General features: G+C 41.5%; 2 protein-coding genes across 4 annotated transcripts in view; one reads left to right on the top strand and one right to left on the bottom strand.

Annotated features, from left to right (window-relative positions):
* Positions 1–302, top strand: part of LOC131579109 (splicing factor, proline- and glutamine-rich-like) — a 2,295-nt gene extending 1,993 nt beyond the window's left edge. Inside the window, exon 3 of one of the 3 annotated variants that reach the window (XR_009277631.1) lies at positions 1–300. This exon is cut by the window's left edge and continues 517 nt beyond it. The gene's annotated coding sequence lies outside the window, so the exon portion shown is untranslated. The other 2 variants (XR_009277630.1, XM_058838624.1) reach the window with 2 other exon arrangements.
* A 29,530-nt stretch (positions 303–29,832) lies between these two features.
* On the bottom strand, positions 29,833–63,972 carry ENPEP (glutamyl aminopeptidase). The gene is made up of 20 exons (XM_058838004.1): positions 63,067–63,972; positions 58,175–58,316; positions 55,217–55,348; positions 51,009–51,129; positions 48,698–48,852; positions 47,953–48,066; positions 46,203–46,337; positions 42,051–42,116; positions 40,540–40,605; positions 39,163–39,314; positions 37,875–37,954; positions 36,110–36,237; positions 35,946–36,001; positions 35,011–35,161; positions 34,200–34,273; positions 34,001–34,102; positions 33,721–33,891; positions 31,839–31,979; positions 30,949–31,027; positions 29,833–30,699 (listed from the first exon to the last, which is right to left on the bottom strand). Exons 1-20 carry the CDS (start codon positions 63,729–63,731, stop codon positions 30,559–30,561), a joined length of 2,871 nt encoding a protein of 956 aa, XP_058693987.1. The 5' UTR covers positions 63,732–63,972; the 3' UTR covers positions 29,833–30,558.
* Positions 63,973–72,089: the final 8,117 nt, after the last annotated feature.

Below are 72,089 nucleotides of genomic sequence, written 5' to 3'. Positions count from 1 at the left end.
ATTGTCTGTTCTTCCCGTTGTACTCTCCTTGCTTAGTTTTTAGTACGTGCGCGCTCATCCGCGTGTACTTTCCCAAACCAGCGAGATACCGATCTTTACATACCTGTACAGTTGTTTCTACCTATAAAATAAAAGAACTTTTTTTTTTTTCCTTAGACATTCATTAGCATTTTTGGAGGCAAGTAACTACCTTGGGAAAATAGTTGACATCTGAGCCCAGGAAAGAAGAGTTTGTTGAGTTTATTGTTGGGTTGGTTTTTTTTGGTTGGTTTTTTTTTTTTTTTTTCTTCAATAAAGCCGCGTTTCGGGGACATTTTTTTCTTTCAAGAATACTCCGTTGTGGAGCGGAGACGACGGCGTTTGCAGGTTTGCAGTTCGCCTTCCCCCGCCGCCGAGGACGGGGTTGCGGGGGGTGTGCGAGTGGCGTGGGGGAGGCTCAGATGCCGGCTTAAGACAAGGAGGGAGGACAGGGAACCGGCCCAGGTCGCTGGCGCTAACACGCTTTTTCGGGACATATAATTTACCTTGCTAAATGTCTGCTTTGGTACGCGTATTACACATGTAGGTCTGGATATTAGGCACCCGATAGAGCGTAACAGTCAATAATCCAGCAACTTGGAAGGATTTACACCTTCGGAGCTCCATACAATGCCGGACTAATTGATTGCTAAGTCTGAAGTTTTTTTAATGCTAACCCCTTTTGGAATTATTTTCTTCGGCCTCCTGCATCTACTTCTAAGAGTGGAAGAGAGGAGAAATAAAATAAACTCTAACGTGCAAATTTTAAGCGGCAAGGGAATATTTTTTGTTGTTTGGGGTGTTAGGGTCTTTTTTGTTGTTGTTATTGTTTTCGTGTGTGTGTTTTATTTTGTTGGGGGTTTTTAATGAAAAAAAAAAAAATTAAAAGGCCGCTTTTCCGGACCTCGGCCCTACTTGTGCCAGGTAGACCCGCGGGATTGGAGCGGGCAGAACGGAGCCGGTGCTCCGCGCCCCTGCGCAGGGAGCCAGCCCTCTGGCGGTGCTCGACGAACGTCCCTCTGGTCGATCCGTGATTTCGGGGACGAGGGTGACTTGTTTGGTGGCTTTCTCCCTTGCGGCTGTGACCACCCCCTGTCCGCCCCGAAGTGCAGGGGGCAGCGCGGGTCGCTCCCGCCGCTGTGGAGCCAGGCGGGGCAGGGCAAACGCTGCCGCAGCCACAGAGGGATCCGAGCCGAGCCTGCCTTCTCGGAGGGCGGGCTGTGACTGCGCGGGGGGGCCACCGGCCCGAGCCCGGCCCCGCGACCTCGCACGGCCGCCACCAGCCCGTGCCCGGCAGCTCCGGCGGTGGCAGAGTGAGAGCGGGGCCCCACGGTCTGCAGCCCCACGGGGGGAGGCAGCGTGACCGAGGCGGAGACAGGTACCCTCCCGCAGCAAGAGCCTTGGCCGGACCCCACGCGGGAAAGGGGCGGCTCGGCAGGCCCCGAGCAGCCGCCACTCTACAATGGCATATCCCTGGGAGTTTTGGGCGAGGGGCGCAATTTGCGGGGTTGGAACGTCCCGTCGGGAGTGGGGTATGGCCGCGGCTGATGACCAACCCAAAATCAGGAGAAAGGAAAAAAAAAAAAAAAAAAAAAAGAGTTTAACAAGCCACAGACTGCCCAGTAGCCCACCCGGCAGCAGGAGGCCGCGAGTGCCTCGCTTCGGCAGAGACGAAAACCTGAGCGCCCTTTGGAGTCAGCGCGGCACGGCGCTGAGGAAGGAGCCGTGTGAGCCCTGTGTGTGTCTGTGTGTGTGCGCAAGTGTGCAAAGAGTGCGCCAGAGTGTGGGAGAGACCCGGCCCCGGCCCAATGTGGCTCCTCACCAAGCCAGGATGCAGCGAGGAAGCGTCTCAGGTTCCCTCCAGCGCACACGTACACACATACACGTGTAATACACACACGCGTGTCTACGGCTCACGCGTGCGTATTTTACACGGACACACACAGGGTGCTGTGCGGGCTGTGCTCTGTAGCCGCCGCCCGCAGATGAGAGGGATGCTCCAGAGGCTTTGCCAGCGACTGGCCATGCACAGACCGCGGCGGTGAAACCCACGCCTGACCGGAATGGCGGAGCGTGATCGCCTTTCAGTCTCTCCTGCCGTTTGACCTTTTTTTGAGGTTTCCCCCCGCAAATCCAGGGGCTGAAGGGCCGTGGCGGGGCCGGGCACGGAGTGAGGCCGATGGCCGCAGCCCCTTCCCCGGCCGCGGGTTTGCACTCACCGCTAAGCCCGGCCCGCGTTGAACATTAACCGGCTGGAGCGGCCCCGCAGTGTAACAGGCTATGTATAAAAATGAATCATCTCCCAGGTTGTAGTAAAACGTCCCGTAAAGTCCACCTATAAATCCTGGTATGCACTTAGTGCTCTCGGCTTCACATCTTACTGTTGCTACGCAGTATTTGCCATTCCCTCCTCTCCCCACTTTTCTCTCCCCCTAAATCCCGCTGGCTGGCTGCGGTCCTAGCCCTGGGTCCGCATGTCCTGGGATGCAGTCTCGCCTCCCCGTGAGGAGAGCGAAGCCCCACAGGGAACCACCGAGGGTCGCAGCCGTCGGGGCGCTGGGGCCACCTCGCTCCCTCCAGACTACGGCGAGGAGAAAAAGAAGCGGGACAGGCCCGGCCCTTAACCCTGCAGGGCGGCAGGAGCCCCCACCCCCCGGGGCCAGCCTAGGTGGGGCGGCTCGCAGCTGTCCCTGCTGCTCCCGCCCTTCGAGGGGTCTGTATCTCTGTGCCTGTGATAAGAGCTACTCATACCTTGCAGCAAGGCTCTATAAAACTCAACAAGGCTCCCCCCTGCAAATTCGTTATGTATTTTTCTCGGGATTAAAGGGAAAAGAGGAAGAATATCTAATCTGATTGGAGCGCAGAACTGCATAGCCTCGGTGGGCAGACGCCGGCAAGGATCAATGGACGTGAAGCCATCAAGGCAGCCCAGAGTTCAAATCTGCAACTGAAATTTATGCGATTGGAAAGGAACCCGAGGAACAAGCCCCCTGGCCTGCTGGGTGTGTATGTGGAGAAGTGGCAGCACTCGGGAAAACACAAGGGTGGAGCCGGGCTCATCACTTGATGTGTATATTTAGTGTGGTGGTAGTCCCGCTGCCTCACCGGGGACTACTTCCATGCCGAAAGTTATTCACATGCCTGAGTGATTTGCTGGATTGTGGCCATATGTAAAGCAATAAATATAAGTGTCTACTTCTGTGCAAGTAAGAGATCCAGAGGTCTCACAAGTAATTTTCCAGCAGATCCAGACCTCATAGTTTTAAGATAAAAGTGAAGAGAACTCTTTTATTTCATTCAATTAAAAAAAAACCAAAACAACCCCACCAACAATTAACGTCACTGGGACAATAAAGGAGTATAAAGCCTTTCCTTCATGTAAAACCTTGATGGGCACTTTCATGGTTGCATTATCTGGAGAGGAGCAGGAATCTACAAGCCTGTGCCGATGAAGTTTTCAACCTTCCGAGCCACAAACTCTTGCATCTGCTTTGGTGGATGCAGAACTGAGGAATGAAAGAATTTCTTGCCAGGCTGGGGGAAGATGTGTCGGTGTGAGTGGGTCCCAGCCCGTTTGGTGCTCCTTTGAAGTCAGCAGAGTCTGAGCTGGCAGTGCTCAGTGCAAGAGCAGTTCCCAAGCAAGTAGAAATTCTCCCTATGAGGTTTGGGGTGGTTGAATTCCCATGATTTCTCCAGGGAAGGTCATGCATGCTTCCTAGTCCTCAGCTGGGATGGGAAGAGCAGTGGAGGCAGTGATGGCTTTTCTGCCTTCTTTCTTCTGTATGAAGAGCCAAAGTTTCTGGAATTTCTCAATTTTTTATTTTCTATTTTTTTTTTTCCATGCAAAGCAAAACAGAGTTTCAGTAAAATAATAGTATCCAGCTTTTGGCAATGCTTCCTATAAATTCATGGCTTTAGCCTGGACTCTCTCATGGCCAGATTGTAAATTTTCACGTTCTAACTCCCTGTGACAAATCTCTAGCCTCAGTCATTGTTATTCCCTTCAGCTTTCACATCCTTCTGGCAAAAACCTCCAACTCTGTCATTCTTTTCCCGAAACAGAAATTCCTACCACAAGGCCCATCACACTGAGAACATTTTTTAATAAACATGTTTGGAAAATGAAAATAAGATACATAAAATATATGAATGCAAGAAACATCAAATGAAAACTTGGAAGGGGTTTCAAGTAGTATTACAAATAGGAAATAGCTTTCCATAGATAAAAATACTCCATGTGTTTTGTTAACACCAACAGGCAGTTGGGCTTTATTCTCATGGTTTATTTGGATGTTAAGGGACACCTTTGTCCTACTTGATGTACTTGTAGCTGCTGGCTGAGCCAGGAGGTCAGAGACTTTAGCTGGTAATCAGTGGGTGACCGGCAACATCCTTGACAAATAATGTTGGCGTGACACGATCAGGGCGACAGCCATTCTCACATGTCAACAGCTATAGCTCAGTAAGTAAAGGACTGGGGAGGGATGTTCATAGCACAGGTCATTTTTTCAGTCCTGGACCATGCACCTGAAATGCTATTTAAAACTTCACCCCCTGATGCAGAGCAGAAGCATTGGCTCCTACTGACAGCGGTGGTTTTGCTTTATTTTGGTTTGGGTTTTTTTTTCACAACAAAAAGTGATATTAATTACCTCTAAGAGTGGTCTCATTGCTCATTAAGTGACAGTTGTAGGTTCTCAGGAACTTAGGGGGTGCTTCCTTTGAATTATCTAGGGCACAAGACATATTGCATTTTTCTGTCTTCTGAACAGAAAGGCTTCTGAAACTGGAGCACAGCTCTAACAATTCTTTCCAGGACAATGGAGTACTTAATTCTTGTGATGGCCAGGCACTGCTATTTGAGACCACTCAAATTCCCTCTGGTAGAGCTGGCAATTCTGGGGACATAAATAAAAGATCTTGGGGACCCAAGCAAGCATTGTTTACATGGAAATATTATGGGCTTACACCGGGCAGTGTAGCATTTTCCTCCTTGTGCTGGAAGGAGCAGAAGCTGTGACACGCTTGTCGATTCAATGGGTCATGTATGCATATACATAAATCCCATCGGCTTCCGATGGCATTTGAACAGGACGAGAACGACTCGATTTATACTGGAGGACTGCAGGAACAGAGCATGTGCCCACAGAATATGCTGAATCAGGACCAGGTTCCAAGGCTGGAGAGGAAGGACTGGGAACAGGTTCCCTTTTTATGGCCTTATACAGGCTCATTTAATCTTGCATGGCTGGGCAAGGAGAATAACTGGAGGTTCTACAGCACCTAGAATAAAAAAATTTCCAACCTTAAATACTTAATCTCTTGCCAAAGAAATCAATCAGCTGTTTGGAACCAGGGTATGTCTCATGTTCAGGGAAATAGATGAATTAAAAATGGAGAAAACCCTCTAAAGGAACTCTGCAAAGGCTTTTCATGGGGGGAGGAAGACACATGCTGCCCAGGCCATGAAGACCATGCTGACTCTGTGTGGAGGTTGCAGGCATGTGCAGACACCATGCAGATGCACGTTAGAAACACGTTGCATTAGAACTCCCAGAGTGGGTCCCTTATGTCTCTCTTCTGTCTGGAGAAATTAAGCCAAAAAATGAACAAGAAGATGAAACAACTTGAGAAGAAGAAAAGAGAACTTATTTCTGGTTCCTGTGAGATGTCCTATGCAGTGACTGTCACAAGAAGAAACCTCTATTGAATACAATGCCACTGAAACCAATGTGCTGTCATTAAGAAAAGTCTCTATGCTCTCTAGATCAGCTCAGGGGTGGTATGTTACAAGAGTGATAATTCTGAATTTAATTCTCTGGTGATGTAACCCAAGAATTTTTTTTTAACTGATTTATTTTAGTGGCACATTTTCACTTTCTTAAAAGAAATCTAATTGAAATAAGCCCACAGAGGGAAAATGGACAGCTAAATTGGTAGTCTTAATATAGATTCTGTAAAGATAATGAAGGTACTCATAATTTATTCTTTGTTATTCTTCATGGCCTCTGATAAACTTCACTGCAAAATTCAGTTTACATGTATATACCAGCAGAGCGTGTGGAGTGTTGTGGGCAGAATGCCCATCCTGATTACCCCAGAGGATTAGGAATGTCAGGCTGTTATGAAGGAAAAAGCAGAGCCTAGAACAGGCCTCAAGAAATAATGCTCCAATCCTGTCCTGCCATTTTTGACAACTTCAGGGTGCTTTAGAAGGTACCTGCTCGAGGATTTTTTCTCAGTGCACTGAGGGCTCCCAGAGGTACAAAGAAAAGCCTCCCACTGTCCATGAGGACATGTGTAATCTAAAAATATGGACTTCAGCCAAATGAGTGAAAAGTATAAAATCACAAAAAGCAGTTCTTGATATCTTGGCAAGAAACCCAAGACAGTATCCGACACTTGTCTACTACACATAATGCTATAGCCCCACACTTCTGAACTCCTAAAGGCGCGACATCAGATACACAGTCCTGGCTCCATGATCAAACCGCTGCCGTGCAATCTGGCATAGTAACTGGTGTTGGACACACAGTACCCCAAGGGGCTCTTGACATTTTAGACTGTAGCCAAGAGTCCAGGACAGTTGCTGTTGACTGCAAGCACAGTAGTACCCCCTTTCAGCTGCTTTGCAATCTCCCATATTCCCCTGTGAAGTGTTTGTGGATGGGACGTCTCCTTCTTCTGAAAGTGAACTCTTCTCACCAACTCCCTCTGTGAGCAAACAGTAAAATCCCCAAGGGAGCTGCTGGCTGAGTTAGGTTTGAGCCCCAAGCACCAAGAGGGTGAGAAAATTTCGGGATACTATGGGAGTGGAGAATGACCCTATCTTTTGCCTTTAGCAAAGAGGGTCAGACAGACACACCGTATTTCCTGGACCCTTTTACCCAGAGGGCTCTTGGCTGTGGTGTTACTGATCCATCCCAAACTTTGGCAGGTTCTGAAGCTGAGCCTAGCTAACTAGATTGCAAATAGGCTGTACATACGCTGAACTCATTGAAATGCAGGACATCAGCACTAGTTCGTGTTTCAGGCACACAGACAAGGTCAAGCCACTAAGATGGTGTTTAAAATGAAGGATCTGGGGTGCTTCAAGACTTTCAGATCCAAGTGCATATCCTGGTCATCTAGACTGGTGTAATGCTTTAAGCAGTCAAAAACACGTTGAATAAGCCTATGGATTCAACCACAGGAAGGAAACCAGGCATGCAAGCAAGCTTAGAGGGAATTACAGTGTGTTCTCCTCAGGTCCTTGGTGTGTGCCAAAGGAGATGGGCACCTGGAAGGTCTCGTGTAGCTCATATGCAATGCAGACTTCTTTTCCAGCTGCCCTTTGAGCAACAGTTGCCTAACTGGAGTGACAATTGTCTCCCATATAGTGTAAAGATAAAAATGCATTGGTGTTTGTGAAATGCTCAGCTAACTTTGTAAGGAAGAGAATTTCAGCCAATGGACAACAAATTAAATCCCTAATTTCTATCTAGAAATGGATACTTCCTATGCATAATGCACACTTTATTTTTTGTGGGGTTTTTTTAATATTTTTACTTTAAGTTTTTGTTGTTATTGTTTTTTAATGTATAAGATTAGTGTTCCAACTCCATAAATTTTATTCTGATGAAAAACATAATCTTCATAAAATTGTCTGGAGACAATTCGGAGACACAATGGCTTGTTTGCCTATAAACTGGAAATTGGCTACCTTCACTAAGGAACCACAAAAGGTTTCAATCAAAAAGACAGGCATAGCTACAGGAAAAACCGACTCAGAATGAAGCAGCCACCTCAGTGCAATATCATTAAGGAAAGACTTTAATAGACTGGGACAGATTTATAATAATTAGTACAACTAGCTTATTATCTGAGACAAGGCATCTACAGCATACAGCATGTCTCTGTGAAATTGTAGACAAGTGTGAGCTGATTACATTACATGTAAGTAGTGGGGTGAAGCAGGACATTTGGTCCAAATACATGTAAGTAGAGTACCTAATAGTTTAGGTACTATGCCACGAGTGATTTATACCTCTCTGCTTTGTCAAGTCAAGTTGACCAAGTCAGACCTTTTCATTTGGTCTTTCCAAGGAAAAGCGCGAAAGAGCTGTTTTAGGGGCTGTTTCTTCTTCTCTCCCTAAATATCAATTAATGTCAAACTACCACAGGGGCTCATCTCCAGAAAAAGTGCCACAATAGTAGTGATGCCAACTTTTAATTTTCCCAGTGGGTGGTCTGCTGCAAAATTCCCAAAAGACAAAGGATCTAGGGCTAGACAGGGCCTCTCTTAAGCTAAAGTGTTTAAGAGATTTTTTTGTGTAATTTAAGATGTTTGCTGAGAAACAGAGACTCTGATTTAACTATTTGCAGCCTATGATTTTTCCATTAGAAAATCTTACGGAACCATCAGCACATTCCATATTTGACTGACCACAAAATCACAATTTTTTCCCTCAAATCTGTTGCCCCACAGCAGCGGTCTTTGTTCTTCTTCTTTCTCATTAGGCTTGTGCTTATTTGGAAATTGTCAGAGAAGACATTTAACCACTGTCATTCACACTAAGCAATATGAGCCTCTAAAAATATTGCTGCTAGCTTCTTTTGGGGCAATCTGCAAAGCAAGGATGTCATCTGGAAGTCTGGGCAGACTGACATCCCTGCTTAATATTTAACACAATTCGTCCAACACCCAGAAATTTCACTCATTCCTTTCTGAGCAGAGCCCTTTCTTTAACAGCCTGGAATATCAAACTGAAGAGAAGGAGAGCAGCAGTCAGCATTCTTCCACATATAAACTTCCGAGTCATCCCAAAGATGTTGGAACTGCATTGCAATAGGCAACTACATCTAATTGTCTCCCTTATTTAAGTATTATATTTTTTGTAGGAGATATATAACTTTTGTTTGACAGTGCAACAGGGTGGTCCTCTTTAAGTAGCCAAAAGGACCTGGAGCCAGTTTTCCCTCCTGCTCACCCCAGTAAGCTCTTTTTAAGGAAGTAGATGTGTGAAGGAACAGCAGACAAGATAGAGACTGGAGCCAGATGTTCCTCTGAGAGCTGCCTCCTGACTGGGATACAAATCCAGCTGTTTACTGACTCAGGAGGATTCCAGGCAGAGAGCTCTGGGATTTGCTGTGTACGTGTGAGAGAAAGGCACAGGCTTCACTCCCCTTTGCTTACTCTCCCAAGCCTGCAAATGGAGGGGGAAAAGTGTCTGCTTGGCTGGCAAAAGGATGCTGTGAGGATGATGAGCGTGTGCCATACAAGCCCTTTGGGAGAAAGCCTCAGCTTCTCAAATTGTGCAGATGAGTTAGGCAGGCACATTCCTCTTCAGACCTCTGTTAAGAAATCCTGTTCTCTGAAATGAACTGCTGCCTTGGATAGTCTGGGCATTTGTCTAATTTATGGGAAGAATGGCAAGAATACTGCTCTACTGTGGACGTGCTGCAAGCTGACAACTTGCACCTAGCTCGTAAAATATATTAGCTAATTCTGGACAAATTTACAAACAACTCCTAGTTAGGATAATAAACTGCTTTGCCAAAGTCAACATAGACTGTAGCATATATTATATCACCAACAAAAAATATCTTCCCTCCAAAAATTATGGTTCGGCCTCAGAAAACCTCTCTACTCCAAATAGGGTTTAATGCCATTGATTCTGGGGGAAGACAGAGCTTCCCCACACTACTGGTCCATAGGTCAAAGACCCTAACCAGAAGTCTGGTGGGAGGGGACTCCACACACTGTACAAATTGCTTGCTTGGAGATGTCAGGGATAATAAGCCACAAAAAATGAAGAGAAGTCCATTTAGGGTGTTTTTATTTTATACTTTTTGCACTATTCAGGAACAGGTGTCACATATGTAAATTAAGATTTATGAGGCTCTTGCTTAGAAATTCTGGAGAGGTGCACCATGGCCCAGGACTCTGAAGCAGGACTCTGCACCCTGTACCTGTTCTTATTCATGGTGTGTTTCATTATGAGACAGTGCCAGTGACAATTATCCACACTGGAAAAACTAGGGCAGGCTGTGGCTTTTTGCTGCTGAGCAGCCATGTCATTCAGCTGCCTCTAAATTACCTTCTCAGGCGCAGAGGTCTTGGTGGGCTGTGAACCACCTGGGTTATTTGTCCTCTGCCGCTCCACACTGTGTGTGCAGGTTAAAGGGAGAGAGCTTTGCAGGCTTTGGTCTGTGTGGCTCAGCATGGCTGTGATGCCTGTGAGCCCTGGAGCTGGCCATCACCGGAGGTACCCAGCCCCTGGAACAACACACACTGCCAACCCAGGGCTGTCAGCACGGGTGGCTGAGGTCCAGCACTGCAGCCAGGGCCTTGGCAGCTCTGCAAGCTCACTTTCACTCACAGCCAGGATTAGGAGCACCTCTCATCCTCTTTGATAAAACCCAGCATGGGAGTGGATTTGACCTGCCCCTAAGCCAAGTGCAGCTCAGCAGCCACAGCTTGGCCAGCTCTGCTTCAGGCTGCTACACCCCACATCTTCATGGTTTTGAGGCTTTCATCCGAAAACTTTGACTGTAAAGTGGCAGTGTTGGTTGCTTCAGCTTCTAGATATGAAGAGCAGCAGAAATGAAGCAGTGGAGAGGGAGGGATCACTGTTTCTCCAACTGTACAAACATCCCCCCTGGAAAAAAAACTTATTAGTATTTTATACTAGTGCTTTTAATCGGTAGTTACTTGCTGGCTTTACAATACAATAATCTCAAGGAAGACGGGTTCACATTCAGCTAAGCGCTGCTAGCTAGCACAAGGTGAGAAATTCCCTGCTCAGAAAGGCTGCCATTTAAATAGATAAGGCAAATTGTAGGAGGAGAAACAGAGCTCGAGGAAAGTGAAAAGACTTGCTCAAGGTCACATGGCAGATCAGTGGCAGATCAACAAAGCAGTCTAGTTGCCTGAAGTGCCAGTCTACTGCCTTGGGAAATCTTTAGAAAAGGGTCCCTAATAGCTGTAGCTGTTCTCATGCCTATAGTGTCCCTCTGCAGGTGATATATCATAACTCAAATTCTGACATCCCAGAAGTAAGAATTCCGTACTTCATGCACTTAGAGCATGATCCCCTAATGTGGCTAATTTGAAAGAGAAATGGTTTGTCACATAAGTCAATTTTCTGTGAAAATTAAATTTTGTAAAGTGTAGGTGAACTGAAGTCTATTTTTTTTCTGTACTGAGAGGAACATGCTGGTGACCATAATCTTGGCTAAAATATAGGATAAGGAACTCTTTGTCCTTCTCCCCCCTACCATGTGCTATTTTGAGTTGGCATGTGTTTACAGAGATAACATTTGATGTCATAGTTGCCACATTTGACAGAGAAAAGCCTGAGAGAACCATTAACTATAGGACGAGTCACCAATCTAAGGTATCTTTGTCCTTTGCTAAATGATTAGCTCAAAGCAATGCTCCATCTGAAGTTTCCAGCCCAAGAAAATCCCACAAACAAACATTCTAATAGCTATTATAAAATAAAGAGTCCTTTATATGTAACAGAATTTTACAACAGTGCAAAATCAACTCATCTTTATTGCCCACTAGAAAAAAAAATACTTATTTGTATTCATTTCTAAATGCATTACAGCAATGTTAACTACATATTTGAAAGCATCAGTGAAAGAGAGAATAGAAACTAGAGACAAATAGGAGTCAGGATGCCAGATGTCTGTTTCTGCTCTACCACTTGGTAGCTTTGTAACCCTGGGTATGTTGCTTAAGCTCTCCACCTCAGTGCATCTATATGCAAAAGGCAACAATGATTTCTCATTCACAGAAAGATTCTGCTTCTTTTGGCATAGATCCAGACCCTTGACCCTTCCAGGGATCTGCTTGTGAAGATTCTGGGAGAAGTTTTTTTCTCTCCAATGAGCTGTGAATCCTACAGGATCATGTTCTGTAGACTAGATGCTGCACCAAAAAGAAGTGCTGCATGGAATCTGCATTCCTAGGATACTGCTGGTTGTAACTGCTTTGAAGACACTTGAGGGGGAGGATGCTGCTGGTGATGAAGACCCACATCGGGCTTTATTCTCTTAGACACCTTCAAGCCATCAGAGAAGCCACTGATATTTTTGCCTGCAACTGGTTTTCTTGCAGCCATAGCTGCAAGGGAAACATAGGAATAGAATAGGGACAACCTAATTTGCCTGTGTAGGGGAGAGGAAGACAGCACACAGGAGGTTCTTTGGATAATGGGATCTCAGCAGCTGGGGGAAAATCCCATTATGAATAATATTTAAATTCACTGCTAATACATTAAGAAAAGTGAGCTAATTTTTAACACACTACTTGTGAAATACGTTCCTTGAAGAACTGCTTTAGCAAAAGGTGTGACACAGATGCCTGTATTACTAACTGCTGTTACTGGGAAATACAGCACTACACTGTTTCCATTAGAATGCAAAGTTGCCTCATGTAAATGACTGTTTTAGGCCCTTTCAATTTTTCCATACTTTCCTTCATACAAAAAAAACCCCATGATGGTTGTCTATCTTTGGTTGCTGATTAATATATCTTTTGGTTAAAGATTCAACAAAAATGGTTCATCCAGTGTTTCCAGGGATAATTAAATTAATCTATCATTTGGCTCATTTTCCAAAGAGAGAAAAACACTCTAATCCTGCTGCAAGACAATGGCTTGTATATGCTTAGGAGCAGGGTTGTTAATTTGCTGGAAAGGTTATGCTGGTGTGAGGAATATACCTTTTCCTTTCCTAAATATTATCAGCCAAATTTCTGAAATTCTAATTTGGATGTACTCTAGAAACACTTCCTAGAGCTGGGCAGCTAAATTATCTGAAGCTTACTCATGTGGCTCCTCCTCATCTTGCATCAAACGGTGTCTGCTGCAGGAAACATGCACCGATGTGTTACAAAGCTGCTGCAGTATGCCCCAGCCAGTTCCCTGCGCTGATGGCAAGACAGGGCTGCTGCTTGCTTCACTTGAAACCACCCAGGCATCTGTCAAACAGACCCGCAGGCTGTCCTTCTGAACCCCAGCTATCCAGCCCAGGCTCCACTGGGCTGGGCAGGCTTTTCCTTGGCCAGCTTGGAAGATCTCAAAGAGAGTTTGTGGTCAAGTGATGGCTGGAATCATGAGGTTTTTTTAAAGCAGAATTTGACAAAAGAATTCAGTTATCCAGGCCAGGCTGACATTTAGGGAGGGTTGAGTACTTTCTCTGTAGAGATGATGGGGAACTAAACCTTGTTTGAATCAGAACACTCATAGCCCAAGACCATGACAGCCCGAGACAGCACAGACAAGGGCACTGTGCCATTAGGAAGAACTGTGATGGGTCAAATACACTCTGGAGTGTGTAAGTGTGAGTAGTGGGAAATCAGGGCAGATAACGAATGCAACAGTAGTGATTTTGGTTAGAGGAGATTTTCCACCATCATGGTGAAGAGCATTCTGGGGGAAGAGCTCAGCTTGAGTGGGCCCCGCTGCCTGTATCACCTCTTCCACAGCCATGCAAAGCCAGGCTGCTGTTTCCACCCAGGAAAGGCTCAGGGCTGAGGTGGCAGCGGCTGTGGCTGAAGAGGAAGTAAGACTGTCACTATCAGTTGTTCTGAGAATGACATTATTCCATCCTCACGATTTTGCACACAGGAACCCAGTTCCAGCCCATCCCCATTCTCTCTTCCCTCTGTGTGGCAAACTGGGTCACCTCTGTCTTTCTCTACTTACCCTAAGAGAAGAAAACAGGGTTTTGCTACACAGGTGGGAAGCCTTAAGCTGAACATTTACTCATGGGTGGGAACAGGGGGCCAAAGAGCAATTCTGGTGTGGAGCCTTCACCTCAAGGACAGTGCCTACATGTTTTAGGACTGACAGTTCTTTAGCCTCACACCGTGTGATGTCCCCAAGCCAGGGCTTCATATCAGGACCTTGCTGTGCAATACTTCCCATGCCTGGCATGGAGCTGCAATAGGCCCTGGGATGGAGTCCTGAGGGCACACACTGGGTCTGCCCGGAGTCAGCACTGGCTGTTAGTAGCTTACATCTCCATATATGAGCAGTGTTATACCTGTGCATGGAGATTTACAACTCACTGTTATGATAGCTAGAGAAGGGAGCGGCAGGGAGCTGCAGTTTGAGGATGTTTGTAATCAGTGCCTATCAGATACTCATACAGAAGAGAAGGCTATCAAAGTGTTGGCCCTAAGGTAACACCAAACTACACAAATTTCTTCAAAATCCTTCTTCAAACCCTATTTTGCCCAGTGAAAATAATTGCTAGACATGTTAGTGGTGAATAATGCCAGTGGAATTTGTGCCATGTAATGGTAAATACCTGAAGAATTTTGTGGAAAATTCTTGACTTTACCCTCTCTGTGCTCACTTCACCATGATAAAACCAAAGACAATACTCTTCTCCTCTTTTGTCTTGCCTGGGAAAATTTTATTTGCTCTCTAAGCCCAGGAAAATAGAGAAAAGAAGAAAAGAAAAAGAAGGAAAATCAAAATAAGCAAACGGAATTAGATTGGTTTTTTCCTTAAAAACTTTGAACATTTTTTTAAAAAAGCTCACATCTGTTATTTATAAAATTCCATTTTAATGTGTCTTTTTTTTTTTTTACTGGCTCCCAGTCAGATGACAAAAACGTAAATTAGACACAAGAATTACATGTTGTACCAGTAAGTGCTAGAGTCCCTGAAAGAATATGGCAGCGATTACCTTTTTTCTGAAGATTTGGCAAGGGAGGTTTGATTGGAAGACGGATAGAAGGAACAGAGGTAGCTTGAGAACAAAGAGAAGAGTGATTAATAGAATACAACTCTTTATCTTTCCTGTTTCAAGATATCAAAAATATTCAGGTGAGTAATGAAAATGGCAAGTACGCATTACATCCCTGATGAGAGCCTCAGTCAAATGAAACAAATTTCCAGATAAATTCATTTTCTTCTTCAGATTAATATATTCAAAAAGGCACAAGCTTGTCAGCCTGGGCACTAGACTTATTTTTAAACATTTATCTAGTCAGCATGCTGAGCTCCTTGATATGCTCACAAGCAAAATTCTTAAGCCCGGTGCTTTATAGCTGCAGAACGGCACTGTTGCCTTCCTTGGGAAGTGCATTATTTCGGCTGTGTCTGCACACAGAAGCTGTGTCTCTTCCACCACTCGGGTATAAGAGCACAAACACAGCCATTCCCCTCTGCCCCATATCGTGACTGCCATTATACCAACATAAAGACCCCATACCGATGTTGTTATTCTTCACCAGGAAAAGGAATGAATTGCAAGCACCTTCCTGCCACTGTAAGTGCATTGATACCAGGAGCTGTAGTTGGAGTTAAAAGACCCCCCTTGTGCTTCCCCCTCACCAGGTCTCACACAGCCGACACAGTTACACTTGTACAAAATCTAGCTATAGAGAAGGCTTTCATGGACCAGGAGTCTTTACCCTTTTTTAATCCACTTAGACTAACAGCAGTGTACTGCTAATTCACATGGCAAAGGGCAAAGGGCTTTTTGCAAAGAACAACTTTTCCTTGTAGCAAAAATGGATCAACCCACTTTCCTCCAAAGAATTGATTACTGGATGCCTTTGTGGATTTTGTCCAGCAATCTGCTCATGTGGACTAGATGTAGTTTGGTGGATGCAGAGGCTTAACCCCCCTTCCTCCAACCAAATGTGGGAAAGAAAGAAATTTATGCTTAAACTGAGGATCACAAAAAAAAAAAAAAAAAAAAAAAGCAACACCTCTATTTATTTTTTTTTTACACATAAAATGTTTGACTTTATATGTAATACCAAACATTTAAAAATAATAGCAATACAGAACTCTCTGAAGTTTTCCTAAAATGCCTGTAATGTTAAGAATCTCAATCTCCATTAATCTGGCAACGCATTTTAATGGAAAACAAATAAAATCATAATATTTTTAAGAGATAATTTGGTCTTTTTAATCCTGCTCCTAATCCAAAGGAGCCTTGGTCCAAAAAGAAGTTTCTTATAAAATGGACAACTGAATATTATGGATTTATTAAATATTAAAGTATTATGTATTCTTTAGTGCCCCTTACATACATACTTGTTTAGATTGAGTTTTAAGCCACTCAGGTTTTTCAATAGAAATCAAGCATTCCAGAATCCAGGCTATTGCTGCTACCTCAGCTGAGCTAAGCTTCTAAAGGAATTTTTACATATTACATGGTCTCCTATGTGCTACTTACCATTCAATTACATCAGTACTATCTGGTCCACTGCAATAACAACAGGTGCTGTGATAATTCTAAGTAAACAGAAATATATATATATGTACATATATATATATATACACACACACCAGCAGGCACCACCAGAAATGATTGTAAACTGGAAGCCAGGCATGTGAAGGCAATTCTTACCCATGTTTGTTTAATATTTTAAAATCTCCTTTACGTATTCAGAATTTTCTTTCTAGAAATTTTCTTGAAGGAGATTCTCTCAGCAATTAAATGAATATGCAAATATTTTGAAATTTCTAACACCAGTTATACCTATAAAAGCTCAGTGATATTCACATTGTTAAGGTTAGATTTGTGCTTCAGTGCTTTGCTGAAAGAACCAAGCAGATTTTTGCCTGCTGTCTTAGCAAAGGAGTTACATCAATGTTAACAAAAAGACTTTCTGTATGAACTGGTTATTAGTCACGTTCAGTCAGTCTGTCAGATTTTTGCTTCCTCCTTGCCTGACAGCACATCTACTAAATCTCTATTCACCTATAGACTAAAGCAAGCAGAATAAACCAGGACTGGATGTTTTCATATAAAGCATTACCAGAAAATTTCAGTCTGCAACAAGTAAACCCCAACCTTGTGGATTAGTAGAGATTAAAACTATAGAAAGTTTCTTCCACTATTCAATCACATTTGAAGGTAGCCTTACATCTGCCCTCACTTACACTTACCACTCTTTTTTAATTTTCCACTGAAAATTGAGATTTGATTTTCTCAACAGTAAAATGTCAGCAGCAGTAAAAGCGAGGCTTTTCTTGCAGGTCGTGATAGAGATGAAAACTGCACAGCCCTCCTTTTCGTCTTCCCTTCCTTGAGGTCTGTTTCTTACCCTGTGATAAATGGCACCTAGATCCAGACAGATCCTGCTGTATCGCCAGCACGGCTTCCTTAAGCATACCATTGTGCTCTCTGTACCAGCACGTGGCCGGAGCCTAGGGGAGCGTGGTGCACATACCTCCATCCAGCCTCCCGAAACGCAGCGAGGGTATGGGCGTAAGCCATCCTTCCTGTGTGTGTCAGATCTGGAAAATAACAACAGATTTTTGTTTCAATAAGGTACAGAGCCAATACCACCTCCAACTAACTGTGATGCTTGCAATTTCTGCTCATAACAATAATTTCGGTCAAATACATCTGAGAGGTGGCAGTGATGTTATTTCACTTACTGAAACACTAGAACATTTCAGCTCTCATCCTGCAAATTGTATCACAGTTGGTGCTCTGTAGAAAGAAGGCTCCTCTTTAGTAAGCCAGATGGCAAGTTTAGGGCTTTTAAAGGCTATATCCAAAACCCACCAGAGCAAACAGACCCAGTGATCTTGCATACAGAGTCTGCTGAGCTCATGAAACAAAGACCCAGCTTCTGCTCACACAGATGCACAAGCTGATCATTTGGGCTTTGTGAGGAGGGATTAAATCCCGGTGGCTGTGCCTTGCCTGTGGGACAGCGGTGCTCCACGTTTCTGCACCTCAGGGAGCTTGCTCTGGCTCCCTGCTAGTCTGCAGATCCCCTTTCCTGCCTCCAGACTGAGCAGGGGCAAAGTAGAGGCATCACATTCCCACATTTCACCCCAACACAGAGTCAAGACGTAGCTGAGCCAGACAGCAGGACCCAGGAGCTAAGCAGTACCCAGGGTCAGACTGCATAAACACAGTCAGTATTAAATCCGTATTATTTGCTTTCGCTGCAGTGCCTTGGGTCTCTGAGAACCTTACTGTGCCAGGCACTGTATGAGTCCAGAACAAACTTACCCCAATATAGAATTTGAATAAGGACAGTATTGAACCATGACAAATTTAGAACACAGCCTTTTAAGATATCATTAAAAATGTTTTAGACCCCTGGATTTTTGGAACAACACCATCCCCCACCCCTTTAGAGGGGAGATCTTGTCAGGCACTAAAATGTTTACAGAAAGGTGTTTATGACTCTACATTAAATAATAGTTTTAGATGGAAATGTTGACAGAGTTTGAGTGCTAGCAATGCTTCTCAGAATCTCGGTGCATCTGGGAATTTATTTCCTTTTACAGCCTATGATAAAAAAAGGGAATAGTTTATCCATGTTTTAAAATCTCACATCAAGGGCCAACCAAAATTATCTGTAATTCCTGAAAACAGGAATTTCTACTAGAAACAGGAACAGAACCTCCACTGTAGATTTTTCAGCAGGAAAAACATTATAAAAATCATCTCCATATGTCACACAAAATCCTTTTTCTGTTTACAACTCATTGTTTCAGAAGCTGGGACTTTAAACTATCACTGTCTTTTCATTTCTCTATTCCCCTTGTTTGTCTTTGTATCTTAAAATGTGTATTTGCTTGAGAAAAGTCTTCTTAATTTTGACCCACCGGTGGCCTAGCTAAGCGCTGAGCTAATATTGACTAATATTTCAAAATAAATTGCTCCCTCTAGTGAGATCACGGCAGTACTGATGTCTAGCAGATGTGCCTGAAAACTGCTTGAATGTGTTGTGCTGCACCACTCGATTAAGCAGCTGGGTCATTATGGTCGTGATTCTGTGCTTCTTACACAAAACTCCAATCTAAAGAGGAGACTTGCCTAAGCAAGGAGTGCATTATAAGGCCTTCTGCATTAATGACAATGTTATTTATAAAGGCTTATGCCTCCTACACCATTAAAATCTTCCCTTAACGCACCAATTAACTAGCAGCCCTTTTAAGGAGCTCACTAGCTTGCTGAACGCTTTGAATAAGTTTCATACAAACAAAACTGTTATCGCCATCTCCTTCATTTCTTTCTGCTCCAAGTTGCTTGGAAAAAACCAAAAAACAACCAAACACGCTCCAATTTAGGATAGACCTCACTCCGAGCACGATCTGGATGCTTCAAATCGTTCCCCTGCATCCAGCAGTTTTTAATGTAAAAAGGCATTAATATGGCATATTTTGTGGGATAGAGGAGACCTCAAAAGTCTCCTGAGGGGAAAAAAAAGGCATTTAAAGAAAACAGTATTAGTATTCTTTTTACCCCCTTCTAGCCTGTTCGAATGATAGTATCAGAAGCGTTTCATAAGGAAAAGGTTACCCTTTCTTGCTTTGGTAAACACTCAGGAAACACTAGGAATAAATCCCAGAGAGTCCAGGGCCCGTGTGCTGGGACGCTTCTCTGCTAATTAGCGGGAGACATTCATTAGCAGCATTATCCCGAAGTGCAGGGCCCACGGGTGCTGCAGACACCAGCTCCCTCCCTGAGCACCTGTGCCACAGGGGCTGGGCAGGCCTGTGGCACCTCAGCTCCCAGGACACACGGACAGCAGCTCCCAGGACACACGGACAGCAGCTCCCCAAGCAAACCTATGCTCGCAGGGGAAGTAAAACCAGAAACTGCCTTGTTCGGAGCCATCCTGTTCTCTGCTTCCTTCAGCCGGCTGCCAGCACGGGGCCCGCCGTGGCAGGGGGCTGGAGCCCGAGCTGCCGGAGCAGCTCTGGGCAGAGGGTACCCACAGCACGGCCGACGCTGAGAGCAGCAGCAGCAGCGCTGTGAAGCCCTGCTGGCTGCTGCAGGGTGATTTCATTAGCGGCACAGCCTGATTTCATTAGCCGGGTGATTGGATTAGCGGCCGATGAGTGGCTGTAAGGAGAGCAGCCGGCCACCCACCCCTGCCCTCCCGGGTGTACCAGCGGTGTGGGGGGCTCGACCTGCCCAAGGTTTGGGTGCAGGGGAATGTGAGCTGCAGGATCAGCACATAGCCCTGCCTGCTACGTGGAGGCACAAAAGCTTGGCAGGCTCCTGGACCCCTAAGGAAGATTCATCTTCCTCACGATGGTGACCTTAGGAGAGCCGGGAGATGAGGCCAGAGCCACTCCAGGTGCTGGAGGGGTGCAGCTGCCGGGGATGCCAGGCCACAGAGCCCCACTCAGCCGTGGTGCAGGGCCTGGTTGATAGGACTTCTGCACTCTCAGGAGAGGCTTTATACTTCAGGACAAGTGAACCAGCAGCGTGACTGGTGTGAGATGAGAGTCTGGAAGAGGCTTTAGACTCCTCAGATTTCATAAGAGCAAAGCCCATTATGGGGAGGTAGGTGTGAGGAGAGGCAGCAGACATGCCTGAATACCGAGATCTGATGTTCAAACCCTCCTGCCTGCCAGGGTGAGCACTGCCCCACCACAGGGTGCAAGGTTTTGTTCTCCGTAGCCCATGGGAAGCCAGCCATGAGAGGGAGCCCATCTCTCTGGCAGCTTCTCCTTCCAGCCTGCCTGGCTGGCTGAGGGACAGGGGCTGCACTGCTTGTGCCAGGCGCTGCCCTGTGGTACGGAGAGGACAGGTACCTGATGCCTTACTGCTGTCCTGCCTGGGACAACATTCCTGAACTCTCCCCGACTCTCCAGCCTCCCTTTGTAATGCTGCAAAATATTGCTGAAATGCTGAGGCTGCAGACGCTATCATGACTGTGAACCTGGATTCATTTTCTATAAGCAAAGCCTGACTGGCTGGAGCAGATCTCCAGAGTTCTGGGCAGAGCCATGTCTGCAGGAGAACAGCCACCACAGGAGGAGGTAGATGAGTCCTCCTTCTGTAAATGAAGAAATTACTTAAAGGCAGGTGCTCAGCCTTCTTAAACAAATATTTCCTAACTTCTTTTCAGTGAGGAATAAAGGAACATATGACTCCCCAAAGCAATGGATTAAAAAACAAACATAAGCTTGTTTTGGAAAAGCTAAGGGCATTGTTGTGGGCTACTGGCAGAACGGTGAGGGGACACTGCCTGGCTTTGCCATTCCCAGCCACACCTCAGACAGACAGAGCTTGTTTGGGTCCTGCCATGATGCCTCAGCATTTTGCTGAGCATGGGCACCCCACATGATCACAGGTGTTTGTTTCCACAGTCCCTCAAAGCACAAGTGTGTGTGTGTGTACATCCAAAACGAAAGACAAGTTTGCAAGAAGATGAAATATCAATGTCTCTGTTGCTATTAGTGAAAAAAGCTAAAAAATACCTAGCTCAGAATGATGTTAAGGAGTTTATGGGCATTTGTGCTTGTTGCAAATTACACATGCCTGGTTTTTCCAGGAAGCTTTTTTTTCAGTTGCAAACAACTTCTTGAGGTAAATTAGCCATCATGCCAGAATCCAGCACACCTTCTGTATACAGATGTGTATGCAATCTCGTTGTGACTGTCTCATGTTCTGAGTGTTTGGCTTTTTGATTCATCGTGCTTTTTTTGATTCAAAAAGCCCACTGCTTTTTGAAACATAAATTGCAATTTCATCACTTTCTAATGGCAAATGGCATTCCTCAGAGGTTGGTATTGGGACCAGCACTGTTTAACATCTTTATTGGCAACATGGACAGTGGGATTGAGTGCACTCTCGGGCCATTTGCCAATAACACTAAGCTCTGTGGTGTGGTCAACGCACTGGAGGGAAGGGATGCCATGCAGTGGGACCTTGACAGGCTTGAGAGGTGATCTTGGGTGAATATCACAAAGTTCAGCAAGGACAAGTGCCAAGGTCCTGCACCTGGGTCAGGGCAATCCCAAGCACAAATCCAGGCTGAACAGAGAATGGATTGAGAGTAGTCCTGAGGACAAGGGCTTGGGGATATTGGTGGATGAGAAGATAACATGGCCAAGGAATGTACGTTTGCAGCCCAGAAAGCCAAACTGTGTCCTGGGCTGCATCCAAAGCAGTGTGGCCGCAGGGTGAGGGAGGGGATTCTCCCCTTCTATTCTGCTCTCATGAGACCCCACCAGCAACACTGTTCAGCTCTGGGAACCCCTGTATAGGAAGGGCATAAACTTGTTGGACCAAAACTGGTGTAGGGTCACAAAGATGTCAGAGGATGGGAGCACCTCTCCTGTAAAGACAGATTAAAAGAGCTGGGGTTGTTCACCCTGGAGAAGGCTCTGGGGAGACCTTACAGCAGCCTTCCAGTAGGGAGACTCTAGGGGGCAGCCTAAAAGAGAGATGGAGAGGAACATTATACAAGGGCATGTAGGGGTAGGACAAGGGGAATGACTTTAAGCAAAAAGAGGGTAGGTTTACACTGGCTGTTAGGAAGAAATTCTTTATTGCAAGGATGGAGAGACACTGCCCAGAGAAGCTGTGAGTGTCCCATCACTGCAAGTGTTAGAGGGTCTTTGAGCAACCTGGTCTAGTGGAAGGTGTCTCTGACTGCAGCAAGGGTGTTGAACTAGATAGTCTTTAAGGCCCCTGACAACCTAGGCCATTTTATGATTAAAATGGTTAAATGTTACCTTAAAAAGTGACACAGAAGCTTATTATCTGGGTTGGTTGTTATTTTTTTAAACACAGATACATTTTAGCCTTTGTGATTTCCATTTATTCTAAGTTAAGTAGTTTTGTACAATGTTACTTAGAAGCCCCTGTGTGCCTAGTGACTGGTCTCTAAGACCACATTAGGGCTATTTTGTTTATTTTTTTTAAAGATGTATTACAAATAGTTAAGTAGGTGTTTCTGCTCGATGTGTTAAAGCGAGTATAATTAAATGTAATGGCTACCAACTGTCACTAGAGGCTGCTCTTAATACACTGTGAAGAAATAAAAACGGGGAAAAAAATCACTACACGTCTTCTATCTCACATAAACCATGGGGTTTTTTTTATTTCTTTAACATGAGGAAATGAAGTTCATCACCATGTTGCATCTTTATGATTATCCTATTTATTTCCATTGCTAAAGATTAGTTTAACCACTCTGAAATCACTCTAGCTATTACAATCCAATGCAAGAACAAACCATATTTCCTAGACCACCAATACTCATTGTTTATCTAGTGAACACAGCAAATAGATCATCATTTTTGTATTGCATGTTAAGAAATATTTGAGCAATAACTCCTAAAATTATAGTTGGAAATTTATGTTTTAACATATGCTTTTGGGATAATATATTTCCCATAGTAAAAACGTAATGATACTTCACTAATATATTTTCTAATGCTTGCTTTTTTTCCTGTCCCTAATCTTCCCCATCTGATTTGTCTTTGGCAGATTTCATTAATCTCCTATGCAAGGAGTCCTGACTAAAGAGTAAAAATACCTTCAATCTTTTGCAAAGAACTCTTAAATATTTTCTGCAGAACTGTTAGCCCCTAAGCCAAGAGTGTTTAAATAAACAAAACACAAGCTGTGTGTGTCTCACTTGGACATGGGTGTCAACTTGCTTTGGTAACTGCCTCTTTGTTTCCCTGTCCTGCACACTGTTTCCATGTTCACCTCGCCAGCCTGGAAGGCACCCCAAAAATGTCTTTTTCCTGAGTAAACCCACCCATCCATTAGAGCAGAATGAGCAGTTCTGGCCAAATGACTTGTTTTCCATTCATTCAAAATGCAAAGATGTCCAAACCTTTCTTGCTCTGCTCAGTTTTCTCCTAGCTGTGCACCTGCAGCCATGAACAGGGGATGTGAGGAGGGGCCTGTCCAGGGTGCAGCACAGAAGGCGCTGTATTGGTGTGTTAGTGTAGCACCTTGCTGACATGAATATCATCCTTTGGCCTAGCCCTGACTTTCTGACCGGGCCACGCTGGTGCCAGTTGTGTCCTTTGGTGTTGTACCTGATTTCCCCCTCTTACAATCTGATTTTAGCCATGGTTGACATTGCCCTTGGTTGTGGCTTTTCAATGTTAATTATGTGTTGTTGGCTCTGCTGCTGGCTGTTCTTTTTTGTAATACTTAGTGACTGACTCGATGTTCATTAAAACCAGCCCCAGCTTGCATCAGCCCTTCTCAAATTTCTCAATTGTGTGCTTCTGCTTGTGGCTAAGGTGATACCTGAGGGGCTAGTTTGCTCTGGTTCACCTCCTAGTTTGCACTGGTTGTCTTTCATGCCTGGAGCTTGTGTTTCCTCTGTTGCAGTTGGGCCAGTGAGCTGAATAACTTGTCTGTGAAGCAACAGTCATGTTATTTTGGGACATTTAGTGGAGGAGCACATTTTTGTTCGTTTTCCTTCTGAGCAAGGGAGGAGGGGCGCGTGTCTATACAGCTTGAAGGAAGCTTTGTTTTCTGCTGAAGAAATGGAAAGCTGAAGTCTTGTCACACCTAACACAGAAATATTGCCTTGTACAGGACTGAGCATTTTGGTTTGGAGTCCTTGAGGTGGTAGGGTAAAATAAGAGCTGCATTAACAAGAGCACTGGAGGAGAGGAATGCCTCTTACATGCATTGGTTGGAGATCTTGTGCAGGAAGTGAAGGACTTCATTAATTGTTTCTGCTGGAGAGAATTTTAAACCACAGGTCTTCCCTTTCAGGCTATTACTCAAACCACTGTACTACAGGATGGTGCTCCTCTACATTTCTAATTACTTAGGGCCTGCTGATACAGATCTGAACTTATTAGCAGCCTCTGTTGAAGGTATCTATCTTTACTTAACGTAATGATAAAAATACTCTGTAATAAAATACTAATAAAAATGTCTGGCAGTTCTGTGTTCTCAGGTGCTCATGTGAAACAACAAATGAGGAAGTTACTAATTACTTTTGATTCTGGCTATTATTTAAGTACTATGGGAAAATTTGAAAGACCAGGCCCAGTAGAGTCGTGTGGAAGAGTTCATGTGCATTTCTTTGGAGGAGGTAGAACTGAGCCTTAATCTGTTTGCTTTCTTTGCAAGCGCTCCAGCCCAAAAAAAAGCAAGGATGATGACTTTTCATCAGGGTTTATGTAACTTCAGGTCCATAGTGTTTTCTCCAGCTGAATTTGCTTAAGGAACCTGGGTGGGCCATAATTTCAGTTTGCTGAAAGTGACTGTTTGCTGAAATAAATGAATCCAATCAGTTTTTGGCTACCCACCAGACACCTGGAAAATCTTCCTCTTAGGCTGCCACAGTAATACCTTTGGCTTATGAGAACTTGACCTACAGCTTAACGCCTTTCTTGGCATGAGATTCCTCAACTTTTGCTCTGGCTAATAGCTATGTTAGCAACCCTCCAGAGTGCATCCTGCAGGTTTTTGCTTTCAGTATCCCTCTTTGAAAAAAACAAAAAAACAAAAAAACAGCCCTAAGTTTCAGAGCTGCTACAGATATGAGCTCTGTAGCTCAGGGGTTTGCAGTTCCCGGTTGGAGAGGCTTCCTTGCTGACCTGTGGTGTACAAATGCATTTGGCAGTAGGCAAAACAGAAAGGGAGCTCTGGAATAGCAGAACCTCATCACCCATGTCTGGCCTTGCACTCCTTGGAAGAAACCGTATCAGTGACCAGTCCCTCATACACTGCAAACAGTTAAAGAAAATATTGGGAAGGATATTTAGAAGTCACCTGGCCATCTCATCCATCTCCAAAGGAAAATGAACCTTGATGGTTTAAACTGGGTGAAGGTTGTGTGATGGATATAACATTTATAACTGCAACATCTACTTCAAATTAACTTTTGCTTTTTACTAAAATAATGACCATGTACCTCCAGCCTTCCTTTTGTAGAGTTAGGCTCCAGTCCTCTCTCATGCTTGGATATCTTCCTTTCCCTGGCTACCTGGTTCTTGAGACCATCCACGCATATTGTTTCAGCATCATGAAACCATCAGAAAGTAGGTGTCAGCTTGGTAGCAGTCCCTGGATATTAATTTGGGAAGAAGAGAACATTGATACGGAAAGGATTTCTGCAAGTGATGGATTACTGAAACAGCTAGTGAGTGCTACTTACTAATGGTATTTTTTAGATTTTAGGTGTTGTTACAAGCACAACAGACATTTCTGCAGCTACAGAAGTTGTGTCATTTTCTTTCACACTGTATTGTGGTCATATTTTTCAAGATTTGCTCTTCCCTCATGACTCTTTAGAATGTACACTGGGAAGTCAGAAACTCTCAGAGTTACCTGAACCATATAGGTTTCAGATGCTTTATAAATATATTTGTAGTTGATTTTTTTTCTGAAGCACGTCTTGGAAAAGGTTGGTAGCAACTGGACAAGTTCCTAGCCTTCAGACCCAGTTTATCTAGGCGTTCCTGTGCCCAGCACGGGCTAGCTTTTTCCCTCTCACCTTGAGTCCCAAAAGCTGCTCGAAGATGCCATCACACAAAATGCCAAGAAATGGTACTGGTTATTGTGGGAAGACTGGAGGGATACTTCCCAGTCATGTTCTATTTCAACAGGCATACCATATGTTTAAGGTGGGGGTCTTTTTTTTTATGTCTACATACTCACAGTGATCTTAACTGCTGGTTTAGAAACTGTCTCAGTCAGAGAGTTGTAGACGCCTTGGTGTTCCCATTGGTGCTATTAATTTTTTTGCTCTGTGCAGTAATACAATGTCCTCAGTTGTTTCTTTACCTAAATTATCAAGATGAAGCATTTTCATGCTCCTATCAGGCTTAAAGCCTCCCGGGGCCCATGGGTTCAGGCTCTATAGGACGCACAGCTGTAGCTGATATGAGATGGATTTGCAGAGCTGGTGTAAGGCAACACTGCAAAAGTTGTAAGTGGCCCCTTTTTAACTCTGCCACATTGCACTTTGATTACACAAGACGTTTCTCTGCTTCACTGCCTGCAATAGCTTTTGCTGTGGTACAATAGGAACAGCAGTCTCAAAAAACTGTGTGGATCTAAGGGGCCAGCTGGTTCTGCACTCCCTCACTCAGCTTTATCAGTAGAAATTCCTTCCTTGCTGATCGAATGACCGAGGGAAAATTATCTCTTTTTAAAACAGTTCACATTTCTTTGGATTCAGTTTCAAATTGGCATTCTTAAGCTTATCACAAACCATTTATAAATGCACCAGTTCCTGACTGAAAGATTTAGCATGTACTAGATTTGTTATCCATCTCGGACAAACAGTCTGAAAGAGGCACATGCCATGCACTACATTCTCCATGAGCCATTTAAAGGTAGCAAGAGCATGGCATAATCTAGAGAACATTATTTAAAATTGACAGAACCTTTACCCTATCATAAAAGTAGCTGCCTTCTGGGGCTTTTGGACTTTCTTCCATGTTCCTCTACCCACTTAAGATCAGTGTAGAAATCCAGCTAACCTTTCTGTAACATTGAAAGTATCCAAGCACTAGTCAAAACTCTCTCCAATCCAGTGTGGTTCAGGCACAAAAGCTGCAGTTGGTCAACTTCCTGAAGAGAATGAGAATCAAATGACAGGTGGAAATTGCTTGGTTCACTCTTTAAATCTCCTTCTCTCCCCCATTCACCCAGGACCATGAGCTCAGTAGTTGTTCAGGCTTGTCCCTGGCTTCTCTTTCTCTCTGTGTTTCAGTGATACGTTTCTGTTCTCTCTCTGACCTTTTTTATTCTTTCTACTACAGTGATACACAATGCTACCAATATACATCTTGTCTGAAGCAGTGGTATTGTCTGTGTGATTTGGATGAAGGCTGCTAATGTTGTAGCTTTCCTGCATCATAAAAATCTTCATTACTTCCTATGTTTTCCTTGATGAAAGCCTGCTACTGTAGCTGACAAAGTTGGCCAGCCTGGTCCCACTTGGTGGTAGTAGGGGCTACATGTAACAAGGGATAAAAATATCTTAAAATAACTTCTTAATGTTGTACAATTCCCGTAACAGTCATACTTCTCTTTCTGCAGCAACTTGTGGCAGAAATGTGTGAATAATAAAATCAGTTATTTTTGCCAAAATTTCATTAAATCATGAGCTGTGTGCTTGGATATCTTCATATTGGTTTTGCAATGTTGGACATCATGGCCAGCTGAAATTAAAAACCTTCAATCAAAACATAGTGTACACAGAAAATTTTTCAGAGATGATTTTACTGTTGATAGTCACAGTGATACAATGTGCTGATGGCATTACTGTGTGATGCTACCTAACCTGTTTGTGACCTTGAAACCAAAAGAGTTTTTGTTTGGCTTCCACTCCTTCAGTTCATGAAAAGTGTAAAATAGGTGAGCTGTCATATGCTGTACTGAGCTGGCAGCTGCCCAAGGACAATCTGCTCCCTGTCTGCTGCTGTTAGTTTTGGGTGTGGGAAGCTGCTTCACTTTCACTGTTCTCTGCATGTGAATCTGAACCAGAAAAACTGGAAGGAACTGCCTGGCCCTTTGCCACCTCCTCACCTTGAAGAGCAGCTGGTCACTAGCTGTCACTAGCAAGTTGTAACCACTGTTAGTCAAAATCCTGCCATGTTTTGTTTGCAGAAGGAAAATGATATTTTCCTTTGACAGGGCTTGTGTTTTAACCCCAGCTGGCATCTCAGCCTCACACAGCCACTTGCTCACTCCGTTTGGGTGGGATGGGGAAGAGAATTGAGCATGTGAAAACAAAAAACCTCATGGGTTGAGACAAACATAGTTTCATAATTAAAGCAAAAGCTGTGGATACAAGTAAAGCTAAACAAGGAATTCCTTCACCACTTCCCATGAGCTGGCAGGTGTTCAGCCATCTCTATGAAAGCAGAACTCCATTACACATAATGGTTACTTGGGAGCACAAATGCCATCATTCTGAATGTCTCTACCTTTCTTCTCCCCTCCATCTTTGTATGCTGAGCATGATGCACTATGGTATGGAATATCCCCTGGGTGAGTTGGGATCAGCTGTCTCAGCTGTGTCCCCTCACAGTTTATGCACATTCAGTCTCCTCGCTGGTGGGGTGGTGTGAGAGGCAGAAAAGGCCCTGACACTGTAAGCACTGCTCAGCAGTAATGAAAACATCCCTGTTTTATAAACACTGTTTCCAGGACAAATGAAAAACATAGCCCACACCAGCTACTGCGAAGAAAATTAACTCTATCCCAGCCAAAACCAGCACAACAGGACAACTGACTTTGTCACTGGATTTATCTGGGCTTGTCACAGCTATTTGGGTGTCTGGAGAGAGGCCCAAAGCAGTACCAGCCTTGAATGAAGTGTGGAAATGGGGTAAAGTGTTTCCATCTGAGACTATATAAGTTGTTCTGGAGTCCTCTGGGCTGTACCAAGGCCCAGAGGCAAGCATGTAGCCTGTACCAAAATGTCTGTACCTTACAGTCATCTCCCCTTTGAACAGCACTGCAGGATGAAGGTACGAGAAGTGCTTTTTCATGCTTCTGTCGTCTGATCCAACTGCAGTTTCCCAACAGCTGTGCATGAAATCTCCCAGGGCTACCTCCTATGAGGTGCTCTGTGATCCTGCTCTCAGGATATCTGGACAGACATTGGCTCTAGATGGTTATGGTCTCTGCTCAGGAGACCAGGGAAAAGGCAAGGAGGTGCTCACATTTGCTGCTTGTCCAGTGTCAGGACACAGCACATGGAAATCTGTGAACTCCAAAGCCCCCCAGCTTCCAGCTTGGGAGAGACAGGCAGAGTAGCCCTAATGCTTTCTCCATCATCACAGGGGAAGAGCCGACTTGGGACTGAGAATTCTTTCTTTGCTGTCTGTTTTCCTGCAATAGACTCTGTTGCAGCAGTGGGACTCATCTGATCCCCCTGGGTGCATTTGCCATTTTTTCTGTGTTTTCTCAGAGGAGGTAATAGACTTCTCCCCCCTTGGAAGTCACTGGAGGTATTATGTACAGCACAGCTGAGCTATGTAACAGCTGTTTTTCTATAAACCAGGAAGTTTCATCACTTCATTAGAAAGAAACTGAGATTTCACATAGATTTTTTAATTTTATTTTTATATAAGAAAAGAAACAGTAAGTAAAGCATGTCTTGTTTGCAGTATTGGCTGCCACAAGTTCTCTTCTTTTTTTTTTTTTTTTCTTAAAGATTTAGAAATAAGACAAAAGTAACCAAGACAACCCCTACCCTAAACTACAGAATCCCACTTAATAACATTGAAAAAGAAGTTGATAAAATTGATCCCTTGTGTACCGGTAGTTAAACTTCAAAAATCAATTGAGAGGAAAGCTTAACTGGCCTTTCTGCAGTATCAGAAAGCAAATCTAAATCCCACACATAGAATTTTTACAGCTATAAATATAGGGGATGATTTTCAGACAATGTCAAAGCTATTGTTTAATTCCCTTTCCTTCAGGAGAAAACTCCTATGAGGTGCACTTGGAAAGGAATCCCTGAGTGTACTAGATATGCTTCTGTGTGAACCAAGAAGTAGCTTTGCAGAGTGGTGTGCATAAGGAGTAAGACCAGAGTGATCAGCAAGGACTCCAGTTCTGCCACCGCTTCTGCTTTGAGTGACTTTAAACCTTTGTCCTGTTTGTTCAGGCAAATTCAGCTCTCAACATACAAAGATATTCCTGCTAAACCACTACACAAACATTGCTCTGGCAGTGGTCTCCTGAGTGTTTTTAGAAAAAAATGTTAGGTCTTAGTCCTCTAAGGTATCTAGGTGAGAAATCCATATTGCTAAACATCTCTCAAGATCTGAGTGCCTGATCTTTTTCACAAAGTAAGACTTTGAAGCCTTACTGTGCTTTCAGCCATGTTTCTATTTCCTCCTTATTTTCTTTTAGCCATTCAATGTTGCTCTTCACTTGCTCCAGTGACTGACTCCTGGGCATTTCTCCTGCCCCAGCATTAGGATATTTTTCAAAGAAATTTTCCATCTGGAAAAGATAAAAAGAATTGATGTGAAATAAAGAATGCTGCTATTGGGCAAGCAGCTTTTTACAAAGACATGGCTAGGGGTAATTCTGACTGGGAGAGATCAATAAGCTCAAGATAGTAGCACTGGAATAGTTTTACAGTTAACTCCTGCTGGTTTAAGCATTTAGAGGACAAAAAAATTACATTTCCTGGCCAGAAGATTGTTAAATATATTTGACTTAAACCCAAGAGAATGGATATCACCATACCTGCCAAAGCTGGAGCTCAGTGTTGAAAGTTTGGGTAATAGTTACTATTCGACCAAGGGTTCTGTCATTTATAGTGAATCTAGAAAAACAATTTAATAAATTATGTTTGATGTAAATCCATAATTATCTGAAGCTTAAACTTTTTTTGTATTACAATAATGCAGATACACTCAAATTTCAGCATTTTTTGAAACAATTGAAGAATAGCTTCCCTACATAATATCTGAGCTGTTCTTAAATATATTTACTAATGGAGTGAACTCTTATGGTGGAATAATTTTTTAAAAAGTAATTACTGATCGTCTCAGGATGGAAGTTAGGAGTATTGCTGCTTGGCAATTCAAAAACTGTCCAGCTCACAGCTCTAGGCTTGCAGGTGTTCTTTCCTTCTGTACCCTCACCAAGTACTTAGAAAGGAGATGGAAGGAGAGAGAATACTCGATACTTAAATACTGATGAGAAAAGCTAAAAGGTTTGCTATAACTTCCACTGCTCATCTGTATGTCAGCTAGTTGCTGTTACCATTAGAATAAAATTTAAAATAATAATAAAAAAATATACTCTGTCATCTTGGTCACTTGATGAAATCAGTCACAAGAGCAGAGACTAGATTCAATAATTTCCATGCTATAACCGGATTTCTGTGGCTTTGGTAAAACTTTCTCTCCTTGATCACCATTTACTGGTAGTGATCATTTAGGGAAAGAATGGTTTTCAAGTTAGCAACAAAGTACTTTTTCCACAGCAAATGGAAATAATTGTGTTGAATAAGCTTTCAGTTTTCCTTATGCAAAGGCCAGTGATTATAGCTGTACAATGAAAACACAGAAAAACATGGCATGTAACAAGATTTACAGGTGGATGTAGTTTCCATAAGTTCATTAGAGTACCTGTCAACTAAGTACTCCCAGTTCAGTCGTATCCAGTCCCAGGCCATTGTTTTCCCATAGGTGTTATATGAGATGTATCTCAGGACTGTGAACACATCTTGGCTTTTGATGAGGCTGGTGTTGTAAATATATTTCAGATACCTAAGGGAAAAGCCATAGGAATTGATGACAGCCATTTCCAAACAGGAGCATTATTCTTTTCCTACAGCATTTTAAAGGTAAAGCACACAGATCTAAAACATAACTGTGTCAAGAGATAATTGTATTGAAAGAAATTGTAGTTAGGAATCTCTAGAAGAGTAGGTAGAGTTTATGTCTCTACTTCAAAATAGCCAAATGCTATTATTATTCCTATATTTTAATGCAGTAGAGAAAACAAGACTGGATCAGTTAGTAGTTCAGCCAAGCATCAAAAAAATAGTAGTCCAGACTTTAAAGATCTTACAGGGACCATGAATGCTTGCTCACATTGACATCTGTTCTGTTTGGAAAATTTTATCTGTACAAAATTAAAATTAATTTGGGCAGAGCATGCCTGCACGTGCTGTAGTTACACTTCAAGTTATGGCACAGATAGTTTTGACTGACAGGGTGAAGCAGGCATGTTTGCAGGGAGGTGAGTAGCATGGTCATGGATTCACAGCAGCAGCTGTAGAAGAACACCCATTCAAGCTCTTGTGCATTTGGATTAAGGATTGTCTTCTTTTTCCCTGTATGTAATGGACAATTTTGTCCAATCTGTTTGCCCTCCTTGCTTGTTATTTTAATACTAAACTAAGAGGCAAGCTTTCTCTGCTTTAGAAGGGATTTTTTTATTTTCTACAAATATAGGCTGACCTAGCTAATTAATTCATGTCTTAATCATGTCAGCCATTAGCTATTTAATGGCTTTAGATTATGACTGTTGTGGTCACAAGAATTTAGGAATGCAGCTGCTTCATACCATTATTTCAATTACTCTAATTCTTATATTTACTCTTCCTGAATTTCCTACACTTCCTTGTTTCACCTCCTTTAAATTTGTTATATAACCATGTTATGATATTTAGATAGGGCATCAATATAATGGTAAATGTCCCTGGTGTAGATGTTTGCTTGCATGAGTGCTACATGATACAACAACATGCAAAGTTATCTGATAAGCCTAAAGTAGCTGATGTGCCTATGCAGGGTGACAGCCTGGTGAGATACCTGCCCAGTTTGACAGTCTGCTGGACCAGTCTGGGGCAGTATCCAGACTCCTCATCATTGTCATGGCGGCATGAATTCAACAGTTTTGGTTCTAGCTTGAGTACTTCTGCACAGCACCTCAGGGAGCATTGCAAGTTCTCATGGATGCCTTCCTAGGGCTGTTAATAACAATCGCTCAAGGTTGTTTGCCTAATTTTAGCTAGTTAGAAGGTAGACATCTAGACTAAACAAACTGGAGCCAATGGAGGCTAAGTGACAACACCCAAAAGCATTTATTTCCATTGATTTTAAGCCCCTATCCTGGCCTAGGATAAGCAGTGCTTTGTAGGTCTGGCCTCTCTTCACTGATTAAAGAGGAAATGGATGACTAATTTACTTCTGATGCTTAACTATTAAGCAGCTAAAATTGCATAGGGTGAATGCACTTTTGGAAGAACTAAAGGTTGTTGATTGTGTGAAGCAACTACCACGTCTTCAATATCTTTTCACTAAAAGAACAAGGCTTTCTTCCTGCTGTAGTACAGTCTCAGAGGAGCATGTTAGATTTAGATAACTGGTCTTGCAAATGTGTTGCATTCCTCATGCTGTAATCTGACCAAAATGAAAGCACAGAAGAGAGGAAAAAGGGAATGAGCAAACAGTGACCAGTTGCTTCTGTAGAAAAAGAGAAATCTCTGTGTGTTTAAATCACCTGTCCAAAAGGGTGATGTTCCTCACTGATGCCAGGCCATATAGCAGCTTTTCTTTTTCTTGGGCTAATGTAGTTTTTTGGTATTCTTTGAACATGTGATTCCATGATGTCTCATTGCCTGAGTTCTGCATCCCATAGCGATATACTATGAGTCGGAGATTTGCAGCAATACTAAAATAAAGAAACAGTAGTTAAATATTCCTCTCCTTTTCCTGCTTGAGATCAGTGACCCAGTCACATGCTGCGTTCTTCACAAACCACAAAAGATGTGAGCACTCACGTTTCTCCTTGTAACCATCTATCAAAGAGTTCAGAAGCGTTGCGCAAAGATTCTTCGTCATTCATACTGCAGGCAAAGTCTAGAAGAGATGCACGAAGAAGCCTTGGAAGGAGAGAGAGGGAGAGAGATAGTTTCCTACTGCTAACTATTCTTTGAATGCATCAATAACATGAAAAGGAAAAAATAAAGATTGTCCCACCTCTGCAAATGGTCTCCAGAATCTTCCCAGCCCAATTGATCCACAGCTGGCTTTACCAGATTGCTAAAATACCTCTGAGGTAGAAAAAGGGTGTTGGTTACACGTGTAGATTTCTTTAAATAATAATATATTTAATTTCATAGTTTATTCTCCTTCATTTTTTTTCAGAACTAGCATCTCTTGAATGAAAAGTAACATGAACAGGCACACACAAAATCTTTCCAGCATGCCAAGTCTGAATGCTTGCAATACTGATGTGCAGATGGGAAAAAGCCAACCTGCTTTTCTCCAACCTTGTCTGTGCTCCCAGATGAAGGCTGGGGTCCAGCAAGGACACACTGCCACAGCTACTTTCCAGAGATGATAGGGAGTTCAGGACATACTTTAGTGACCATTAAATCATGTTCAGTATTTTAGGTCAACTAAAAAACCTACTCACTGCCACATAGATATGCAGCCATCCTTTTTGCTGAGGACAGGTGTCTGAGATTTTGTTGCCTTTCTTTATTGAAGGTTGGACAGCCTTGAATAATAAATATTTGTAACATGCCTTACAGTGACAGATTATAAGAATAATTAGGGGTAATTTCTCCACGTGCATGGTCCTGAAAGCAGAATCCAAATAATTCAGATACCACTACTACGCATTGTTTAGAGGGGTTTTTTTTTAAGACACCAGTAATGAAAAGTAAATGTTAACAGTTCAGCAATGCTGAAAATCACTTGAACGTCAGTATTATTCTTGTTAGAGATTCTGAATTATCAGATTCAGTGGTCCCAAGCTGGATTGGCTTTTATTTTGCTTCATCACCTGAAACACGGGATAGAGATTTTTATCATCTTCAAGCATGTTTGCAAGGTAAGTTACAGCTGATACAGCTCTATTCCAAGGTAAATATTCTGTTTCATTTCTTAGGTATTTTGTGAGTTCCAGGGCAACAGAGTAATTCACAAGTCCAGGTCTGTGAAAGGAGAAAACGTAACTTCTGTTATTTTAATGAATTTGAAGAACTTGCTTCTTCAAAGATATTAGATTTACTTTAGGAGGCCTGAAATAGTAAAGTTTTTGAGGGGCAAAGTAGTCTGGAATGTAACTTGGAAGGTGTTCTCCAAAGAGATAACCAAGGATCACTGTTGATCCATGCCTAACCATAGGAGTTGTGCCACTGTGAGAATACTGCTAGCATTGTGCAACAGCCCAGTGTGCCTAGAAGTAGGCAGCCCTTAACTGACTACATTAATATTACAAAAAGGAAAGGAATTGCTAGTTGGAGACATCCTGAAAGGCTGAGGAGATAGACTGAGAGGCTGTTACAGACGCCTAAAATTTATCTGTGTCATCATGGCTGGACACAAGATCTAGAAGTTTCCCATCAAGTTTCTAAACAAACTACTATGGTATGCATTGTAGGCATGTCTCTGCTTTTCTGGATACCTAAATTCCTCTGGAGTGCATCTATTATTGTTAATTGTATGGAGAAAACACTCCTTTCTAAGACCTGCGCCTTTAAAGCCTTTCTTCTTGCCGTGATACTGAAAGGGAGAATTTCTCTTGATTGCATTGGTAATGCAAGTTGACAATGCATAAAGGCAGCCCTTTTGGAGGACAAGATAAAGCAACAAAGATTTAAAGCTCGTACCAAAGTCAGAAAATTTCTTTCAACCACATGGGTTGTGTGAATTCTAATTATTAGGCAACAGAAAGTGAAAAACTTGTCTTGAAGTCTCTGCAGAGAATTCATTTACCTTGCTAAAGAAAAGGCATCATCCAAAATCCCTGTGCGATCAGCAGCTGAAAAACTCTGTATGAAAAGAGGAAAAGAGGGTACAGATTATTTGCAGAAAAACCCCAGCCTCTACAGACCTCTTAGAAGAGACCCACCAGACAAGTTAGACATTACAACACTCACTGTGTGGTTTTGGAGCAGAAGACTGCTTAGCGTGGCCCAGTTTTGACTATCATAATTCACCCGAAAGAATCCAATGTGGTCTGGATTAACTTTCACAAAAGTATCAGAAGTACCTTCTATTGTAATTCCTACGAAACAAAGAGTGATCAGTTTGTGCACCTTATGTGATGCAGAATTCACCGGAGATTCCTGGACTCCAAAAGGATTATTTGGTTTTAATGGATATCAAAATAAGGTCCAAATCTTAATTTCATTTATGTCTTTATTATTTCTAAATGGCTCTGAGTAAAAAAGAGTTATTATGGATTTTGATGAATGCCAGCACTTACTTGTCTTAGAACAATGAATCATGGTAATTACTTGGGCTAGTTAGTTCGTTAAATTTGAAATGGAGATCATTGTGAGTAGAGTGAGGATGGTGAGATTTAGTGTCATTGTAAGAAGTAAAGAATGGCAAAGAAGCAGTTCTTGAAAATATATATTTTTAAACATTTTTCATCCTCATGTGCACTATTAAAGTTCATATACTTTATCCTCCATTAGTTTAATTTTTCAGTTTGTTTCAACTAACTTGAACTTTTCTTTCCTGTACTCTTCTTTGATTCTTTTTTTGAAGCTATTGAGAAACGATTTACAGAATAGGCTGAGACTTCATGCAAGCACTCATGTTAAAGGAGTTTCCCGTTCAAAATGAATACTTGAAAAATGTTCCTTTCTCAGAAGCTTGACCTGGTCCAGTTGGCAATGCTACTTATGATTTTTTTTCTATTTCCATTGAAAACAGTGGTCTTCAATCTGTGGTTTGAGGGTGGCTGCAAAGCACATTTCTGTTTGGATGATACATACAAAGTATTTCTAAAGGGATTTTTCCCTACAGTTGGTGTTTGCCATGGAAGACAGAAATTTTATGGATGTAAAAGTAAGCATCTAATCAAGACTTTGCAGGCCTTGTGAAGTTAATAGCCCCTTTCACCCCTCATATCATGTGGAAATCAGAGAAAGAAAATTTCTTTGTGTTGACTTCTGACTTGTATCATGACATAAGATTTTTTTTGTTTGCTTTTGCAGGGATACTAAAAGAAACCAGGTTAAAAAAACCCCAGAACAAAAGAAAAATTGTATTTAGAATAAGTAACAAACAAGTACAAGAAAAGATGACCCAATTGTAATATTTCTGAAATTTAATGGGATGTAATTTAAAATCTGAAAAAAGTCAGTAATTTTTCCCCACAGTTTTGTCTACTGGAAGTGTAAAACAAGAAATTCAGATTTGACTGCATAATAGAACAATGATCCAAAAAAAAAGCATGTAGGAATTTTCTCAGTTCTGAAATCAGCATTAGAAAAGGTGATTAATCATTTGTAGTTCTTTTTCTTTAATTGAACGTGAATTACCAGTTGACCATGCCAGAAGCATTCATCAGCCTCCCACTTCTCTTTTCTTGGGCTGGACAATAGCCATATCTAAGCCAAATTTATTTTAGTGCATTATAATTAAGAGTATGCATGGATGTTTCCTTGAATAGGACTATTTAAACAGATGCTTAGGAACCACTGAAACTGAGCCTAAATTGACATAACATTTGTACAGGGGAAATAGTAATCTTATCACTGCAGCTACTAGTAACTGCACTACAAACGAGCTGGGTGCTAGCTCCGAGATCTGAAAGCTGGAAAGTATGAAAGTTCATTCTCTGCTCTGTTTTTTTGTAAATGACATTGAAAAGTTTTATCCATTCATTACCCTTAAAAAGAAGATGTTTACCTCTAGAATCTGATGCGTTGTAGAAAGTATAACCTGATGAATCACCACGCTTCCATTTGACTGGTATATTCCATTTATAACTGAAATTATGTAGAGGGAAAGAAAATCAAATTACATTTGAAGCCAAATGGTAAAAAAAAAAAAAAACCAACCCTCCAATATGTCTTTATTTGTTTATTTTAGTGCTTACATCTTGTTTTATGAAGCCAACTTTTACTTATGAACATATACATTTACTGAATAATATGTCAGGCAATATTCTAGCAGGATACAAAGGAATTAATTTAGTAAAAGATGACTGTATGTGAATAATTTGTGTCAGTGCTAATGTCATGTGTTTAGGGCTTTGTGCAGACACTAGTTAATCTTTGCAATGCTGACCTGAAATAAATGGTTAAGTATTACAGAAGTTTTTTACAGATTGAAAAAGTGAAATGGTTTAAGCAACCACTGCAATACAGTTACTAGGACCTCTTGCCTTTTTCAGCCTAATCTTCTTCTTCAAGACAACCCTAATTCCTTCATTATAAAACCCTGGGAGGCAAACGCAACCTTACCTCTTGTTTCTCAGCTCCTTGAATACCTTTATTGTGTAGGTGTAGATTCCTCAGTCCAAGGCATTCCCAGGACAAAAATGAGAAATTTGGGCAAGAATAGAGCCATGGCACAGCACAACCAAGACTGTGACCAGGCAATGAAGTACATGGGACAGCAGAGCACGCTGGAAGTGTAACGTCAGCCACCTGCAGAGGGCTGCTAAAAGTATTAAGCCCTTCTGAGCAGTCAGCTGCTGTTCTGTGTTAGTATATTATAGTTCATCCCAGAGAGACTTCCCCTTGGTGGCAAATGCTATAGGAAAACATATGTCATCTTTATAACCCTGGGTGAAGTAAATGGTCAGTAACTTTCAGGAAATAAAAAAAAAATAAAAATAATGCTATGGTATCTCCTCCTACCTGCAGGAAGAAAGATTTATTATTTTGTATCTCCTAAACAAAATATCTTAACAGATTTATACACTTCTAGTTTTACTAGTTCTTTTATGGAGCTTACTGTGATGGAATTTAGAGAGCTATTGTGTTTCCCAGGAGAAAACCCATATAGGTTTTTGGGTTTTTGTTTGTTTATTTGTGGTTCAGTTTTGGTTTTTGGGGGTTTTTTTTGTTTGTTTTTTGTTCATTTGTGGTTTTTTGTTTTGGTTTGGTTTTTTTAAACTTGTTTTTGTAAATGAGGTACATTTTACTTAGTTTCTACCTGGTTTGAATCAATATTTGCAATGGCAACTTACCCAAGATCAGAAGGAGGATGAGAAGCATTTGCTTTGGGATCCAAAAGAAAACGTTTCTGTATGAATACTGAATTATCTCCCATCTCCAAAACAGGGTAGCCCATCTGCCCAGTCCATGTGTCCATGACTTCCTTCACAGGTTTATTACTTGCCTATGAATGATGGAAGAAGGTTGCAGTGAAAACGGAAATTCAGTCCTAAGAGGAAAGAAAGTAACTCTGGTACTAAGAAAAAGAAGAGCAGAAAGCAGCAGAGGAAAGAGCATGTTCAGAACAAAAAAATCCTCCATTAAATCCTTTTAAGGTGCTTGTCATTGAAGAAAAAGAATATTTGGAAACTTGAACACCCACAGAAGAACTGAGAAACCTGTAGGCAGGAGACTGGCCAGTAACATGAACAAGAAATACAGAGGAACCTTTGAGGCCCCTTGCTCTAAGATCTCTCAGTTTTTTTCTGACAGAAAAACTGAATAGAAAGGACACAGGGGGATTTTTAAAGCCAGAAGCCTCCTTGCAGTGTGTCCTGTTTTGAGTGTGAAGGAAGAGCCAGTATTAACCACCAGCTGCACCAATGTAAAATTTGATTCATTCTGTGAACCCTGAACACCTGTCCCAGTAACTGGAGCTGGAAAAAAACTGTCACAACCTCCCCAGGATGCCACTTGTGAGGGAAGTGAGCTAGGGTCACTTGTAGTGTTTCCTTCTCCAGATGAGGTAAATGACGTGAAGATGCAAAGCACTAGAGAGAGAGAAAGAAGGAAGTTCTGCTGAGTAGGAAGAAGTCTGGGACCACGGAGAAGATCAGAACTGGAAAAGAGACACAAAAGCACAATTTAGGCTGTGTGCATGTCCTCAGTGTTAGAAGAAAAGGAAATAATATCAGAGAACAACCTAACAGTATGCAAGTGTAATGGGACGTAATGGGATAGATGGAAAAAAATTGTCCAGCCTCAAGGAAGAGGAAAGATCTGTGGTGGCACAGATGACTCAGAAGCTAGAAACAGGAGATAAGCACCAAAATTATTTGGGAATTGATACTACTGAGAGATGTCAGACACCTAAATCTGGATAGAGAGAAGAGACAGTATGGGGTGCATGTGTGTGATGGATGAGAGGTATTTTCACACATGAAATGAGTTTGCATTGCAGGGGGAATGCTTCAGTTGCAAGTAACAAAAATGTTAGCAAGGCCTCTGTTCTTGTTCCTTATTCCACTCCTACAGCCTTATGCAAAAAAAAAAAAAAAAAAGAAATGGAGGCTGCCTGTGATCTCCCATTGACAGAAGAGCTACAGAATATTAAAAGTCTGAGAAACTGAAATCAGTGGGTGAGGTATGAAACATTTATTAGGAAGGGTTTGGGTGGATGCAAAACATACCTCTTCCAGAGCTTCCCAAAATTGTTGTGTCTTGGCATTCTGGAAATGGTGTTTTTTCAAATACGCCTAGAGAGAGATAGAAGACTGTGAAAATACTACCAGTGTTTCTTCTTTACCTATGAAAACAATACACATATTCAGTTGTACAGGGATGCAGAGAATACCTATCAGTTGCACAGAGTACTGAGATACATGGGTACTGTGAGTACTGTGAGTGGGAAATTGAATGGATCAGTATTCAGCTGATGAAATTCCTTTGCTATCCAATGCATCCCATAACACCAAAAGCCAGCATTTTCCAGAGTGACTTGTTAGTAAGAAATAAATTTGTACTTGAAGAGTTCTTTGTGTTTTGTTTAAAACAAACAACACCACTATACCCTGTTGCAAATTTCTGACAAATGTAAGAGGCTGCTTAGCAGGAGGAAGATATTTCATAAGATTTCGCTGCCTGTGGACTCAGAGTGGAAGCAGGAAAGTCTAGTCACCCCTCGGTTTTGATCAAAACGATTGCTACAAGGAGTAATGGTATTGAGTGAAGAGTTTGCAACGCCTAAACCTTATTTCCATCCTACGTCTTGCCTGGCTGCTTGGCGGGTGTTTTCCTCCCACGCCACCTGCTCCTGGTGGTGTTCAGTCAGTAGATGGTGCTGTTTGTTTCGCTGTTGGCCACAGCTGCCTACGTTAGTGCTCTTGAAGGCTCTCAGCAGAAGGGAGGGGTTAGGTTCTTGGGGACGAGGTGGCTGTATTTTCCCATCTTGAGTAACCCTTCTGATTATATGAGTATATGAAAAGGGGAAGAACAGGAACATACAACTGTCTTGTAGCAGCCCATAAATGTGCTCTTCAAGAGAGAGGGAAGTAAGAGCAAATGTGGTAAGCCTGCGCTGTAACTGATAAACATTAGTACCAATGTCTGTTCAGACTAAAGGACAGATAACCTTTCTCCTTCTGGGACAGCTCCTTTCTCACATTTTGTCATTTTGTAGCACCACGTTTTCCCTCCACAAGAAAAGACTATGAAAGGTGCAATGTATCCCTTTTCTTCTTTCTATTACCTTGACCCAGCCCTTGATTTTCTAAAGCTGGGTGTCCCTGTATCAGGGCACGGATGAGTTTATGCCTCTAAGAGTGTCCCTACATAGCAGCCCTGTGTGGGTTGGAGGATCCTGGCCATAGGAAGCTGCAGACACACTTTACAGCGGAATGAGGGGATCCCAGCTGACAACAGCATAACAGTGGGGTAGAGTAGTTTTTTCCATTAAAAACTGTCAGGAATTTAGCTCCTCACTGTCCGGCTATCAAATCTTTATGCAGTTCACATTCCTGCTTCTGTGGGAGCATGGAATTTCTTCCTCTCCATGTTGTCAACTCAGTACTTTAATGCACTAAGTAATTTTAGTATTTAGTACCAATACCAGGATCTCTGATACTCCCTTTTTGAACAATGGCTTTGCTACTGTCACATGAAGATGGGCTGTATGTCTGGTGGGTTTTGGTGCCGCCTTTACCTGACAGCCTTTTTGGAAGAGCTCTGGTGTAATCCAGTCTTGAATCATTCTGAGGATTGATGCACCCTGAGGACAAATGAAAAAGGGAGAAGGTCAATCCACACTGCTCTGATTTCCATTCATCTAAAAGGCAACACAGGAATGAGTGTTTTGTAAGGAAAAAATATAAATCATCCATCAGATGAAGAAGTGTTTTTTCTACTTCCTTTGTGGAATGGCATGCCTACCTCGTGGAGCTTAAATCTGGATCTAAAAATCTTTAGTTGTGATCAGACACTTGTTCCTATGTTCAGCTTCTGAGCCCTGCTGCTGCAGGTTACTGTCCTGCCAGTCTACCAGTTTGTGTGAGCAGGGCTCCCTGTTTCGTGTTGAACAGGACAGGGGTGAGGGCAGCCGGGGACTACCCCTGTCAGGGGAACAGCCTGAGAGGGGCAACGACTCCAGATCAACACACAGCAGGAAGGGAACTCTAAAAATGCTGCACGTCTGGGGCTTTACAGGTTGGGTATTCCATCTCAAGATGAGGAATGAGATTTGCTGAGGACTAGTGTAAGAGCTCTGGCCTCTGAAGCAGGGTAGAATTGGGACCCGAGAAGTTACTAACTTAGGCATCACAGAAAAAAAACCTAAACAATCTTTGAAAGAAGAAAGAAACAAGAGGAAGACAGGAGGGAGAAGTAGAAAAGCAATGTGTAACAAAGAACAGGGTGTACAAAAAATGATGAAGAAAAAGAAGGAGTGCAAACTCAATCTAAGATGCGAATACAATTTTAGGATTAGCATGTTTTCATTTTCTGAGTGAAATCAAGGGGCAGTTCAGAGCCTAATACTATGAATGGCTTAAAAATCCAGTTGTCCTATGAAAACAAGAATATTATCTGAATTCTCAGTAAATCCTGTTTCCTCTATTTATGTGTCTGAGAATAATGACTAGATGAGTCATGGCAGAGGGACTGTTTGAACAGATATGCCTCAACGTGCTTTCCAGGCTATTGTTGGAGAGTCAAGGTGGTCAGCAGATGACTGTTTTCTGCTACAGAAATCTGTATCGGGAAAGTGTTTGCCATGGAATATGTTCAAAACCAATTCAGTACATTTAGAACAAATATCCATTAGTGACAATCATAAGGCTGCTTAATAATCAGTGGTGATCATAAGGCCATGAGTATGCAGCAGGGAACCTCAGGTCCTCAGCTTTGTCACTCAGCTACTTCTTACCACCTGTATCGCCTCTCATAAACCATCCCCTCCCATTCATATTAAAAGCCAAAGTAGAAATACACACTTATACATGCATTTGGTAACTGTGGAGACTTCTTTAAATTTTAATGTATAGTTAGTCACTTTTACCATCTACTATAATTTTTCAGTCTCTTCCCCCCTCTCTTGTCATTCCTCTGTACTCCATGAAGGAGTGTGTTTGAGAAAAACTCATCCTAACAAAAATCACTGAATATAGGAATGCCAGTATTTTAATAACTGTCTTTTCTTACAACTGTTTGGGGAGGCTCAGGAAAGTGACTTTAATTTGACTAGCTGATGTTCTCTGATGGTGATATAGGGGGAGTCTTTTATCAACACCCACATAATTTCATAGTAATTGCCAAGTATGTGACAAGATTTGTTTGTGGCAGAAATGTGGAAGATGAATCCTAAACTTCTGTAGCTGGGAATTTCCAAAAATGTGAGGATCCAAGAGCAAATTTCTAACAGATCTTATTTAAGACAAAAAAAAAATCACTGTTACTTTAATAAAACCTTTCAAAATAAAAGAGAAGATTAAACTGGGAAAGAGATGAGATGCAAATACTTTTCAAAGCAGATTAAAACAATTATGTACATTAATTGTTTACTCACTCACCAGCTCTATTCTAGTAGAGCTTTCCTAGGCATATAATGCCCTACCAATCACCCAGCAGTTAGAGGATTTTGTACAGAACACACTGCAATGACTCCATAGACCCTTAGGCAATTCATTAGGGTTCTAGTATTGGATAAGCTCTCTGGTTGTTCTGGTAAGACTAACAGAGAGCATTCCAAATTATGCTTTATTTGTTTAGTGATGAATATTATCATGAGAAGATTGTTTTTAAAAGAAAAATGCAAAAGAGAAGCCAAAATAAAGCCAAAAAGAAACAAGCTAATTTTATCATGCATTTATATATAAATACCAACAGTAATTTGAGCTAAATCTATGCAAAGACTTTCTCTTTCAAGCCAAATTATAACCCAAGTCAAATTATATCCCAAGCAAACTGTTCCCAAACAATGCACAAGTCCTCAAGTGTTTTTGCTTAAAAAAATGAGTTCATGTAGCAATTATCTAGGCACAAACAGATGAGTAAAAGCTAGGATTTTTTTCTCTATTGTTTTTGCAGACCCTGCAAAAGTATGTCTTTTGCTTAGCTCACCACTAAAATACATCTTGATCCAGAGTATTTGATTTAGTTCTGTATATTTCATGCCTTTTGTTTTTGATTTAAAAACAGTGTTACACAATGCAGGTTTTTACATGGTTTATGGTTTGACTGTGAGGCATTTATGATGCAATAAATCCTGGTTGTATTGTTGGATAGAGGATTTAACAATTGAAAACAGAAAACTGATAGAAATGGATGGATCAAGTCTAGCTAATAAAAGTAGCATCTACAGTTACTTCAGCACAGCTAAAGCTAAAGTCAATGCAATACTTTATGTTTAGCTGATAACGAGAGCTTGGAGGGGAAGCAACAAGCAGTATTTAATAATGGTGGATTTTGTGGGTTCAGCGGAAGCATGTTATGGCATCAGATAGGGAACATTGACAGAGTCATACAAGAAGGTGCCAATAAAAACATGGCATATCAGGTTCAGAAGCAGCAAGGGAGATGGCTGGTAGAGGAGAAGAATGACAGGGGTGTTTCCTCCTGTGCTTCTTTGGGCTTGTCTCTTGATGCACCACAGAAAACAACTGGAGGAAACAGTGTTGTTGGGGCTCTTCAGTGAAGAGACTCCCTGATTGGATGTGGGGGGACACCTGCTTTGTTGCATGTCTAAGGCTTGTCTAAGGACAAAGTGGCTTTGGCTACATCCAATATGGAGGGAGACAAGCTGGCCTCAGCCTCCCAGGCTGGGTCTTCAAAGTGATGATCCTCAGCTGGTGGTGAACCAGGCTGCAGGTGTCCCTCACACTCTGGACCTCGCAGCACTTTCCCACACGCACGGAGCTCCAGGCTGCCGCCCCACATGGCAAGTGCTACCAGAGACCGTGGGCTCCCCAAGGCCTCTGTGTGCCCTGGTCACAACAGTGCTTGGATCACTCCAGCATTCCAGTATCTCTCTGCTCAGGCAGACCCAAGGTATTCTTCCAACTAGCTCCTTAGGGAGTCTTTATAGGCACAGGTCCTCACTGTCACTGATTGGGATGGGATGAGCAAAAATCTTATCAAATACTAAATGGAGTGTCTGCTACCACCTCCTGAGCTTCAGACTATTATACTCCAATGCACTCCTGAGCTCCACTTTCACTTCAACTTTCAGTGAAATGCCGAGCTAACCTATCTCCCAATTTAGGCCAATGCCAGTAGAAACTGGTGTAACCCATCTTTGCTAAGGTTTTTTGGGTGGCTGAGATACTGTGAGCAACTTGAGATAAAAAGTCACTTTCCTGTTTTCACTGCTTGGTTCTCTGCCTTGCTTCCTCAAAACAGAAGTTATATTGGCCTGCAAGTGTGATGGAGAAGTGACAGAGAGGATACCTGGATGTCTGCCCTTGCCTTCTCTGCCCTTGCGTTAGTTTATGAGACTTGACATAACTGGGTTGCATCAGCAGGAGGTGGTGGGAGAGGGATGTGCTTTGTACCTGCTTTAGTTTAATTTTAAACCCAACCCTCTAGTGGCAGAGGCTGGTGACACTGTGCTTTGCCTGCATCACTGCATGTCGTGAGCAGGCCTGAGTGCTGTGCAGTGGCTGATGAGGCTCTGGCCGCACTGCTCCTCTCGCAGCTGCTTTTAACTGCATCGTCACTGACAGCAGCTGGGAATGACCCAGAACAAAGACCTGCACAGACACAGCTCAAGTGAAATTAGGAGTCCTGATAATGAGCACTTTCATCGTCTCTCCAAAGCTGCCACTTCCTTTGCATCCAAAGCCACAACAGGAGAATATCCTACCTTACTGTAAGATATCCCATCAAACACAGAGGTGATTTCAGCTGGAGATGACACATCGGCTACAATTGGGTGAGAAGACAGCAAAGAGTCATCTTTCAGCACAGGAAGCACATCCTCAATTAAAACCTGTTCAAGCTGAGAAAGAGAAGACGTTAGAATGGAAACAAAGGCAGGAGTATATGCCTACTTCTCAAATAAATAGTTTGAACTTCAGCTTCTCTAGACAATTTGAAATAGAATAAAATTTCATGCCCTCTAAAGAAGGACTTGAAAGCTCTTCTTTTACATCTGACAGGGGATGGATACAATTTCTCCTTAACTCAGATAAATTGTCTTTTGCAGATCCTGTTTTCCTGTGTGTATCATAACACAGACACCCCCATCCTACCCCCACCTTGCCCCAGTAGGTAAAAAGAATAGCCTGTGTTACCAATTTCAGAAGTGTGACAATGTTTATAAAGCATGGTTTCCTCTTGCAAAAGAAGAGCTGGGTAGGAAGGGAGGGAGGGAAGAAGGAGGAAGGGCTCCCCATCCCAAGCTTATAATGTTTTTTTAAAATTGATTTGAATATTTAAAAAAAAAAAAAAAGATTAGGTAGCCAGCAGTCAAAATCCCCTTATTTCCTAATCAATATTGACCAAAAAAGACTGAAATTTAATTTAGCTTTCCTCTTCTAATACTCACTAGATTAAAATTGAAATGTCTTAGATTAACATAGTATCTAGATAAAAAAGGTCTTTTAAATTTTAAACTCAGTAATTAGAATTTTTTTGACATAGTTGGGACAACAGATCTACTTTAAAGCGTAAAAGAGACCCAGGGAATGATTTTGTTCTTAGCCTCTCCACAGGGAGACAGGTAGGGAAAGCAGCAAGTAGGCACCGCTTCTAAAGTCACTAGGCTCAGGAGATAGTAGATTTCAACAAGTTCAACTTATGCAAAACCTACTCTGCTCCCTTCCACTGGCATATGTTGTGTATGTCTTATCACCCAGAATCTCATTACACCTAGCCAGCTGTGGAAAATATGCATGCTATGTGCCATCACATCTGTTTGGGAGGGGAGGAAGGAAGTAGCAAGAAAACTCCCTTTATTCACAGAGTATAACGCATATTTAAGGCTAACTTCTTTGCAACGCCCTTAAAGCGTCTTGGCAGAGTCAGCACTTCGGCTATCCACGGTCACTACCTATTTTTGCTCTGTACAGAATAGAGATTGTCTGAGTTGGAGCATTTGCAATGACACTTAACAATGCTGGCAGAAGCTGAACGGGAATCCAGTATTCTCCTTGATAATAGCCCAAGCTGTGGAGACAGGCCCAGGTTCCCAACCCATACCAGATCAGATAACAATTCTAAGTCCCATGAAGAGAGTACAGCCCAACTAAATAAATACAGGAAAATCTCCATCTTTCAGAGTTAGACCTTTAAGCAACCCTGAGAGTCTATTAAGGCTCTGTCCAGAACCCACCTAGGTGTTATTTGCCATAATAACCAAACACTTGACTCACTTGTTAAAAAAGAATGATTCTTCCCTGCAGACTAAAACTTCATGAAGTTTACTTTGACTAGTTTCAGGCCCTAAAATAGGTAGGTGAAAAACTTAAAACAACTTTTTCTTTATGTTGCACCACACTGTGTTAGTTTTCCATAAATATATTTTAAGTCTTCATCATCCTTGTCTAAATTTTACTCCTTTCTGAAATGTTCCTCCCAGCCCCGCCAACCCTCCACAAGGCAGAAATAATTACCATTTGCCAACTTGGTTCTGCTTTATTTGCTCCCAGGAACTCAAAATAACTGGCAAATCCTTCATTTAACCACAAGTCATCCCACCAGTCCATGGTTACGATATTTCCAAACCACTACAATTATAAACATAAAGATGCAGGTTTAGATAAATAGTACATGTACATTTCAGTATCTCACATCTGCATATAGAACATTCATTTGCTTACTTTTTTCCTGCTGCCAGATGAAAATTATCATAATTCTGGTGTTTGAATAGGAATGAAGGCCTTGCCTTGTGTTAAAACATCACTTTTATTATAAAATTACATATTACTTAGAAGATTGCTAATGACTCATGTGCCACTGAAAATATTTTTAGTTTCTTCCTCTTGCTTTGATGATTTCTGCTTTTAAGGATATGTTTTCAGACAGCCTCCACAGTGTTTGGTTGTCCCTGTTTGCCTGCCCAAAAGAGACATCTGCACACGTAAATTAGTTTCTCTAAGACATTTTAGACAGATTTTCATAAACTGGCTGACAATTTGGGCCCAAGCATCTAACTTCCTGAGAAAAATTCCAGGGCTGTAGTCATGGTATTTTGAAGCTCTAACAGGGATCTGTTTTAACATGATGTTTTGCAATCAGATTTTGAATACATGTAGAAGATCCTGAGATGCAGTTAATGACAGTATTTTCAAGATTAAAATGTTGTGACTATGTATGTGAAACACTAAAAGTAAAAGCGACTCATGGCCTAAAATATACCTGATGAACGAGCTCATGGGCTATCACAGCAGCTACTCTCTGTTTGTTGGATGAGGCTGACTCATTAGGATCATACAGCAGGTTTGTTTCTCGATATGTGATCAGCCCCCAGTTCTCCATAGCACCTGTCCCGAAATCTGGAATAGCTATTTTATCTGCATTAAAAGAAAGAGACAATGATTACCACTGTATCCCTTAAATCAATTAGCTTGTCCTCTCTCTGTGTATTTACAGCCTTTTTTGCTTACCATTAGTGATTCTGGCTTACTTCTGTGGACTGCAGGCTATGCTATGATCTGTGTTCAAGAAGAGAACCGGCCTAAAGCAGATGATAGCAAGTGCCCTGGCTCTGCTGAGATTAACAGAGGAAGGATCAGTTGCACTTGCTGAGGATCTGGCCTAGGAGGTGATGCTATGTCATCTCCTGGGAACGTGCATATCATACATTACTTAATTTTGGCTCCAGAAATTAATAGTATTGTCTGGGGACATGCTATAGGCAGTAAACCTTCTGCAACTATTTGTAGAATAATGAAGCATGACATTGTTTGTCACACTGTTGTAATAAAAATATTTATTGACGTGTTAACTGAAGTAAATCCCCCATGCAGTGAACAACATCTGCTTCTACGCCTGGCAATTTGTGGGGGTCACTCATTTATGGCCAGTAATCAATACAGGTTTAAATGAGAATTGCAGACTCAATTGAACTGGCATTTTCTTCTGCAAATAATGACCACAGGCTTTCTATGTGGGTTAGTGAAAAAGTACAGATGGATTTAAAACTGAATAGAATGAAAACCCTTCACCCCGCTCCAACAGAAGATAGGAATTAATTATTTTAAATTAAACAACTTGATTACAGAATCAAAGCTGGTAGTTTGTCAAGGGCTTCAATGACAGTCAAAATGAGGATACAAGGAGAAAGGTAATGCCAGAAGCCATAAATCAATGTGAAATACAATATTTAAATAAACCATTATGCAGAAACATATCTGATTCACCAGGTTTGACCTGGATAACTTCTAAAAATAAGGAAACAACATGGCAAGTCAAGGTTACTGATCAAACATTCTGGTCATTCTGGGAAAACCAGTATAGAATCTACAAAAGTATCTATCCTGACATTGCTGACCTGGAGATACCAGTCCATCCTGCCACACAGACAGGCCTTTATCCAGATGCTGCCATGGCAAAGTCATCAGGGTTTCATGACAGTGAAAGTTTGAATATAAAGCACAGGTGAGATATAGTACCTATTTTTACTGGGGACCAGTGTGTGAAAGAACATCATATTGTACTGGTTTCCCTAATTCAGTTGTCATTGAAATGTGAACATATTTATAGTAAACTCAGGTGCTGTTTTGAAACGAGGAGGTAGAAGTCTTTGTTAAAGTAACATAGGTTAGCCTGATAGGTACAGGCACAAACAGCCAATGAAAGGTTTGCACAGCATTATTAATTGTCTTCAAAGTTTTAGGGATTTTTCCCCCTTATATTGTCTTGTCTTGTTTGCAGCTGGTATTTTTGCATCCTTTTAAATTCATGAACCTAACTGAATCACCTCTTTGTAGGTCTTAGGAGGGAGAATTTCCAAAACTCTGATTGCATTCTCAGCTTGATTTTTGTGCATGTTAAACTGCGTGAATCAGATCCAGAGTCCATTTCATGCTAAAGGATGTCCAAATGCACTACCTTATCTTTGCTAGTTTTGTAACCGTGGGCAAAATTTGAGAGTGTGCCCACTCTTATTTAGTCCCAGATCTTTATTTAGCTCAGCAGTAGAAACTACAAATTATATGCTGGACCACATTCATCTTTCTAAAAAGTGGATACACACCCACTTTGCACTAAGGTTAATAAATAATATGACATACTCTCTGGCAGTTTACATCTTCACTTATCTCACTGCTGACTTTTGTCCAGAAGTTCACATGGAAGTGGTACATATTTTTCTGAAACTTCTGGCTCTGTTTTAACTCATGATGGTCCTTTGCTGATGACACCAATGCTTGCCTTTTTTTTCCCACAAGACGCTTTAAAATAAACATGCCAGGACCAGTTCTTCAGTTCACCAAACTGAACTGTGAGAACTGGTAACTAAACAGTAACAGAGACCAACTCATCCATCATGACATTTAGAAACATCTTGAACTACATTGGTACAGTTTTTAAAACATCCTGACATAATATCAGCGGTTAGCAGCCAAATGCTTTCATGCTGTTTTCCACCAAAGCACAGAGTTCTGTAAGAGCAACATAACCACAACAATGAATTCACAAAATGAAAAATATAAATGTTAATAATCACCTAGTTTTGGAAGGGAGTAGCTCAAATTAAAGTACTTTTCGAAGAAGTCGAATACAATTTTTGTTACATCTGCTGCATATTCTGCTGTGTGTATTTGCTGTGGCTGGGCGTAAACTCTCAGCTGTAAAATACAGAGACACAATTAGAAAAGTTTTCAGTTAAAAAGAATCAGGTGTCAAACACTGAAAAGGCATTTAGCATACATATCAATAACACTGCAGGTTTTTTCTGAGACTGGCCTGAACACTGAATTCTGTTCCCTATCACATTTATTTAACAAAGTTTTTCAAGTGCTGTACATAAGAGAGACCAAGTCAATATATGCACACTTTCCACTGTTCGTCTGAAGTGTAAAACTAGCAAGACCCATGTCCAGAGGCTCACAGTGGCCAAGCTTGGAGCAGGACCTGATTGTATACCAGCCCCTACTTCCCCATGGCCTGGTTTTGTCAAGAAGGAAACTGGGAAAGCACAATCAAATGGGATCCACTTGTTCTGAGCAGTTCACTGATCTTGACTGATCCCACAGATCAATCTTCAGGAGCACATCTGTACTGAAAAGTGTCAGAAGCCCATAGCATCTTATCTTACTCAGCTTCTTCGTACCTTTCCTATGTGCTATCATTATCATTTCCTCTTGTCCTTGTATATTTGAAGATCTCAAACCCACTGAAGACAGTGCATTTACTAGATCTGTGACGCTTCCCAGACATGCTGGCCTGTGCAGGTAGAGTGGCTGTTTGACCAACTGTGTTGGGCCACACAGCCACTCAGTCTCAGCTTTGGTGCCTTCTGGGCTGCTGCTCCCCAGGAAATCATAGGCAAAAATCAGTTCTCTCTTTTATGACCAGGAAAGTCTGGGCAAACTTGCATGTTTGGTTGCCCTGTGTGTGATGAGTGACCATTTCTGTGCTCCTCCTGTATATATAAAATGCAAAAAATAATGTGATGAATGTTGGCCTTTCTATCCCTGAAGCCTGGTCCCTGGGACTGCTTTGGCTATTGTTGTCAAGCAGTAGGAAAGCTCTGGAGGACTAGAATTTTTATGGCACCCATGCCCATGATGAGGAGGCCTACAACTTGAAAAAACCTTTTGAGAAGTCTTTACATTGTGAAGACAACATTTGAGCTCAGAATTCATGGAACCTTTTAGGGATCTTTCCCTCTGTCTCTTTGTCCCAAAACCTGCTGGAGCTGTATGTTGGCTGTTCTCTTCCCCATCCCTGAAAATCTCCAGTGTGGATTAGAGATTTCAATATGGATTAGGAAAACCGATCTAACTCATTTTGCCAGCTCCATGACTCTTATGAATGGGACACATTCATCTGACTTCACTGGTGTGGCTTGTTTACTCCTTCAGTGCTGTCTTACAGCCAGGAGTTTAGGGCCCAAGCAGAGAAAAGGAGCTGGTCTATTCCAGGAACTGTTTTGGAAACTGACAACACATTGATTTCAATACCATAAATTACACTTCCTCCAATGAGAGGGGAGGATGGGAAAGTGGTCAGAAATAAAGCTGAAACAAAAACAAAACCAAAAAACCCAAAAAAATAAAAAACTAACAAAAAAAAAAGCTTATGAAATTCAATCGGGAATCTATTCCAGCCAGGGGATTTCCCCCAGGGTCAGTTTGCAATTACAATCTGCAATTTCCATTTCTGTAAGCTCTTTACCCAATTTAGCAGTCTTCAGTCCCCTAGCTGATCCATATTAATGGTTTCCAAAACCTTCAGCCTGCACTAAAACTGACTTTGGGTTTCATTTGTATAATCTCCTCTGTGATTTTCCAAACCAGATATTCGGTACCTGACAGGTAATCAGCTCAGGAGCATTGTTTCCAGCTGTAGGCACATTTCCCACCACTGATTTAATGAATGTCTTCATTAGGGCTTTCAGAGTTACTGGCAGAGTTTTAAAATAATTTACTATGTCATGTGAGCTGTATGCTCTTGCTGTTGTTTATGAAAGTAATTTATGGATCAAGTGGATACTTTCTGTTGAATGAGAGATTTATTGTTAGAAATTTACACAGCAAACTATGGAATGTTCTTTTTAGTAGTTGGTGAATCTAAATGCCTCATTGTTCAGCTGGTCTTCAAAATTCTTGGACAGGAAGCCTTGGAAAGGCTTGGAAAGGTTAGAAGAATAATTTTCTATATATATGATTAACTTTCTATATATATGAATAACTTTCTATACATATTATTAAAGCCCCTAAAGATAGCCTGGTTTCCCTGGGGAAAAGATAATTTTTAGTGATGGGTCTTACGCATGTGTTTTATATTGGTAAAACTATGTCCATGTTAAGAGAAAGGAAAGTTATGATTTTAACCTCACTTAAACCCCAAGTTTTCTAGTGCAGGCAAGTCCTCAGACATTGTTTAGTGAACAGCATTAATAAAATATGTAGTAACATAGGCTTGAATTAGAAGATGTTTCTTCAGGCAACCTCTGTACTGACACGAATACTCCAGCTTCTACACACACACACTTTAATTACCATGTTTCAGTGAACACTCCCTTTTATTTAGAAAAACTACAACCAGTCAGGAACATTGTGGGCTGTACTGTTTTGCTTGGGGAAAAAAACAGTGACCTCAGGGCCTACTCAGGAGCGTGGCATGGACAAGTAGTGAATGTTTAACTTCTGCACGTAGAAAACAGTGTTGCACACTTCTTCAGTACACTTTTCCCCCCACTGCATTATATTCTGCACAAAAATCTAGACAAATTCTGATTTTTAAAGGAACTGAACTCTAGAGGATATCTATTGAGACCAAGTTGTCGAAGTCCTGTCCCTGATAATGAGTGGATCAGCTATGCTGAAGAGCATTGGTGAACAAAATTGTGTGACTGGGAGGCATAAAAATGTACTCCTGTGAATTACTTAGCCAAACAGCAGAGAACTAAGAATATTATATCTGTATCTCAAACCAGGCTCTATTTGCTTATCTAAGTGTAATTTAGCTTTAGTTATTTGTCAAGTAGATAAGCATATAACATGACACTATTGAGGGCACAGAGAGAGGCCTCTGCACAGTTCTGTGACAGGAAGCCTTTGCTAAGAGCTGAATCAAACTTTGGAGATTTCTATGTGACAGATTTTAACATCAGTGAACAGACTTCAGTAGGGAAGGATATGATGAGCTTTTTCAGTTGAAGAAACTAAGGAAGAGCTAGCTTGCTAAGGGAACAGTAGCCTGGCTGGGGTTTTATTTTAGATTCCCTGTCCATTTGTGACATTGTCTCCAGAAAACAAGGAAAGCACTGCTAGCTCATGTGAGCGACAAGACTCTGTGCTACATAAGGGGAAAGGAAGGGAAAGAAGCAAGGGCATATAGCCCTAATGATCACTCTATGTATCAGATAAGAAAAATATCTAAACCAATAAACAATTAACATCAGGCTGAGTATCCCAAACTAAGTTTAGGCTAAATGAGGAGTTTCTGTTGAGGGGCAAGTTGTATTTTGGATTTCAGTTTGTGATTTAATATAATGTCTTGGGATCTCTTCATGTCAGCTACACCTTCAGGAGATTTGAATCTTAGCAAGAAATGGATTGGCCTGCATACTGCACCTAAATGAAGGACCTATATTAATTTAATAGATTCATGTTCAAACCTATTCACTTCATTAGGGGATCTACCAAATACCCACTTGTTTAGGCAGACACTATCACTTCTATACTTATTTTTACAGAGCTTACACTGGGCAGTTGCCTGTTGCCACTCTTGTAAAACAAAGCAAGCCACTACATAATGGCACACAGCATTGTAATCCTGTGTCTCAGCGTATAGGCTGTAATAACATCAAGTACAATTCACTCTTTTTAACCCACAGAAAACTATAAAGTATTCATGGCCTGTAACTCTCCTGTACTCCCTAACTTGTACATTCCTTCAGTCACTGGGCTTCGAGTCAGAGATGAATTTGGAAAAAGAGTGATCTTTCCTCACCTGTGTGCTCGTATGGGAGGTACTAACTTGGCCCTCACAAAGATGGGAGACAGGGAAGAACTGCAAAACACTCTGTAGTCAAAGTCAGAGGGACCACTGTGAACACCTATTCTGATAAAATAGGCTGCATAAAATAAACTACAGGAAAAGGAAAAATATGTCACTGATTGTATAAAAAGATATTTTTAAGAAAAAATGCAAATCAAGGCATATCTACCATCTGAACCACATTCAGGCTGCAGAAGGACTTACAGGTTTTCCACTTGCTGATATTCTTTCTACCCAGGCAAACTGATGCACTGCAAAGCATACCAAGTAAGTGCTCATGGGGACCGACTTCTCAAAAGTTGTTCGATTCCAGCCATCACCAAGCTGTACAGTTTTCTGCAGAAATGCAAAAGTAATCAAATTGATTTTTGAAATTGCAAACACATGCATAGGAGTACAATATTTGTATAAAGGCTGCAACTGCATAGGAGCAACAAATCACCTCTCCAGGTCCACCTCTTCTGGCATTTCTGTTCATGCTGAAGGCATGAGAACAGACAAGGTATTTTTCTTCTACAATACATGAAATGGTACTTTGCTTTTTTGGCACTAAATATCCCTTGCTCTAATTTTCATCAGGGATTTGAAATCGTTAACATGAACAGAAATTTTGCCAACAGGAGTTTTCTGGTGTATGTTGTGTTTTGTTCTGGCAATAGTTGTGTAAAATAACATCACTTTGGACAGAGCAGAGAAGAGACTGAATTCTCCCTTCTCTTAAATACATTAATCACATTTTAAGTCATGATGGAGGGATGCTGTCTGGTATAGAGACCAGTCTAATAAATCTATCCTGAACTAATTCAAATACAAATGAGCACTGCTAATTGGTGGGTTGCCTAAATATACATAAAATTTAGTGTTGATCATAGTTTTTATTTTGCAAATAAATTTAAAAACATTCCTGATTTTCCCAGATGGTTTTTCCTTCAAGTTTGCTGACAGCACTAAATAGGAAGCGGTAGACACTGATCTCTTCTTTCCCATGACCAGTGACAGGACTTGAGGAAAGGGCATGAAGTTGAGTCAGGGGAGGTTTAGGTTTGATTATAGGAAAAGGTTTTTCACCCAGAGGGTGAAACCTGGAACAGGTTCCCCAGGAAAGTGGTCACAACACCAAACCTGACAAAGTTCCAGAAGCATTTGGACCATGCTCTCTGGGACATGGTGTGACTCTTGGGTTGTCCTGCACAGGGCCAGGAGTTGGACTTGATGATCTTGATGGGTCCCTTACAACTCAGCTTATTCTGTGATTCTATTCTGAACATATATTTCTTCTATTCCTTTTCTTCTATAGTCTGGAAACTTTTGTGCTTCTGACTGGATGACTAACTTAAATAGAACAAAAGCCAAAAGCATATAAAAGACATTAGCCTCCTAGAGATACAGTGGTTCATGAGAGTTTTTGTTATAAACAAAATATAAATAAAGCACAGACAGTTAATGTTACAGGTAATATAATTCCATGAGCAAAAACACCTATTCACAGATATATCCATAATCCCTTTTTGAAAAGGTATTTGCAATTTTCCACTCACTAATTTTCCATTATTTTACCCATTTTGACTCTGTTTTTATATCTTTTGTTATTTCAACAAAGTCAGGACTTGAGTGTAAAAAAAAATTGAAGAAACTCAACTCCAGTAAAAAAAACAAATGAAATGTATAAGATTCTGATTTTGCTGATTGGATTTTGCCATGCTGATTACAAAGCTCCACGCCACCCAAGTACTACAGAACATGTAACATACAGCATGCCTTGCATTTACAAACTCTTACATTTCCATACGTAGAAAAGATCTTTCCCAAAGTTCTCTCACTACTAAGACCAGAGCTATTGACATTGACCAGATGAAAAAGTTCCCTGCTATAATCCCTTAGTCAAACCTCAGTATGAATTCAGCACAACCTACATTTTCTTATCTGTACTTATTTTTTAGCAAATCAATTAAGAAGCAGTAGTTAGCCCTTTGCAAGCTTATTATTGTAGATCCATAATAGAGGCAATGTCCACTGGTCAAGCTGTAAAATAAATCTCAAAACACAATAAATCTTGATAACATATGGTGTTATCCCCTTACTTCCTTGCTCGTACTCTCACTTATCTGAGGTCTGTGAGGAAAGGTACTGCAATCTCCTTTCATGTGTTGTTCATCAAAGTGCCTGGTGGCCTTCAAGGTATCATAGAAAGATTTTTAATAACAATGGGTCAGAGCTTTAGATGTACAAAGGGTATGGATGCATCTGTATCAGCCTGGTAATAGATATCTCAGCTGCATTGCTAAGAGAATGAGTTTAGGGGACTCTAAATTAAAGCAGACCTTTGTTTTCTGGGTGGGGGAGTGTTTGGAAAAATGCAAATGCCAACAGCCTGGAGGCTGGAAGCTCTTTTTTTTTTTTTTTTTAAACTTGGCACTTTATCTCCCACTTCGGAACTTATACAATGGACTACACATTCAGTTGAACTATTCAGTAGAAACTCTCACATCTGAAAGCCATTCAGACTTCTTCCAAAAAGCCCAGAAGTAGATAATTGATGCCATTGAATTTCATGCAAAATTTGGAATTTGACATAGTAGGTCTAGAAATGGGTTATTCAGGAAATTATAGACATGGTGGAATGACAAACGTCCACACCCACGAGCTGACAGATGGGGCTTCAGATCCTCCATTATTAAAAGGAATAATCCTAGTCTTTCTGGCTAGCAGGATTATTTGCCATTAAATTGTGATCAGCAGATCCCTGTTCTGGACCATTATGCAGCTTTAGTGATTATTTCAGACTTTCCATGTGGGAATCAGCTGTCTTTCAGAGTACTCATTCTCTGAGCCTACCCAGTTTGGCTGAAGAATCTGCCCATATTTGTTTATAGTTAGCAGGGAATGCTCACCTACAACATCTCAACAGAAGGTCAGCTGGCTAACAACAGAAGAGATGTTTCATTTTTGCTTTGGATTTGACTCTGTGCTGCCATGTTGTGTGCTAGTCCTCTCCAAGTCCTAACCAGCCAACCAGTTCTGTTCATGGAACGTTTATTAACCCTGAATTTTACAGTGCCTGAGTAGTAGAGTCTGTGAACATGCAAGAACCTGGCAACCCACATTACCTTTCAGTGGCTCTACAGAACCCTTCCACTTAGGCAGCAGTTGGGAAATACATACCTGTACTGGCATGTTAGAAAGCGCTTGGTACACATCTTGATGGATGATGGATATGTTGTATGTTGCCTTTTTGTTTGGCTCGTCAAAGCAAGGAAATGATTTCCGTGCATCTGTTGGCTCATGATCAGTAGCTGCAATGCTCCTGAAACAAACAACACATTGGCAAGACTTCATTATATGGCTTTGAAATCTTGTCTGCAATTTCTAAGCATTTTTTAAAATGATTTCACAAACTAAATTCAGCTACAAATATTTGTGCATATTTATCCATTCATAAAAGCAGGTTCCATCAGAAATGCATGAATTGACATTGCATAGTTTATCTGTCAACAAAATTCTCTAGGTTTCAGAGCAAAAGCTAATGCAAATTGCTTATCATCAAATATTTTTAGGAGACAGGCAATAAGAGAGGCATGACCTCTCATGCATAGTGAAAACTTTGCTCACCCTCCTGCTGAGCTTTCCCATTGATTTATGCACCTAAAATAAAGAACTGATTATATCACCTAAAAGGAATAAGTCAGTCTATGAGTTGTTTACCCACTACAGCTTATTTTGGGATTAGGGTCTCGAACATCTCCTGAAGCGACACCTTGAAATTGTGTAAATGCCAATAAATCTCATCCTGCTTGTGTGTTTCTTTTTCTGCATTTACCACATTCAGTTTTCTCCTGGTGCACTTATGCTCCCCTGACTCCATTTGTGAAACTGCTGGAGAAAGCATGGAAAGTTCAGGTGAATATCCTAGTACATAACTGATGCTATGCAAGCTGTGTTGGGAGGGTCATAAAGTCATCTCAGTTATGCACAACCAGCTGGTGGAGCTATACAGTAGGTGCCATGTAAAAACATAAGGTGAAGGTTCTGAGTGTTCATATTGTGCTTGCTTCTCTCAGTGACATTGGGTTCCCCCATTAATGACCCACACAGTGGCAGAGCATATTCTCCAGTGATTGATGGTGAAAGGGATCACAGATGCTCCTTCAATTAATCTGGAATGTCGAGCATTTTCTGACAGCACTTCTACAGCTGCTCCAACTATATTAAGGTAGTTTTTCTTTCCGAAAAGTAATTAAAAGTGTACCTCATAAATTACAGATCTGCAGCAATCTGACAAGCTCACTTGACAAACAATTTTTCAATGTTTCTGTTGCCCTTGGCATTTCCCTGTGATGGTTAAATACTAAACTGGTCATTAGGAACTTGCAGCAGCAAGGGTCAAGCCTGACACAGGTAGTATGTCTGGGTTCTCTCCGTTCATGTTCCTTGGAATAGTAACCCAAAGGTTCATGGGCAGAAAGCATAATGAACTTTCACCTTAACATAATTTCAGACTCGGTAGAGTTTTTTTTTGCTTGGTGCATTCTTTGCTGTCACTCTCTACTTTTCATAGGATTCGAGAGCTATTTCACAATTAAGTTAACTCCAAGCCTCCAGGGCAATACTTCACTGCTATTGGTTAAAAACTTGGCTATATATTTTGACACATTTATATCTTGTTCCTACAGACTGATAACACTGTGATACATCTGTTGATTTATAAGGTGATAATCCATCTATCCTCATAAGTTTGTGGAGACAGACAGACATTAGGAGTAAAAAACCTCAGCACTACCCTTCTTATAAACTAGATGATGAGAACTCCAGGCTATGGCATGCATGGAAGTGGCAATAGAAACATGAAATGTTGTAATTCACTTTAAAATGGCATAATGTAGTTTTTAGATAAGATTTTCTTCACTGCTTGGTGGCTTCCACTCTTGAAGTTGATGTCCAGACCTTTAAATATGAACTAGAGTTGACAGTTGTAAACATCATAGCAATAAGAAGTGAAGATCTGGCTGAGACTGCATCCAGCTGTTCTCAAAATAAAAGAGTGATGGACTTAGATCCATGATGAATTTTCTTTTTTTCCCTCTCCCCTGAAGTACAAGGCATTAGTGTCAAACCCCTCTTCCCTGAGCTAATTAAAGCATTTTTCTCAGAGTCTGAAAATTACAACTCATTGGTTCTTCTGAGAAAACTTTCTCCTTGAGGAAGAAAATCAGCAGTGTTACTTTTGCACACAGAAGAAAAATTTTCACTTCTCTATTCAATAAAATCATAAATACATCCCTCTTAGCCATGTGCCAGCCTCCTGTTCTCTTATGGACAACAGAGGGAATTCCTAAAAAAGGGAAAGCATACCTTGTCACTAATAGTGGTGCAAAAATCAAAGCCAGCTGCTATGACATGTTTGTATTATTTTTAATAATAAGGAAAAAATACAAGGGGGCTTTAGCACATTCCTTGCGAGAAACTAATGACTTGAATAACCCAGTACACCAGCCAAGGACTCTTCTTTTGCTCCTTTCAATAAGATCAGAAAATATAAACGTAAGGTAGTTACGCTCACTGCTTTATGTAAAGTAGGGAAGGACTGTTATTCCATTTTCATCAATGGGGAAATGAAATGCACAGACAGAGGAATAGTTTTACCAAAGGCCTTAAGTGCTTATGGCTAGATTTAGGAACCCACGGAAGCATCTAGGCAGGTCTGTGTCCAAAATCTACATTTTCAAAGTTTCTGCTTTCCTGTTCCCTACCTGCATATGCACATCAATTTAAATAGTCATGATTCCAAGGTGTCTCACAATCTGCTTCAGGGCATGTCCAAAAGCACCTTTTTCCTGATGGGGATTGTGTGATCTGTCTGAACAGGATCCCCAAATGAGGTGTTCTCCCTAAGCCTCTCAAGGATCCCAGACTTAGAGGCATGTTCAGCACATCTCTACCTGTTATCCACAAAGTGTGGTGGGAGATTTGAATCTAAGCAACAGCAGAGCCTGGACATGTGCCCAGTTTGTAAACAAAAGGCCTTATAGCTGTGCTTTGGCAAACCTTTGCCTTCACAGATAAACATCTGGGGAGCAGCTCAGCCCTAGGAGCTGACTTTCAGTGTCATTAAATCTCTCAAAAGCTCCCACTGCTTCTAACACTGCACAGAAGGGATAATAGAGTAAGTTAATTACATGTTGGATCTCCTTTTTACCTCAGCCCTCTTCTCTTTAACATCCACTATTAACAGACTTGTTTGATCATTGCTGTTACCTGATCCGATTTGCATTTAGTTGCAACACGACAAGAACAGAACTATTTGGGTTGAAATTTTCCAAGGATGGTGTCTACCTCAGGCAAAGGCAAAATAAAAATGTGAATTCCAGTCAGCATTATTTTAAGGAGAAAGCTGGGGGGAAATGTGTTTTTAATCAGTAATAAAACCCTTCCCTCACTGTCCTTCCTCACCCCATCCTACCCCCTACCCTCTGCTCATAGCAGCAACTTGGCTGATGGTTACTTTACTTTCAAAGCTGTACTTACTACTATCATGTACATCACCTCTGCCACCCCCACAAACAACCTGCCCAAACTCAATCACATGAAAAATATTTCAAAATTTTCACTCATTAAAGCCTTTCTGAAGCCTAACAAACTCACACCTTCAAGTTCCTTTCTGTGTTGAGAGTTTTCAGACTGCTGGTTAAGATCATCCTTGCAATTGTAGTTTCCAGCATTCTATTCAAGATGTAGGAAGAGTCAAAGTGAGCTCACATTTTATACTTTCTTTAGTTTTAAAGTCCTCCTTTCTTCCTGGTATCAGATACTCGGCCCTTGTCTACCTATACTCTCTTGATTTGAGGGACAGGCACTCACCTCTCCTGCTCTGCAACTCAGAAGACCTGTGTTCTGGTCCTGCTGTTCTGGGGTTATGACAGACCTGGGGCTATAAATGCAATATCTAGATATCCTTCACCAATGTAAAGGAAGTAACACACTTCAACTTAGAAGGATGCTAGGAGGTTGCACTTTAAAACAGCTGTGGAGATGTCAGATGCTCTAAGTATGAAACCAAAGCTACTCTAAGTATAAAACTAAAACACCTTGTAAGTCAGAGCAATGCTGAAGTCCTAGATGGAGGAAAAGCTCATGACACCATTGTCCCAGAAGGGCAAAGAAATGCCATGAAAACACATCAGTGTTTGTCTCCATGCTTCTGCTACAGGGCCTTGTAAAAGTCTAGCCAAGTTTACCTCCCAGCTGTAAAGGCTGGAATGAGTCTCTTCAGAAATGTAAATATCAGAAAATGGGTGAGTGTCCTCTCCATACATTAACTGCGAAGAGAAGCCTTTGGGCAGTGGGCAATGGCTTCTTCAAGCTTCCACCTTGAAGCAGTGCAAACCTGGCAAGTGCAATGGGTTAGCTGAACTGGTAGAGGCTCTTGTTATATATATCAATATATCAATACTGTTGATATATTAATAAGGAAGAGATGGAGCACCAAAAACAGAAAAAAAACCCAAAAAACAACCAAAAGTAAAATATAATCCCTAATTGTTTAGACTTTCCTACATATAATTTAAACCAGCTGCAAGAGAGACAGGGAAGTTCTGGTTTGAATATTCCTTAGGTTTACAAAACCAAGGAGGTATGCTATCAGGAAAACTATCAGAACATTTTAAACCAAAACTGTTACCTTGGGGATAACAGGAGAGGGTGTTATGTTATGTTAGATAGTTGTATGCTATTTATTCTACTATAGAGATGAAAACAGGCCTTGATCTCTCCAGCTCTCTGAGGGAGTCATTCAGTTCAAAGGTAAGCTCAGACCAGTAGAGTTTGACAAGATTTTTCAGAATAATAGCAAACCTCTCATCTCTCCAGCCCACATTCACTAGTCAGAAGCCAAAGGGTTTTGAATACAGCATCTTCCTTAGGGGAATAAGCAAACTAAAAAACAACCCAGAAATGCCAGCAAGTTGGTGAGAGACAAGAGTGAAAAGCTGAAACAGGAATAGAGCAAACCTGAGCAAGTAAAAATAGAGAATAAAGTTTAATAAATAAAACTGCTTTACTTGATCTGTCCGTTCTCAGTATAGGTGGTCCTATAAAACCCAACCAGCGAACCATTCAGCCAGCCTTGAAACTTCAGAGTGAGCACATAGGGATCACTTTCATCAGTGACAGGGAGCTCTGCTGCTGCCTTCATCACAATGTATTCTTGTGGCTTGTACTCAAAGCAGTCATTCAGAGCAATCTGCTGTCCCGAAGATTTCCGGAGTGTGGGTATTTCTGTAACCTTGGTCTCTCGCAGGTGAAGCCACAGGGAGCTGGTTGGTTTTTCCAAAGCAATGGATATACTGACTGTCCCACTGTAAGTGTCTTTCTCCATTTCAGGCTTGATTTCCAGATCATAATGGACAGGCTTGACATAAGTGGGAAGCCTAAAATGTCTCCAGTCTCCAGTCTCATCATTCTTGGAAGGACAGGGACCCAAATCCACTGGGGGAGGAGGCTGTTCTGCTGTTGTTGTTGTTGTTGTTGTTGTTGTTGTTGTTGTTGTTGTTGTTGTTGTTGTTGTTGGTTTCTCTGTTGCCTTTGGAGGTTTGGGTCTGCTCAATCCCACACCAAGCCCCACAGCAAGTCCTACAACAACCACAACTCCACAGATGATAGCCACATGCTTTGTCTTAATGCAGTATCTCTTGGACTTCTCATCCTCAAAATCCATGCCCTCCATCTCTGCTCCTAGGTCTGTTCTCAGAGCAAAACATTAACCACAAAAAAGCTTATTAGCCACTTCAGCACTTGCATTCAGTAAACTCAGCAGTCTTGGTTTGTATTTTAATTGTGTAGCTATAGCTGTTCTCTGCTTGTCTCCCGCACCTCGCTCTCCACGAGACACTCAATTAATTAAAGGCAACATGCATTTGGAGGAAACGTGATCAAAAGAAGTGCAGCTGGACTGGGAGACGGAGGGAACTGACACAGAAGAACATTGTTTCTGTCGTGCTCCCCTTATAAGCAGTGCAACCCCACCCCCAGCCCCTCCTGTTCTGGCCTGAGTTAAATATAAAACAGTGCTATGTTAATCAGCAGTCAGGAGATGATCAGATGCCAAAGCTCTGTCAGCAGCTTTCAGAAGGAGTTTGCAGATAGAGGTGTAACTGCTCCAAACCCTCAACCTTCGCCACTACATCTTCCTTTTTTCCCCTGCTGTGTCTTGTTTAGGTTTTTGAGGTTTAGGGGGTTTTTTCCTTCCTCTTACTTACAAAGATTTCCTTGAATTTCCACCCTATAGTTTGTGAAATGACATCTCAAAACTTGCAAAAATCACATATATCTTTCAGCTGTTTCCCCTCTTTTCTGGGCTCATTTACCTTTGCCGAGTAACTCAAGGCAGTCACAGACAGATGAATGCACAGTGGAACAATAAATTTTGATCACTGCTTCAAACTTTAAAAGTTGTCTAATTCCTCTACTCCTCACAGGGACAATTTTCCAGGAGATTGACCAAAACCATGCATACAAGCTGGTAGCCTGGGATAGCATTGCTTTGTTGGTCAGCACAATTACAGTGCTGCCTGTGAACCCTTGCTGTGAGGGACACTTCTAAGTATGATTTGTGCACTAAAGAACTAATTTACCATTTATTGCTTGTCATCACAATGTGGCATTTCATTGAAGCAAATTAATTGAATAGAGCCTGATTCTGCTTGAGGGAACATTTTGTAAGTAAGGTCTTGCTAAGCCTGCAAGCAAGATGCTGCTAATGTGGTATGAAACTGAGCACAGTGGTAGCCTTGACCTCGTTTGAAACTGGACTAAAGGAAAATAGTATAGAATAGAAACATCAGTCCCCTGCATCTCTTAACCATATTTCCCCACTTATGTAGTCCACTTGAGTAGATTTTTTAATCAGGCACATCAGTTTGGCATCATGCCTCCTGATTTAGTTTATTAGGAGGCATTATGATGTTACAGTTCTCTGACTACTTAGCCTTTCTCCTCTCCTCTCCTCTCCTCTCCTCTCCTCTCCTCTCCTCTCCTCTCCTCTCCTCTCCTCTCCTCTCCTCTCCTCTCCTCTCCTCTCCTCTCCTCTCCTCTCCTCTCCTCTCCTCTCCTCTCCTCTCCTCTCCTCTCCTCTCCTCTCCTCTCCGAACCTCTCCTCTCCTCTCCGAACCTCTCCGAACCTCTCCGAACCTCTCTGAACCTCTCCGAACCTCTCCGAACCTCTCCTCTCCTCTCCTCTCCTCTCCTCTCCTCTCCTCTCCTCTCCTCTCCTCTCCTCTCCTCTCCTCTCCTCTCCTCTCCTCTCCTCTCCTCTCCTCTCCTCTCCTCTCCTCTCCTCTCCTCTCCTCTCCTCTCCTCTCCTCTCCTCTCCTCTCCTCTCCTCTCCTCTCCGAACCTCTCCTCTCCGAACCTCTCCTCTCCGAACCTCTCCTCTCCTCTCCTCTCCTCTCCTCTCCTCTCCTCTCCTCTCCTCTCCTCTCCTCTCCTCTCCTCTCCTCTCCTCTCCTCTCCTCTCCTCTCCTCTCCTCTCCTCTCCTCTCCTCTCCTCTCCTCTCCTCTCCTCTCCTCTCCTCTCCTCTCCTCTCCTCTCCTCTCCTCTCCGAACCTCTCCGAACCTCTCCGAACCTCTCCGAACCTCTCCGAACCTCTCCTCTCCGAACCTCTCCTCTCCGAACCTCTCCGAACCTCTCCTCTCCTCTTTCTTTTTTCAGATGGATGAAGTTTCACCTGAATGGATATGGATTGATTTAGGTTTTAGAATCAGTTAGCATATGCTTCAAGTGAGATGCACTAAACTGGGGAATTTCACCCAGTCTGTTTAGAAATTTATATGTTTGTAAGCCATCCAATTTGCATCAGCATACTGTTATTTTTATATCATCTTGTTTTAAAGGCAAAGGTTTCCTACAGGAACAGAGAAATAGAACTGTCTTTTTTTATTTTTTTTTTCTTAGATCATCCCGTTTACTCTTACTCATCTATTTTCAAAAGTGAGAGACTGATGAAAAAAAAAAAAAAGAAGCAGAAAGCTAAAAATCTGTTTCACATTATGCCTGTTTTTATTGTTTCCCATTTCTTTGCTGTGATCAAAACTAGATATGACATGGGAAACCAGTGCCCTTTAATAGATTGAGTAAGAATTCAACTTCTAGCAGCAGGGCCAGCACTGAAGATCATAGTCTTAACATTTAAAACCATTTCAACTTTTCTTTTGTTCTGATTGGGCAGGACAAGGAAAAAGAGTTACAACAGATTTTAAAGAAGACATCTTTAGCCAGAGCAGGCCATAAGTGATGAGACAGTAAATGTGTCTTGATTTCAGACATGGCTTTTACATCACTCCTGATTTTATTTTCCTAAGCCTTTTCTGTTACATTTTTAACCTGAAGATGAAAAATGCTGTTAGAACTTACAGACTGCAGAGCAGGTTATTTACTGTAGTTTTGAAGACACTTGATAATTTCTTCACTGGTAACAATTACCTTTTTCAGGAAGAGCTAGAAAACAAATGTGGATGAGCTAGTCCTAAACAGTAAATATATATGTATTTCTTATCTTAACCTTTAAAGACAATACTAGTAGTAAAGTCCATTGCAAGCTGTCAGTCAGTAGTGTAGTTATACACAAGTTCTAGTCATACACAAGATCTTCTCGTTGTAATAACTGAGATTCCAATCTAGTTGCAGCCAAAGCTAGATGTATTTCTGATATGGGTAACTATGAGCAGGCTTACTCCTCGCACACCCGAAACGTGCTTTGTTATGACACTCCTGCAGTCAGCCAGCAGTGCTAACAAGCCTCCCTGCTGCCAGTGACCCAATATACATGTCCAAGGATAAACAGGGCCCAAACTGTAATTCCTCTACACAGGAGCAATGCAGGGGGCCAGAGCTCCCAAAAACAACGCTAGCATTCCCCCTGTTTGGCTGTCTCCAGGAAGAAAGGGGCAAGGAACATGATCTACCTCCCCTGAGAGAACACATGGCCTTCATGGGCAAGGTATAAATACTCTGGTTACCCTCTCCCCACCCTTGTAAGATAGTGCATTCCCATCTAGAAAATCAAAGAAAACTTCCCCCACGCTGCTCCAGCACAAACTACAAGCAAGACTGCAGGCAAGTGTTGGCCAAGCTTGGATTGCTTGGATTGCTTTAGTTTATCTTCTAGAAATGAGATTTAAAGAGTCTTTGCAGTCACCTGGGCAATGCTAACACCTGTTAAAATTTGTTTGGTGTTGATTTTTTTATTCAATCAATTTCACTTCAAGCTAGGATTTAGTTCCCAGTTTGCACCAGAATTACCACAACTAGCTTAACCCTGCCCCTTTGGATACCTAAAATGCAGGAGGGTATGGAATTGCCCTGCTCTGCCATGACATTGCTGGTGTGAACATGTAGATGCTTGTAGGAACAATACCCAGATAACTTTTCAGACAACTACCAGGAATGTAATGAATGCTAATTTTTGTCCACAAATTGTCAGCCATTCACTTCTAATGCAATTTCCAATTTTAAGTATGGAAAGTGGAATAAAATTTCTGCAAGTGACAGCCAGGATAAACACTAGGAAAGACCTGCTCCAGGCCTGCAGGGAGATGTCAGATACTCCCAGGATATCCTTAATTGAAGCTGACAATGAGAAAAGAGCTGCTCTGTAAAGCATCAAAGTCATGAAAATAAATGAAATATAGTAAAAAAAAAAAAAAAAAAAGGAAAAAACTCCACTGCAACTCACAACACATGAAACTCCCTGGAGCCAAGTCATCCTTGGAATAACATGTAATCCTTACTGGGCCAATGCCAAGGAGCTCTTTGTCTCCCTGTGTCCAGGGACTTTAAGGCAACATGAGGGCAGCAGTCTAAGGACCTATGATTGCCTTCTGCTCTCTGAGATGCCCTTAGTGAAAGATTTTGGAATAATAAATGGATCCTTTCTGCCTCCATCAGGAGGAATTTGTCTCTCTTTATGCTAAAATGACCCTCGTTCAATTTTTCATTTCAAAATAAGAAGACATGAAGCAATTTTCTGTCATGACTGCTTTCTGGCACAGCTGCACTTGTAGATTTCTCCCCTGTGGACCCCTACCAAAAAAATCTTTAGGACATTTATTTCAGAAATATGAAACTGGTTAGAGTGTTGTTCCACCAGGTCAGAAACAAACATTTTCAGAAATTATTCCCTTGTGTCTGTACTGACTGATTTTGTTTCTATCTTTTGGCTTTGAATCCTATAGTAATCATTAATCCCCTGGAGTTCACAACTCCTAGTAATTACTGGCTTGCAGTGGTACTTGTTCCACTCACAATCTTTTCTGACAGTTTTTAACTCCAAAACAAGTTCTTTCGGGTTTCTGTTGTTTCAAAGTGCAAATGTTTTGAACTGGCTTGGGAAATTCATGATTTCTTTAGCCATAATTGTTTTCCCATTCAGATCTTTAAAGTCTGGACTCAGTTTGTGGGATACTGTTGGAGGCAGTGCCTTGGGAGGACTGCATTATTTCCTGCTGCAGACTGACAAGTTCTGTCTACAATACACCAGCTGAAGTGCAGTGCAGCCCCACAACTTATTTTGGGTTCTGCTGTATTCCCCCAGGAGGTCAGTGCTAGACATGTTTATCACTAGGGTCCAGGCTGAGGGGAATTACCTCAAAGTCTATTCTCAGTGAAGTACTGTGAGTTACTGTTAGCACAAGCTTTGTTTCCTTGTCTTTTTTGTTTGTCAAATTCCTGGATGTAGATTCTGTGCCTTGAAATATGAATGGCATCTATTATATTATTTATGTAAATAAAGCAAGTTAAACTGCATTCATTTGGTTTGATCTATCATATCATGTTCATGATAAGATACCTTGTCATGTATCTTATCAAATGAACACTTACCATAAAATGGTAGAATGGCTTGGGCTAGAAGGGACCTAAAGGATTCGTCTCAACCCTCCTGCCATGACCAGGGACATTTTCCAGTAGATCAGGTTGCTCAAAGCACCATCCAGCCTGGCCTTGAACATTTCCAGGCATGGGGCGTGTCTCACCAACGTCACAGTGAAGAATTTCTAATATCTAATCTGAGCCTACACTGACAGTTTAAAGCCATTACCCTTTATCCTATCCTTATATGCCCTTGTAAGAAGTTCCTCTGCAACTTAATTATGATGATATGGTTTGATGTGATATCTTGTAATATTCTATTATAACTATTACCTATATCTGTTATACATTATATCTTATATATCATATATCATATACCATATATCATATATTAATTATATATTATAACTATTATCTATAACTATTATCTAACTTCATCTTCCACAGCATTTGTACCAAGACGAGATTCCTTGTTTTCTTCCATTCTAATAATTAGCCTTTAATACAAGACCATAGTAGTCTGGATCCTGGTGAATACAGTTTGAACTTTCCAATTCTACCATGTTTTATTATTTTTACATTTTTGTACACTTTTTCTTATCAACATTGGCCATTAAAATAGTTACAGTTTATGGCTATGCACTCTCTACTTTCCAATGTCTTTAAAAACATGCCTGAGGACAATTCTACTGTATCAACAAAATATGATTAAACTTATAGAGAAAATTTTTTCAAATCACTCAACATGTATCTTGTTTAACCAATTCCTAAAAAAAAGTGAGAAACAAGCTATTAAGGTGTAACTTCCAGGATACATTGGCATACCAGCAGGTCCAAATGAAAATACTGCATTTTAGAAAACTGGGAAAATTAAATACTGCATTTTAGAAATTCCGTGTGAAATTCCTTGATGAACCTTTTATCCTCTAGAATGAAAAACTTGCTTTCCACTCTCTTCACTTTGTTTTGTGAGGGTGATGTCTTACAAGATTTCCTCTCTCCCCTTGCAATTCAAGACACTACTTTTAATCCACCTGATATGAGCTGCAGTTCCCTGAGGTGCCACCTCTGTCCTCAAGCATGGCTGTGTCATTCAGTATGCACCTGTATCGGTCTATGTCTAGAAAGGAGAGCACAAGAAGGAAAGCATTTTGATGGAGGAGACATGTAAAACTTCCTTCCTACCTTGACTAGCCCCAGCCTGAAACTATTGACCTTCAGGGAGAGCTTATTTGTACTTGCTTTCTCCTTTGAAAGCCAGGGGAGGTTCAGAGGCCAAAGGAGTGAAAAGAAATCATCAGTCAGCCCAGTAGTGGTGTCTGCTTAGCATGGAACAGTCAGTATTAAATCCAAGTATGATACTGGCTTTGTTGAGCAGGTTATGGAGATTATTACTATGGAAAACAGTATTTTCAGTTGAACCCATTTTCAAGTAAATTGTGGGTTTCTCATCTTACTAGAAAAGGTACGGTGGAAATAAAAGAAATCATCAAACTAACTGGCAAGGCATAATGGAAGAATCCATCTTCCTTTTAACCACTAAAAGAGATTAAGAGACTGAACCTTGCACTCTTACAACTACATACTCTAGGGGCAATTCCCTAACAGTCAATAGAAAACTAGTTAAGAATCTGAAAAAGAGCAATGGTATATAATATCAGTGTAAAATAATGTGTAGCTTAAGTTATGATAGCTTGACTATGCCGTCATATAATAGCAAGGAAACTCATAGGAATTTCAAAGGTAGTACACTTGGCACAAATTAGAAGGAAACCTTTCATGTTATTCTCATATATATCTCATGCATGGTAGCATTCATAGTGAAGGGCCACAGATGCTGTTATGAAGCATCTAACGCCAGCCACTGAGAAGCAGAACAGTAGACCAAGATTTCTGATATCTTCTGCTGTATAAATTCATGTGATCCTTTACTGCTGAAGCTGCACCAGAAGTTATTCCAAGTTGCAGATAAATAATTGCTCATGTGATTTCCAGCACTAGGAAAGTCTCTTAAATGAAACCAAGTTAGTGAAAGAGGATACAGCAGTTTAACATATTTGCTTGGTTGGAGATGTAATCTCAGGGCAATTGTCTGCCAACATGTATTTAGGTTACTTCCAAGTCTGTTACCTGTTTCATTTTCTTGGCCAGGGTAATAAAGCTGATGAAAAAGAAAACAATTGCAGTTGCATAAACTGTTCCATTTACTATTACATAAAACATCCACTTTTCACCCCTTTGCAAACAGGATTGTTTTTGTATTAAGGCATTTCAAAATGAATCAAGAAATTGGATGATAAAAGAAAGTCTGTAATTATAGATATGGCTCTCTTCCTCCCTCCCAGTTGAATCTCTTTGAATGCAAAATGCAAAAAAAAACAGGCTATGTCTTTGGGACTTCCACCACATTTGCTTCATCTGTTTTTCCCTGCATACAGTATGTCTCCCTCTCTCAGATTCTGTTTTCATCAGCCCTTACCTCCCTACACTCACCAGCAACAGGTTCTGCAGTGGTTGGGTAGACAGGAGATAGTGGACTGATTCCCAGCAATTTCCTAAATCGCTCCTCACACACACTTCCACAAACAGGGGTGTATGTAAGGGGTGGCAAGGTGTATGCACTAGGAGTACCTGATAGCACGTTTGCCTGGAAGAGGTGTCACATTAGGAAGAAGGTTCTGAAATGAACAATATTTATTTAATGTTATTTGGGAGTCATGTCCTTCACTGCAGGCCGAACAGACATCGTTACTGGGCTGACTAATGCTTCATGTTCATTTTTCCTGCCTCTGGACTGACCCCTGCTTTTAAAGGAAAAAGTAGTCCTTCAGACCAAGAATCAGCCAAATGCTCTCACACAGAGAGAATATCATTATTTTCTGTTTTAGCAAACCCAAGCTGATCTGGGAGTACATTTTTTTGGCCAATAATAAGTCCTCATATTTAAATTAATTTATATTATGATCAGCAGCATTCAAACTCATAGGTGTTCTCACACAAAGATAAGGACATCTTTATTCTTCAGGTATAGAACAGATTATTTTGAGCTTGTGTGCAGTAGAAAAGGTTGCCAAGGACACATATAAACAGACCAGCAAAAATTAGCACTTGGTAAAGATCGCACTGAAGAAAAAGTCGCACAAGCAAAATCAAAGCAACAGGAATTTGAGATCTTACAGAAGATATTTCATCTTCTTTCTAAAACCAAATAAGGAATC

Source organism: Poecile atricapillus, chromosome 4, assembly GCF_030490865.1.
Source record: "Poecile atricapillus isolate bPoeAtr1 chromosome 4, bPoeAtr1.hap1, whole genome shotgun sequence".
In the NCBI taxonomy this organism is placed as follows: domain Eukaryota; kingdom Metazoa; phylum Chordata; class Aves; order Passeriformes; family Paridae; genus Poecile; species Poecile atricapillus.
Note: the sequence above shows the minus strand (reverse complement) of the source record. Positions and strands in the feature narration are given on the sequence as shown.

Coding starts and splice junctions, on each gene's coding strand:
- ENPEP (XM_058838004.1), bottom strand. CDS start 63,731: ATGGAGGGCATGGATTTTGAGGATGAGAAGTCCAAGAGATACTGCATT. Junction 51,130..55,216: donor TATCAGCAAGTGGAAAACCT/GTAAGTCCTTCT, acceptor TGTATTTTACAG/CTGAGAGTTTACGCCCAGCC. Junction 36,002..36,109: donor TTCTGCTCCAAAACCACACA/GTGAGTGTTGTA, acceptor CTTTTCATACAG/AGTTTTTCAGCTGCTGATCG.